General features: G+C 37.5%; 8 protein-coding genes and 1 long non-coding RNA gene across 26 annotated transcripts in view; 6 read left to right on the top strand and 3 right to left on the bottom strand.

The window, feature by feature from the left end:
• Window positions 1–2,019, bottom strand: part of LOC112285333 (putative enoyl-CoA hydratase 1, peroxisomal) — a 2,360-nt gene extending 341 nt beyond the window's left edge. The window contains exons 1-4 of one of the 2 annotated variants that reach the window (XM_024526046.3): window positions 1,987–2,019; window positions 954–1,181; window positions 615–814; window positions 145–427 (exon numbers count right to left, since the gene is read on the bottom strand). In XM_024526046.3, coding sequence (XP_024381814.1) covers window positions 145–427; window positions 615–814; window positions 954–1,160 — 690 coding nt within the window. In that variant the 5' untranslated portion in view covers window positions 1,161–1,181; window positions 1,987–2,019. The remainder of the gene's footprint in view (window positions 1–144; window positions 428–614; window positions 815–953; window positions 1,182–1,986) is intronic. The other variant, XM_024526047.3, reaches the window with a different exon arrangement.
• A 2,728-nt stretch (window positions 2,020–4,747) lies between these two features.
• On the top strand, window positions 4,748–9,121 carry LOC112285525 (uncharacterized). The gene is made up of 5 exons (XM_024526434.3): window positions 4,748–6,789; window positions 7,097–7,366; window positions 7,464–7,582; window positions 7,727–7,861; window positions 7,977–9,121. The coding sequence occupies exons 1-5, from the start codon at window positions 6,367–6,369 to the stop codon at window positions 8,215–8,217; spliced, it is 1,188 nt and encodes a 395-aa protein (XP_024382202.1). The 5' UTR covers window positions 4,748–6,366; the 3' UTR covers window positions 8,218–9,121.
• A 2,930-nt stretch (window positions 9,122–12,051) lies between these two features.
• On the top strand, window positions 12,052–18,512 carry LOC112285367 (putative phospholipid-transporting ATPase 8). 2 transcript variants are annotated; one of them, XM_024526119.3, is made up of 7 exons: window positions 12,052–12,904; window positions 13,308–13,751; window positions 13,917–16,037; window positions 16,191–16,302; window positions 16,421–17,101; window positions 17,292–17,390; window positions 17,496–18,512. In XM_024526119.3, the coding sequence occupies exons 2-7, from the start codon at window positions 13,618–13,620 to the stop codon at window positions 18,231–18,233; spliced, it is 3,885 nt and encodes a 1,294-aa protein (XP_024381887.1). In that variant the 5' UTR covers window positions 12,052–12,904; window positions 13,308–13,617; the 3' UTR covers window positions 18,234–18,512. The 2 variants fall into 2 exon arrangements, with proteins under 2 accessions (XP_024381887.1, XP_024381888.1); XM_024526120.3 differs by having other exon boundaries at window positions 12,799–13,026.
• Window positions 18,513–34,534: 16,022 nt separating this feature from the next.
• LOC112286100 (uncharacterized) lies at window positions 34,535–36,491 on the top strand. 3 transcript variants are annotated; one of them, XM_024527679.3, is made up of 2 exons: window positions 34,535–34,649; window positions 35,420–36,491. In XM_024527679.3, exon 2 carries the CDS (start codon window positions 35,475–35,477, stop codon window positions 36,138–36,140), a length of 666 nt encoding a protein of 221 aa, XP_024383447.1. In that variant the 5' UTR covers window positions 34,535–34,649; window positions 35,420–35,474; the 3' UTR covers window positions 36,141–36,491. The 3 variants fall into 3 exon arrangements, with proteins under 3 accessions (XP_024383447.1, XP_024383449.1, XP_024383448.1); XM_024527681.3 differs by having other exon boundaries at window positions 35,401–36,491; XM_024527680.3 differs by lacking the exon at window positions 34,535–34,649 and adding an exon at window positions 34,778–34,917.
• A 1,262-nt stretch (window positions 36,492–37,753) lies between these two features.
• On the top strand, window positions 37,754–42,257 carry LOC112285505 (uncharacterized). 5 transcript variants are annotated; one of them, XM_024526403.3, is made up of 9 exons: window positions 37,754–37,907; window positions 38,285–38,565; window positions 38,961–39,045; window positions 39,254–39,335; window positions 39,577–39,660; window positions 39,786–39,952; window positions 40,068–40,260; window positions 40,452–40,518; window positions 40,773–42,257. In XM_024526403.3, exons 2-9 carry the CDS (start codon window positions 38,418–38,420, stop codon window positions 41,639–41,641), a joined length of 1,695 nt encoding a protein of 564 aa, XP_024382171.1. In that variant the 5' UTR covers window positions 37,754–37,907; window positions 38,285–38,417; the 3' UTR covers window positions 41,642–42,257. The 5 variants fall into 5 exon arrangements, with proteins under 5 accessions (XP_024382171.1, XP_090108584.1, XP_024382169.1 ...); XM_090252458.1 differs by having other exon boundaries at window positions 37,764–38,044; window positions 39,596–39,660; XM_024526401.3 differs by having other exon boundaries at window positions 37,764–38,044.
• A 577-nt stretch (window positions 42,258–42,834) lies between these two features.
• LOC149988450 (uncharacterized) lies at window positions 42,835–47,838 on the top strand. Of its 7 annotated transcripts, none has more exons than XR_016504457.1 (8): window positions 42,835–43,477; window positions 43,969–44,044; window positions 44,285–44,427; window positions 44,802–45,230; window positions 45,719–45,851; window positions 46,008–46,154; window positions 46,308–46,424; window positions 46,535–47,838. It is a non-coding gene; the product is annotated as an uncharacterized LOC149988450 (long non-coding RNA). The 7 variants fall into 7 exon arrangements; XR_016504456.1 differs by having other exon boundaries at window positions 43,731–44,044; XR_016504452.1 differs by lacking the exon at window positions 43,969–44,044 and having other exon boundaries at window positions 42,835–43,119; window positions 44,802–44,869; window positions 45,013–45,230; window positions 46,535–47,729.
• Window positions 47,839–49,280: 1,442 nt separating this feature from the next.
• On the bottom strand, window positions 49,281–52,305 carry LOC112285506 (uncharacterized). Of its 2 annotated transcripts, none has more exons than XM_024526406.3 (4): window positions 51,811–52,305; window positions 51,344–51,408; window positions 51,019–51,068; window positions 49,281–50,642 (listed from the first exon to the last, which is right to left on the bottom strand). In XM_024526406.3, exons 1-4 carry the CDS (start codon window positions 52,006–52,008, stop codon window positions 49,630–49,632), a joined length of 1,326 nt encoding a protein of 441 aa, XP_024382174.1. In that variant the 5' UTR covers window positions 52,009–52,305; the 3' UTR covers window positions 49,281–49,629. The 2 variants fall into 2 exon arrangements, with proteins under 2 accessions (XP_024382174.1, XP_024382173.1); XM_024526405.3 differs by having other exon boundaries at window positions 51,344–51,411; window positions 51,811–52,304.
• Window positions 52,306–54,028: 1,723 nt separating this feature from the next.
• On the bottom strand, window positions 54,029–57,089 carry LOC112285463 (uncharacterized). Of its 3 annotated transcripts, XM_024526316.3 has the most exons (6): window positions 56,578–57,089; window positions 56,382–56,468; window positions 56,144–56,211; window positions 55,783–55,832; window positions 55,460–55,555; window positions 54,029–55,123 (listed from the first exon to the last, which is right to left on the bottom strand). In XM_024526316.3, exons 1-6 carry the CDS (start codon window positions 56,779–56,781, stop codon window positions 54,168–54,170), a joined length of 1,461 nt encoding a protein of 486 aa, XP_024382084.1. In that variant the 5' UTR covers window positions 56,782–57,089; the 3' UTR covers window positions 54,029–54,167. The 3 variants fall into 3 exon arrangements, with proteins under 3 accessions (XP_024382084.1, XP_024382086.1, XP_024382085.1); XM_024526318.3 differs by lacking the exon at window positions 56,382–56,468 and having other exon boundaries at window positions 56,144–56,208; window positions 56,578–57,088; XM_024526317.3 differs by lacking the exon at window positions 56,382–56,468 and having other exon boundaries at window positions 56,578–57,087.
• Window positions 57,090–59,797: 2,708 nt separating this feature from the next.
• Window positions 59,798–64,969, top strand: LOC112285877 (chaperone protein ClpB3, chloroplastic). Its single transcript, XM_024527197.3, has 7 exons — window positions 59,798–60,678; window positions 60,927–61,383; window positions 61,609–61,804; window positions 61,934–62,448; window positions 62,608–62,873; window positions 63,137–64,069; window positions 64,197–64,969. The coding sequence occupies exons 1-7, from the start codon at window positions 60,370–60,372 to the stop codon at window positions 64,533–64,535; spliced, it is 3,015 nt and encodes a 1,004-aa protein (XP_024382965.1). The 5' UTR covers window positions 59,798–60,369; the 3' UTR covers window positions 64,536–64,969.
• Window positions 64,970–68,996: the final 4,027 nt, after the last annotated feature.

Raw genomic sequence — 68,996 nt, 5'->3', positions numbered from 1 at the left:
GTACAAAATAAAATAAAATAAACATCATCAGGCAGGCTGTCCAGTGATTTGCACTGAAAGTTAGCCCCCGAAATTCAAAAACTAACCGAATAGGTGTGTCTTAACGTGCAAACAGAGTAGCGCTTGGCAGCTACATTAGGATACCTGCTCAAGCTTCAATGCCTCGCCAAGGGGGAGCTTAAAGCCGTCATTGATGACAGCCTTATACTTCAAAACAAGACCTTCATTATTCTTAAGAATAGCCTCTGCAATGCCCCTCGCTGCACCTAAAAGCTCTGAGGGAGCAACCACACGGTTCACTAGACCCCATTTCTCCGCCGTTTGTGCATCTAACGCTGTAGCTGTTAAGGAGACTTCCCGTGCTCTGTAAGGCCCTATAGCGCGTTGCAACCTCTGAGATAAACCCCAAGATGGAAAAATTCCAAATCTGCGAACAAAAAAACCTCTTCCTGGGTTACTAAATCCCATAAACCCTACGCCCTAAAACTTGTAGAATGTCAGCAAAGCAATCCAATTCCGGTAAAACAAGCAGAAATCTCGGCGAGCTTTGACACTCTTGAAGAATTCCTTGGTTTCATGAAAGCAAAGATTTAAGGGGCTGATTTAACACGTACTTGGCATGCGTGTCAATGAATTTGGCGGCAGTGCTAGCCACCAAAATATCACACCCTAAAGCAATCTCGAAGCCTGCTGTGATACAGTGACCATTAATAGCACCAATTATAGGCTTATGACATTTTTGCATTTGAGCTAGAGTGTCGGTCGCTTCAGTCTTGACATCACCCTTGAACACATCTGAAGCTGCTGTTAAATCCTGCAAGAGAACATTTATGATTGGCGAGGTTTCTATAGGACAATTATTCATTTCTAGCATCCAAAGGCATGCCATATTTGAAGGTAACCCAGAGGAATAGATCTTTTTCTCTCCTCAATGAGTGAGTCAAGAAGGTTACCACTCCAGCGGAGAAAGCTCTCCCAGCTCCTGTAAGAATTATAACCTTGACATCAGGATCCTCGTCCAGTCGGGTGAAAGAGTAAGCTAGAGTCACGAGCATGTCACGAGTGAGCGCATTAAGCGCTTGTGGCCTGTTAATAGTAATAGTTGCAATTCCATTTCTGGTTTTGTCAACCAAGATTAGCTTCTCTTTCTCATTCGCCATGATGAAATGTCCCTGCGAACCCTGAAAATTTTCAATGCTGAGAATTCCAGTCTGTTCCACACATTCTAAGTCTCGAATTCTTCACTTAACATGGTAACACAACTTAGAAGTGAAGTGATTCGCATCTCTAATTCACAATTCTGAGCAGAACCTAAATTAAAATGCGTAAGTCACAAACTGAAACTCAAGTTTGCGCCATCATAAAACACCCCTTCGTAGAAGAACATCTCGAATCAAAAGGTTATAGCCTCCTCTAAAACTGTGCTTCGGACATAACCTTCAAGAAACTCGGGCTTCTGAAGTTTGGGCACTGTACTGAAGGGGACTATTGGGAGACGCTACATATCATGCCCTCAAACTATAAAAACTTTTTACCGAACACTATGTAAAGGCAGAACATTATCAGTGGTTATTAACTGTAAATACGTTGAATTCTACACGCCAACATAATTCCTGCGTTACATATAAAACTCGACTATGAGACGAGGACTCAAGCTATGGTTAATTCCTTCAATTACAAAACCGAAAGAAACCCCTGGCACAGAAATTGCACTCAAGCGCAGTCAGCGCATTAATAATTCCTCGAACGCAGCCAAGATCCTTTCCACAACTCTGCCACCCAAGAAAAAACCCAAAATCGAACCCATCCGCGCAAACTATGCCGATCCAACCACGATGAAAAAGAGAGCACGCACCATTCGACAACAAAATCAAACCAAAACCAAATCACACCCTAATAAAACCCTCCTACAGGAATCCTAATACCTGGATCCCCTCAAAAAGTGCACAGAAACCAAACACAATCCAAAGGAAAATCCAAACTCACTTGAAAAACGTTGCCTGTCGAGGACCCAACAAGACGAATGCCAGCAAAGGAAACAAGTCAAAGAGAGCCTTATATGATGATCGACGGAGCGTGAGGTTCCTGACGGCTTTGGCAAATTGGGTAGGACTAAAGCGCCGAGAAAGCAGGAAGAGAGATGGCGTGAATTCGAGGAGGGAGCATGGAACTAGATTGCAAGGAATACGACGATGGTATTCTACATATCCCATAAGGATAGCGTGCCGCACCGATTGCACATCAACCCTTCCACCGCCAAATATGCTAGTCTCACGGTGTGAAAAGGGTTCTGCCACGGATAAGCCCACAAATTTACCCCACAGTGGGTTGCGACTATATCTCGTTTACCATCGAGTAAAAACGTAACTGTTCACTGCATTGGTTTTGTTCGTTAACTTTTAACTGGATAATACTTTATTTTGTGCTTTTTCAATACACCCCCTACTTTTGTAACACATGTGCCCTACATAAATGGGCATTCCTCATAGAAATTCATTAACCGAATTAGGGCAAATCTTTCTGTCCTCATCCACCCAAGTGGAATAGGATTCCAAGCTTAGGCCCATGTTCAAGGGCACATTGTCCAAAATTATACATATAGACTAGGATGTTGAATTTGAATTGTATTGTGATTTATCCTTGCATCTTTCCTTTCTCTATCCATCTTTGGTTGATACTTTCTCTTGATTTGTTGGATAGAGAAAGTAGTAGAATTAAGCTGAAATACTATGAGAATCTTTTGGATTTATATGAAGATTTAAAAGCTTAGAATTTGACAACTACAATATGTCAATGATAGTTTTACATGTTTTAGAAACTTCTTATTTTCCAAGATATTCATAGAAAGTATGAAGGATAAAATTATTGTATTAAATATACATGTATTATTGTACTGTATCTTTTGTAATTATTATATTAAATATACATGTATTGTAAAAAATTAAATTAAATTAAATTTTTTATTTATTTTTTATTTATTTATTTATAAATAAATTATATATATCAACATATTGAGTATTATTATATACCAAAAAAATTATATATATATATATATATATATATATATATATATAAATTAATTTATGAGTTAGATTTATCATATATTATTATTATTATTATTATTATTATTATTATTTTGTAGTTATTGTATTAAGAGTTAGTTTTAAAAAATTATAGAAAAATATAGAAATTTATTTCTAGGGACTTTAAATTTTATATTCAAAATTTGCTACTTCAGATATTATTTAAAATTAATCTTTAAAATATTGTTTTAATTTAAAATCTAAACAAAATCGTCAATAAATAATAACCTTGTATAGAATTAAGATAGAATGATAATTAACAAAACATATATTTATAAGAAATAAAAACATGAAAATGACTATTTCTAAGTACAAAGAACCTACAATGTTCAAAACCAAGTTGGAACCATATGATACACATAAAGAGACCTAAAGATTTAACCTACATTTATAAAGTTTTGATTATGTTTTTTCAAGAAAATAATATAAACCTAATATATATCTACATTCATCTATTTGATTTTGGGAGTTGTTAAAGCCACACCCTCCAAACCATATGATGATTAATTTTGGAGGACAAGGAACAAAAGATGGGGATAAGGAATGAGGCACAGGAGTTAGGAACGAGGGATGGGAGACATGAAACAAGGGACGGAGATGGGGATGGAAAAAATCTATTATGAGATGGCAATGTGGGTGTTGCTTTAACAACTCCCTTGTTTTTATGTACTTAAATTTACTTAAGTATTATAGGTATTTTTATTGCTATTTTTTTCCTACTATTTCTCTTTAGGAATGAATTTACAAAGAGGAATAAGATTATTTTTGGTTTATTTTCTTAACTTAATAAAGTATAAGATCTATAAGTTAATATTTTTTACAAACTTTGATATATATTATCCACTAAAAGAATTGATACATCGTTTGAACTATTACTACTAGTGTATAATAAGCTAAAGATATCTCATGTTTATTTGATTAATATTGAGACTTTTTAGAGTAACGTTTATATTGTATCTCTCATATCATAATTAAATTTTATATCTTTTTGTAAAAATAAATTATTTAATACTAATATTTTTCTTTTTAAGATGATAATATTATATATATATATATATATATATATATATATATATATATCATGTTTTTTTAATCTTTATACCAAATTTTACATGGTGAAGGTTGTGATATCTAAATTGCATATATGACAATTATATAAATTATAGATCTTGAGATATATTCAAAAGATTTTGGTTCTTTGTCTTTCAAGGTGAATATGAATATGAGTTATATTAATTTCTTTTAATATTACATCAAAAATTCAATTATGAAAAGGACCATAAGCCTAACTTTAAATGTAAAAACTCCTATAATAAGGAATTAATTGTAAAGAAAGTGAAATAAAGGTCATATAAATTGATAATAAAGCATTCATCCTTGATGAAGTTTGGTATAGAAAGTTACGTCAATACAATAAGAGGAAGTGAATTTTACACTACAATTGAAGAATTGGCATCACAAAATTTGAAGACTAAAAATTAATCAGGACTAGAAATTTATCTAACAGATTTTTAAAATCATTTTTTTTCTTTTTTATTTTTTATTTTTTATTTATTATTATTATTATCTACTAGCCAATTTATTTAGATAAAAAAATATTTTTTGATAAAGAATTGAATAAAAAATAGTAAATATTTGTAAAAAAGTAGATATTCATTCAAGTTTTAGAATGTTTTGTATGAATTCAACAACAATTTTAAAATATTTTTGACATTCTTTTTTATTATTTAAATATATATTATGGTTATAATTATTTAATAGAATCTAAAAATTATTGTATAAAACTTTTGATACAATTTAATTAATAAAATTTTTACATATTAAATTTAAAAATATTAAATATATATAGGAAAATATTAAATAGAAACATGCTTTTAATAAATTGATCCATCCATTTTAACCATTATGAATAAAAAAATAAAAAATGGCCTATAATTCATTTCTCCACTATTGGATCCAAAATCAATGAAAAACAACCACATTCATTATGAATACCATATTTTTCATCATGGATAGGTTGATTTAATAAAAACTTGGGTCTATTTAACATTCCCCTATAGAAAATATATATTTTATTCATAATATTATGTACAAAATTGTAAATGGACATTAGAAATCAACATTTCAGATGATTTAAAAATATAATGTTGAGTTACAGAATTCATTCTGAAAAACTTTACAACATGCAATGTACTTCAACAACCTTAATGCTCCGAATTTGTTAATTTCAATTTTACTTGATAATTACTCTCATCATTTTTAAGTCTTTTATTTATCAACATAGTGTTCTGAAATATTTTTTAAAAAATTGACTCTTGGAGGCTTAAATAATTTTTTCTACGGTTAGAATATAACAACACTTCGTAAGTAAATATGTATAAATTGGAATTACTTAAAAATTAGAATTTGATGCTTACTTTCCAGCCTATACACATTTTTTGGAAAATATAATAGCACTTGCATTGAATTCTGGAGTTCGTCTTCTAAAAGACATCTTCTCTAATATGTATGTATGTAAACTATCAATGAAACACATTCAAACAAATGGTTTCTTAAAAAACTGCATAGAAGACAAAATGTGTCATGAAAAAGAGAACAGATTAATGGATAGTTTAGAAGCCGTGGAGGAGGTGCGTCGATCCCTATCTCCACGAGCATGCATCCCACGGCTGACAGGCTGCCCACGTCTACGTGCTCTCTGTCCCATGCAATCCATGCAGATCACGTCGCGACATCGCTTCGCTTCTTCCATCAGATGGCCGGCCTGGTGCATTCTATACTACCGACCATCGCCATCGATACCCCTGCTTCGCGAGGTGACTGTAAGTAGTCCTGCTGCTACTGCATTCCTCGCTGCAGCGAATGGATTGCTTTCAAAATTTGTGTGAATTCTGATGTGCCAAGGATTTGGTGTTGCGGTATTACCAGTCGGAGATCAGTGACATGGGCGTAGAACTGGATCCATATCCTTCGTCCTACTCAATGCGTTGGTGTACGGACCGTGGATGACGAGGGTTTGGTCGGTAAGTCAGGCTGTGTTTGCTGATCCGTCAATGGGAAACGACATGAGGTTTTCTAAATCCCTTGTCAGGATTTGCTGAGATCTGAAATTTAAAGATTCCATTGAAAACAAAAGATTGTAGCGGCAGCAGGATACGTCCGATATGTGTTTGGGATGCGCTTCATGCAGTGCGGAAAACTTGCATTTCTGCTCAAGGGTAACACAACATCTGATTTTGATTTTACGCAATTGACGTTGGAGTAATCGCATCTAAATTTGGTTATGATGGTTGCGACCAAATCGGCGTCCCCTTCCCGGGCGATGAACTCGAATCGATCAGCGAAGAGTTTAAATAGTAGCGGCGCAGCAGACTCCAAAGCAATATCAAGAGCCGCATCAGCTGCATTCGCTGCTCCTCACGAATTAGATCTGCGAAAACCTAATCAATCCAACCGGGAAGGGCGTGAGAAGGATCTTTCCGATCCAGGCTGTTTGTCAAAATTCAAAAACTACCAGTTTCGACACGGCGCATACCCGGGATACCTAGATTGCTCTAAACACCCCCTATGGCTCGATAGCGCCTTGTCAGAGCATACACGGAGGCAGGAGTCCCCTGTCAGAGTCAAGTATGGCAAATATGGGAGGACAAATTTCAAACCCAACGAACGAGTCTGTGGAGACCTCCAATATGCCCGCAACCCTACTGTGAGCTACTCCATATCTTAACAATTACTTTTGAAAATATCGTAGCTTCTTGAACTTTCCAGCACATGAGCATTTTGCAACTCTTGCTCAGACGATTAACGTACCCGGATTGGCAGATCTTGTGTTTTTCGACACTTCCCATTCTGTGATGTTACAGAGTAGGGAAAAGTTTAGAAAAAATTTACGCTTCTTTTGTTCGCAATGGAATCTTTAATTGTCAGTGACAGTCTCCAAACAAGTTGATCGCGAGCTTAATCTATGCTAGCTTGCTAACATCTGATAGTTCCATGTGTGTTTAACTACGCAGGCCAAGAAAGCTCACGAATTCATCTGGTACAACCTCAAGGACCCTGATGTATTTGGACTAAAGCCACCAAGGCGGTGGGATCCCGCAGGAGTCAAGAAACTCCCACCAAAACCTTTTTACAACAGAGAGGATGGTCATCTATTGCTTAATAACACTTGCACCATTGTCAATCTATGCTTGATACCCGAAATTCGAAGGCTTCAATGCCATTTCCTCCCAAAACTTCCAAAGATACGTTCTGAAAGAAATTTCGCTACACCTATTAAAAAGGTAAGTACAAACATGTGTTTTCCTTGGTGCACTTAACTCGCCAGCAGCAATGGGTTGGACTAGGAAAACTAATTGAGAAAAATATCGTGCAATGCAGATCCGCAGACAGGACACAGGTTGGCGATGGACACAAACTTGGAAACGGCAGTTGATTCCCTGGTATACCAGTCAGGGCCCTGACGTGCCTGAGGTCGCTAAGTTGAAGGCACAGGAGCGGTATGTTAGATTCACAACAGTCTCAAATAGCAATTTACTAGTAATGAAGATTGCAATACTTCAGGACTGTTGTCGATGTGGACTAAGTTTTAAGGAAGATCGTGAGTTAAACCAAGTTTATTGCACATGTTCCTGTGAGTGCAGGTTGGATCTGGACTGGCAACATTCACGGCATCATTATAAGAAGAATCGAGAAACCATAGAGAAATTACGAGCCTTTCACAGGAGCGTGAAGGAGATTGTGAAGCCTACAATTAAGCCGATTGATTATCATGTTCCGTATGTTATTCATATCCTAAATGAGATAGTATTTCTGATATTTCTTTTCAGTGATCACGTCTTACGTTTGTCCACCCCATGACTGAGTAGCGGAATCTGCTGTGACTTCCGCCAGGGTCGGGAGAGATAATTTGAAGGGGGTGCGGATGGTGGAGGACCTATTTGAAGATCGTATTTTATCGTTTTGGGTGGATCCACCAGTGGACATTCTTGAGATCTTAAAAGCTGAAGAAGAAGCAAGGAAGTTGTTGGAAGAAGAGCAGAAGAGAAAGGATCCAACGCCCCCACCTCCGCCTTCTCTTTGTGATGCATGTCCTTACTATGGAGAAGATTTCTGTTACGAAAGTCCACCGTGACATTGTTTCCAACACATTCACATCGAGGATCTTTCGGTGCAGAATCATCAAACCAGAAAACGTTGCCTTCCACTTGGTACACAATGACCAAAACCAGAGAAAAGCGCGTGCAGATGGAACATATCCCGGTTAGTTCTAACGAGGATTTGTCAACATCTCTCCTCGCGCCACACCCTGCTCCATTGCACGACAGCAGCCACGAAACATCACTAGATCTCCTTCTCTCTCGCTCGATCGCTCGCATGCTGTAGAGTGGTACACTCCCATAGAAACAGAAATCACGGAAGACCGCTCGAAGTCAAAGAAGCAGAAGCGAGAGGAACGACGACTACGAAAACACCATCAGCGACGTTTCAATCCGCCGGGTGAAGATGTCGTGTGCGGAACCCACCTGCGGGTCTATCAACTGCGGCTGCAAGCTTTGCAGTTCGAGGCAACAGCGCCACGGAGCGACTAGTCAATCCACTTATCTAGCACCTAGTCTACGAAGTCCACGCAGAATCGACAACCACACAACCTCAGCCAACACCGCTGAGTGCGCTGTGATATTCCAGGATGCTTGTGGATCACAGCTATCACTCCACAACTACGCCCAGTTTTCCTTCTCAACAGGAACGTTGATCCGGTCCTCCAGCAAACTCAGTCCCATATCCATTGGGTTCCGTGAACTAATGTGTTCACATTGTCAGATCCAGTGTGTGATTTCCCCCAAACTTGTGCCACAGTTACCCCAGAGAGGCGTGTCAGAGTTGAGTTATGTTGCTGAATTCAAACGATTGGGTTACTTCGGCTGAAGCAATACTGTTGGCTTTCAAATGTAGACTTGAAAGTCTTTATATTCCAGAAGTTGTTTTTGTCTGCTGTAGGTCTGAATTGGAAATAAATTGAAATTTTGTGTCTGTGATATGATTCCCCATTTTTTTATCTTTCCGTTTACTTTTTTTATTATGAGGATTGCTCGATGTTTTTATTAATCTAATGTCTGTTATTTTGCCTTATTTCCTCACATCTTCTCATATCTTTCACACGTCACCATGATGTGTGGGTAGAGTTAACTTGTCAACCAATGGGGTTGTAGCGATTTGCATGAAAGTGCTTTGAGTCTCACTTGGCAACAACAAACATTTGAGAAAAATATCTCCAAGTTGCTGATGCCACACTAAAGTTGACCAAAACGTCATTGGTAAAACCATATGACGATATAGTAAATTATGAACAATTAATTGGTAATATTACAAAAAAAAAAAAAAGGGAAAAAAAGTAGTACTATCTTGTGAAATATTGATTGGTGTTTTTCTACAAGGATGTTGACAAAAATATTCTTTAATGATAATTGAAAAATATTATTATGATGTCGTATTAGTTCAATCAAATTTGATTTATAATAATCTCCTAAATGCTATGAGTAGATTTTAAAGAAGTATTATTGGTAAAAAATGATGTAGTGAAAATAAGGTCTTTTATAAAATAAATCTGCATGCAAAACTCTATTGAAATATAGATGTAAAAATATTGCAGAGATGTTTTCCTTTATATTATTTGAACCAAACTGTAAAAGTGCGTGCTCAATCAATTCGGTTTTTGGTTATTTTTATACTGATTAAGTAAATTTAGACATTGCCTTTTTCTCAACAGCTCTTGTGTTGGCCTTGGTAGATAATTGCTATACTTATATGTGTAGCCACATACCACAGTGTAGATATACTTATATATTTATATATAGAGAGAGACTTGTATATTTATATATGTATATAGAAAGAGAGAAAGAGAGAACAAATAATTGCAATTTTTTTATGTTGATCACAAAAAAAAAAAAAAAAAAAAAAAAAAAAAACTACTTACAATAAAAATAATCAAGAAATAATTTCTTGATTTTTTTTAAATAAAATAAAATAAGCTTGAATTGCTAGGCTTTGTTTCATTGCATCATCTTAAACATATATTATAGTAATATGTAATAGATCTTACAATGAAGAAGTTGCACAATTTTTCACAGTAATTACATATAATGCAAGGAACAAGGTAATGCTAAATCTTATTTCTATTTTTTATCCAGTTTTCTTTTTACATAATTTTTTTATTATCATTGCACATTATATTCTACAAGATTAAGGTGAAGCATTACACTCTAAACAAGAATATTAAAACACAAATTGTTTTGCAAAATACACACAAAATCTTGGCCACACTTCACACGTCAATGTTCAAGATAGCACATGCAAGAAGTTGTGAATTGTAGCATTACAAGACGGAAACCGCCACTTTTGCAACCAAACTTGAGATGGGGATACAAACATACAAATTGAGGAAAAAGAATCAAAGTTTTTCTTGATATGAATCCAGGAAATGAAGGACAACCATAATCTAATACATTTCAGGTGCCTATTTCTTAGAAAAAGTTAGTGTTTAAATTAAGAACAATATGTGGTCATCGTTTCCCACGAATGTTCTTTATGATTTTTTGCAATGGATTGTTCCAATTTGGATGAAAGTGTTTCTTAAGTCGGTACATTGCTCACAGGTCGTTGTGAGGATAATATACATACATATATGTGTGTGTGTGTGTGTGTGTGTGTGTTTTTATATGGTTTTGAATATATTTTTCGGTGACGTGTGAATATAGAAGCTTCGTCTTGTGATTATGATTCTATGTGTAGTGAAAAAGTTACAATAGTTAAGGCTATTGATATGGAAAATAAGCTGTCAGTGTTTAGCGCAATTTAGTTGATGATTCAAAAGTGAATATTTTGAGTTAGTGGTTAAGTTTGAATATTTACACATCCCCCAAATTAAAAAATATATTATGTATTAGAAATAAAAAAAAGTATTCTAATTTTTTATAAAAAGGTTCAATTCTGTAAATAAATAAGGATTCATAAGTACTGCATTTTTAAATAACACATTTTATGGCACAACTAACAAGTTGAATTCTATGTAATGTATTGGAAAATAAATACAATGTGTAACTTCAGTTTGATACATTGAATAATGTAATTTTTGAGTTCAGGCTGCCCAGGATTGTGCTAAAGAATATACAGTAAACTATCCTTTCAAACATTACATGTCATCAAATGCTCATGTCACTTTAAAAATAATGAAATGATCCATTTCAATCAACACGATAATCAATAACTCATTTTTTTCTACTCCAAATACAATTTAGTTAAGTCGACCATGCAAAGATCTATGTTCTACAAACAAAATAATTTGTTGACACCAAGTCTTTAAATATATATTTGATCTACAACCATGTTTTTCAACCTACCCACAAGACTCTTTTGATGCTGTTGTGAAGGTTTTAAAACACCTGTATTTTGTAGATTAAATGCGTAATCAAACCCGGTCTAACATTAACCTCGCTTCACTCTGCAGTTTTATTTAAAGTTTATTTTATGAACTCAAAAATTTCTTCAACCACGTCAGCATGCACTGACTACCATGTCCTACTTTTGTGAAGAGTACTTTGATACTTTCATTAAAGCTTGCCTCATGTAAAGCACTATTTCCTTTTCTGTAGAACAAATGCCTCATACAAACAAAACTTTGAAGGAGGCGAGCTGAAAAAGCTAACGCTTCCGAACGAAAAAACATTATGTAAGAACGAAAAAGTTAACGTATCGACGGACGAAAAAGTAAAAGCGAAGCCACGTAGATTATGCGTGGTTTTCAACGACGAGACTCGAAGCCCCTCGTCGTCTGCGGGGCAGCGATCCCCGCGACGACGAGGCCTCGTGGAAGTGCAAACCCTAAGAACGCGAACGTGGACATGACGGTGAGCGAGATAGCCTAAAAGCACGAAGCTGCGATAAGCAGAGTGAGCAATCACTACGTCATGGGGGTTTACAAACTGGGAGTGGCTACTAACGACGGGGCTGACGAGAATCGTTTGACATTGTGTTGCACATGGTGCTTGTGGTAGACCCGCGACCAGACGTCCTACTTGCTAACTTTGAGATCCCACACCCTGGCACGTTGTAAAATCCGGGGGCTCGAGTATCCACGGAGCTGGATGGCTTTGCCGAAAGCGTGACCGTTACTCTCCCATGTGCGAAATAGAGCGAGTGTTAAAGAAATCCAACGCAGAATCAAGTATGATGAGGAGCGCAGCAGGTGATTCGGGGAGTTGCGGTTTGCAGTCTCCCCATTCCGAAAGTTCGGCTGTGAGATGGACTTCAGGTAGGCGTGGCGTAGGTGCCAATCGGTCCTGCCAGCCCAGCACTGGCGCCGGTTGTTGGCGGCCCTGGCTGCACAAGCGTGCTGGTCTAATTTAAGGCTTTCGAGAAGACTTGGACCACGAACCCTCATCGGAAGTGTAAATGCCCAAAGGGCTCGGTGCGAAGCTGCGGAAGAAACAACTCGCCTCCCCAGCAGTTCCATCTAGGGAGAGACACTCCGATTTCTGCACGGTGACGATAATTGTAGACTCCACGACCATGATACGGTTTGCGAGATTCCTCTTCGCGATGTGGCTCCCGCATCGCTTTCAACGTCTCGGCACAGAACTTTCCGGGGCTGCGTCCGTTCCATTGACTTGTGTATTTAGGATAGATCTATTTGTGCAGGCTGTGACGGGTGTGTGTCTTCCACGATTCATTATCTTGCTGTTTCCCGACAGAAGCTAACCAGAAGTGCATGTAGTGCAAAATTCATGCTGTGACCATATTTTCTGCCACGCTTACCTTGTGAGGTGTGTCCGTGTTGCGAAACACAAAACTCTTTGCAAGTCTTGCCGTGTTAGAGTTGTAAGCCGTGATTGGGATATGCAATTTTCTTTTAGTCATCGGTGGTTAGAGATCCTGGTGGAAGAAGGTATATGACCTGGATTGCACCAGTTTCTCGTTATTGGATGGGATCTGGTTGCTTTTGGCAGTAGAGGTTTCGTGCTTTGACTGTATTTTTGTTTGTTTGTTTGTTTGTTTGATTTTTTTAAGCGTGTTTTGGTCGGGATTTCTTTGTTCTCCACTTTCAATACTGTAAGCTTTTGGCGTCTTTGTTCACCTTTTCAACCAGGTGCGGCCCTTGTCCTCATTGCTTAGTTGATTTTACATTCTCAGCTTCCAGTTCCCCTAATCCTGAGTTGACTTCTGTAGGTTTAGGAGTTTAATTTTGCACAAATGCCATCTATGCGCTCCAAAGAATCAAGAACTTAATAAATTGGAATCTGGAATTATGAAGTCCAGCGATTCCTGCCGATTTTGCACAGAACCATACACCTAGTCGAGGTTGTCTCTTGCGAAGGAAGGGTTTGGGGAGCATCTTGGATTTCGAGAGCCAAAGTTTGGCTGAGGATTTCACTTCGATGGAGCCGTAAGAAAAGATCAACAGAAAATTGTCAAACAGTAAGGTGATTGAGCGAGTAACGTAACAATCTAGTGGAATCAGAAGTCCGGTGTTTACATTATGGCCACCATCATGAAGTTCTGGAAAAGGAAAAAGGCTGGGAATTTAGGCCCAGGCGATAGCTCGGTTTTGAATGGCCACGACGAAGATGCTCGCACAGTCCTTTGCAACGTACCCGATCACGGAGCCTTCAGGTGCGAATACCTTAATCTTGCTAAACTCCTGTAACATGCAGAATGTCTATGTAGCAATCTGCACACAATTGGAACTGCTCCAATCAAGTAGCCGAGGAGCGCGAAAACTTTCGCCTTTTCGTAGGTGCGGATTAATAATCTGGGCTACGTTTGTGTCATGGACAGTTTTCCGGGGAACAGGACGTCGACGAGAAAGTACTCATGGTGGAGCTTTGTTCCGGCGGCGCTCTTTGTTCAGTATCGTAGAGCGGCGTATTGGTACTTCACAGCTATGGCTGGTCTATCCCTCGCGCCGTTCGCGCCCTACAGCCCTATCAGTGTTTGGCTACCTCTGATCTTTGTTCTTGTCTTGGGTCTATTGCGAGAAGCATGGGAAGATCTGCGGCGAGCCAAGGGTGATCGTGAGCTCAACAATAGAGACATTGAAGTACACGACGGCAATGGAGAATTTGTGGTGAAGAAGTGGAAAGTCTTGCGTGTCGGGGATCTCGTCAGAGTGAAAGACGGCGACTATTTCCCGTCTGACTTATTGCTGGTATCTTCGAGTGGTCCCGATGGCATCTGCTACGTGGAGACGATGAACCTGGACGGCGAAACTAATCTCAAGGTCCGGCAAGCCTTGCAGGTGACCTGGGAAATTGACGGAAAAGAAGAAGTAAAATTGCGAGAATTTAAGGCCGAGTTGCTGTGCGAGGGCCCGAATGCGTCCTTGTACACATTCTCAGGTCGCCTAAAGATCAATGAAGTGGAGCTTCCTGTCGGGCCTCCCCAGTTGTTACTGCGAGACAGTAGCCTCCAGAACACGGGAAGTATTCTTGGTGTAGTGGTGTACACAGGCCACGACACGAAATCGATGCAGAATGCCACTGCGCCTCCGAATAAGCGCAGTCGGGTGGACCGCTCTCTTGATAGAGTCATCTGGCTCATGTTCTTCTTGCTGATCGGCATGGCCATTGCCACTTGTGTGATTATAGGCATTCGCACAAACGTTGATGGGCTTAATGTGTGGTACTTGCGGCCCACGGAGAGTAACGCATACTACAATCCTAACAATATAGCTATCGTATGTATTGTCGGATTTTTTAACGGCCTCGTGCTCTACGGATACTTGATTCCCATTGCGCTCTATGTCTCCTTGGAGATTGTTAGAGTTGCTCAAGCCCTATTTATGGTTGCAGATGAACAAATGTACGATTCAGTCTCTGACAAGCGGGCCAGGGTAAAGTCTCCGGGGTTGAACGAAGAATTAGGTCAAGTTGACACGATATTCTCAGATAAAACTGGCACTCTCACTAGTAATCAAATGGATTTCTTCCGGTGTACAATTGCCGGAATCTCGTATGGGGAAGGTACGACAGAGGTTGAGAGGGCGGCGGTGAGATTGGGCATGCCGATGGGTCTGTCTTCACGTGATCTAAGACCTGAGAGGCAATCCGACTCGAGAACGATGAGTGCGAGAGCAGAAACATTAGATGCGAATGCACTAGGTCCTAATAACAATCCCTACAAAGAAAAGGGATTTAACTTCTACGACGAGCGCCTCATGGGAGGAAAGTGGATTGAAGAACGAAACTCCGAAGCAATTAAGTTTTTCTTTGAGGTTCTTGCGCTATGTCACACAGCCATTCCGGAGGGCACCGCTGAAGATCCTTTTATGATGCGCTACAGGGCTGAGTCACCAGACGAGGCCGCCCTCGTTGTTGCCGCCAAGCAATTCGGCTTCTACTTCTATAAGAAAACTCCTACAACTTTACATATCCGCGAAAGTTTGGGACCTGATGTTCCTCCAAGGGACCAAGTTTATCAGCTCTTGGATGTGTTAGAATTTAGCAGTCTGCGCAAACGCATGTCTGTCATTGTCCGCTTCCCTGACGGCCGTTTGTTACTTCTATCGAAAGGGGCTGATTCCGTGATTTTTCAGCGCGTGGATAGGAACAGCAGTGGCCCCGTGACGGAAACGTCAAAACACCTTCGACAGTTCGGGGAGGTTGGTCTCCGGACGCTTGTGGTTGCTTACAAGCAATTAGACGAAAATGAGTACCAGAGCTGGCGAGTAAGGTACGCAGAGGCGAGGGCCATAATCGGGAAAGAGAGAGAGCTCCGCACTGAGGAATTAGCAGAAGAAATGGAGCAGGATTTGACAGTAGTTGGTGGCACAGGTGTGGAGGACAAATTGCAACAAGGTGTTCCAGAAGCTGTTGATCGTCTTGCTCGTGCGGGGATCAATATATGGGTCTTGACGGGTGACAAAGTAGAAACTGCCATCAATATTGGCTATGCTTGCAGGTTTGTTTGTCTGTCCCTTCTCAACTCTAGCTTAGTATCTGTTCTATTCCAGCAATGTCGTAGTAGATGAATGTTGACATTGAGAACAATGTATGAAGTGTGCATCGGTCCAGCAGCTGCATGAACTTATTTTCAGCTTTTAATGGGTTGCAGTTTGCTAAGGAAAGGCATGGACAAATTAATTGTGAGCCTGGAGGTTCCTGAAGCTCGATCGATTGAAGAGCGCGCTGCCAGAGAGGAATGGTTACCTGATAAAATCTTTGAGGTATGTGCTCTAAAACCTCTTAATCAATTTTCTGTACGACCTTAGTGGATCCTTAGGGAGTGCAATAAATTATGTATCATTAAATTGTGCTGACAAACTCCGGCCGTGATTTCACCAGGGGCAAAAGAAATTCGTCTCACAGAAGCTCAAGGAAGCACTGGACCTTGTCTTAGGAGGCCATGAGAATCCTCGAGGAACAAGCACCAGCGAGAGAAAGATTAGCTTTTCAGAGAGCTTCCGGAGTGCTCTTTCCCGTAGCATTGGTAGGAACAACGCATCAGCTCTCTCCCGTAATTCGAGTCGCAGTATGAGCAACATCGATGAAGTCCTAGCTCTTAATCTCAGCAACCCAAGAGACCGTCACTCGCGCATTCCAAGTGGAGGACAGAAGGGTTTAGAATTGCTGTCTTTTCACGTAGATGGTACAAGATCGGGTTCTGACGTCGAAGGCCTATCTCAGAAAGTGACACCTATTACGAAAGACAATCAATTGTCACGATCCCAACATGAACCCTCTGCTGAGCCATCAGAGTATGCACTTATTATAGATGGTCAATCTCTTGCATACGTTCTAGCTGAAGAATCACTCCAAGAGCTCTTCTTAGAGGTTTGCATCAATTGTTCCTCAGTCCTTTGTTGTAGAGTGTCACCCCGCCAAAAAGCTCAAGTTACAACTCTTGTTAGGAAAGGGCTTGGGCAACACCGTCTGTGCTTGGCCATTGGAGATGGTGCGAACGATGTGGGAATGATCCAAGCTGCCAACGTTGGTGTCGGCATTTTAGGGGTTGAAGGCGCTCAGGTACTGTTCCCCATCTAGAGGACTTGGTACTCAGGGTTCAGTACCCCATTTCTACTCCTTATCACGCCCATCGATTCTCGCACCTTTTGCAAATCAACCAAGAGTTGCAAACCTCGTCATGTCTTGTCCTCGAGAGCTTCTTCATGTGGACACTAACCTTGTCTCAAAATTGGTTTTCTGAGGTGTTCAGGCGGCAATGGCAGCTGATTTCGCCATCGGCCAGTTTCGGTTTTTGGAGCGGCTGCTGCTTGTGCATGGAAGGTGGTGCTATCGAAGGATTGCTCTTTTGGTAAATCCCTTTTAGTCATCCTAATCCTTCACTGCCGATATATCTTTTCTGTGGCCACCAGCTCTTTCTTGCCCCCTAATTTAATCGCCTGATTCTTCTCTGCAGATCCTCTACTTCTTCTACAAGGTTTGCATTATGGGCTGGATATCTTTGTACTCCAATATCTTTGCATACTTCTCAGGAAACCCCCTCTACAATGATTGGTATGCTTCCTTCTACAACACGGTCTTCACTGTGCTCCCTGTAGTCATAATTGGCATCATTGACCAGGACGTGACTCCTGCTGATGCTTTCCGTTACCCTCAGCTATACCGATCCGGCCAGCGTGGTGAGCTTTTCAATAGGAGATCTTTCTTCTATTGGCTTGTGTTATCTGTCTACCAATCCGCAGTTATTTTCTTCTTCCCTCTCGTTGTCTTCTCCGGTTTAAGTGCTTTCCGCCCCAACGGCCAAGTAGCTGCTGCCCAGGATTTCGGAGCAGCCATGTTCACAGGGCTAGTTATTGTGCCGAATCTCCAAGTCTATTCCGCATTTCATTACTTTACATGGATTCATCATGCAGCCATCTGGGCCAGCATTTTGAGTTGGTACCTCTTCATTATCATCTACGGCGCCATCCCAGTCTCCTGGGCCACGATTGCCTATAAAGAGTTTGTGGAAGTGTTGGCTCCCTCGGGCGGTTACTGGCTACTGCAACCGCTCGTGGTTGTTGCAGCCTTGTTGCCGGACCTCATGCTTCGCAGTGCCAAATGGGTTTATGCTCCATTAGATTACCAAATTGTGATCGAGCAGGATAAGAGAGGCTCGCCGCATCGGGCTCAGGCAAGCAACCTTGTACCTTAGCGAAAATTTCCCGCTTATTTATTCCATTCTTTTTCTTTTTCTTTTTTCATGGCAATAAAAAGGCTTCTCTCAGTAGGGCGTCAAGTCGTGAACGCTACACCTAGTGGCACATTGGTAGCTAAACCTGAGAATGGTGAACCAGGAGTCTAGACAGGCAGTGTGCTTAGATGTTAGCCAGCAATGCAATATAATTTTGTAGATTCTACGGCCCATGTACATGAAATGAGAACTTCAACAGTAGACAAGCTCTGAAGTGGAGCATCTGCTCTAATTATTGCATACCTTCGATCGAGCAATAGTGGGCCCTTCTGCCTCACCTTGAGTGAAGTTTTCATTTGACAAGCACATCGGAATCGGAAGACAAATGAATCGATCAATCGTTATGGAAGAAGTTGCACCCAAAGCTATGGGGCCTTGACTGAAGAATCTGTGGCGGATGCCATTACATCTAAAACACCGCATCAGAACCGCGATGGTTCGAGAACAGTCACTGTAGCCACGAAAGACAACGAGCAGTCGTGGGATACCTTATCGTGCAACATGACACTCTTACACACCAGCAAATTCCGAAGCGTGCATCATGCCATCGCTTCTAACGTTCAAGATCATCCCGTTATTTCACTGCCACTGCATGTAAAACCCCCACCACCACTCTAGCGGATTTTGAACAGAGTGATCGGTTGATTACATGGAATCGGCGTTGCTCAATAGATAGTCGAATTGTAGATCTTACATGCTCATCCAGATCAGAGTTTTCGCCTAGTCATAGCCGTTGCTTGGCTTCAATGCATCGGGCTCTTCAACAGCGACCTGTCATTACTTCATAGATCTCTGTCTGAGCGGCTACGCTTCTAGTCGGCACTTCTAGTCGACTCGAGGTTATTACACCGATAAAAGATTCGAATAGTACACCGAATCATTGAGTTGACCAGAAGCTGTTTGGATTCTAGCTGAATTGTCGAAGACTCTCCGAAAAAGGTGTCTTAAATTTGCACGCTCATGGTGATACTCCAAATCATCGGCGTGCTCAATCGATAGGCGAACTTGCAAAATTCTACAGTTCCACCTGCACACTCACATTGACACACAAAGCTCGGCTGTTAATTGCGTCATTCGATCTGCGACGCAAACCCAGCAACAGGTTCAGATCTGTTCAATTGTCGGCGACACCGACAGTGACAGCCAGTGGAGTCGGTGGACGAGACGTAACTGATTGACGGCAACCTATCATGCTCAACATCACTTATCACGTTTAGCTTTCACATTTATAACAGCCAGTTTATTACTGGCTTCTAACAATGTGAGGGGAGCTTCACAATGATTCCTCTCAGTAGTCAGAGTACACTTATAACAAATGTACTGTTTCAAATCATTTGTATTAATTAAGGATATATGCATTTGGGTGCTAGATCTACAATGTAAGTTTTGTTTAGTTTTCAAAGATGTAGATTTATATCATAATTTGGATTTAATCATAGCATAGAATTTTCTAGTTTGATGATCAATTTGTAGATAAAAGTAATGTTGGTAAGTTAGTATGATCTATTAGTACCAAACTCCTTTTAATTTTTAACTAGTTCTATTGCTCTCTATTTTTCAATCTTCTTCAAAGTTGATATGAATTATTCTTAAAAGTTTATCATTAGAATTCTTCAAAGTTGCCTTCCACGTAGCAAATCTATTAGTACCAAACTCCTTTTAATTTGGTTGTATTGATCTCTATTTTTCAACCTTCTCCAGAATTTAGTGCAAAATAAACAATAGTTTATGTGAATTTTTAGTGTCTTGATTAATTTCCAAAACTTGTCCTAGCTTAGGTGTTACTTGGGAGGCAACTTTGAAGAATTCTAATGACAAACTTTTAAGAATAATTCATATCAAAATTTTGAATGGTCTAAAGTTAGTTCTATTTTTGAAGCTTTAGTGGTCCTAGGATTAAAATTTAAATCTCAAGATTAAAAGACCTAAAGTCTAAAGCTAGGCCTATATGGTAATTGAATATACATTAAGTAAACTCTTTGGAACATGTTTTAAAATAAAAATAATCTTTGCCAATACTTTTGCAAAAATATTGATTGTTTTAAGTATTGATTGTTTTATAAAAGTATTCATTGTTATAGAAGTAAAAATAAAAAAATCTAAAATAAATTTGAATAGCTATGTGACATATCTATAAAAAGCCCAAATATTTAATGTGCATGTCAAAAACTCCTTTGAAGCTTCTTAAAGAAGAAATTATCTTTTGAACATGATTCTATCTACTTTTGTTTATTTATTTTTACTTCTATTTAGTTAAGAATACAAACATATATTATAATATATATATTTTTAGATAAGAAGTTCTACAAGGAATAATTAAATTTCTTCATTAGTTGAAGATATCTAAATCTTATTGAAAAAGTATTATCAAGAAACTTTGATCGATGTTATATACAAAGGTGGTTGATAGGCCCCTTCAATTATTAATAAAGCCAATTATTAAGACAAGATACCATCCTGTTATTTGATTATTGTTAAATTCTTCAAAACTAATTTCAAACAATACATTATACATACCATTAAATGTAGTATCTACCTCTAATAGTATTATTAAGCATTAAAAGTCTTCTAAGATTGTGGTACTCAATATATTATATCTCATTATTTATTTGAAGGAAGATATATTTTTCTTGGAGGTCTCTTTTATAATTTTAAAATTATATAATTTTAAACAAATTAACTTTTTTATTTAGTAATTTTATAAATAATAACTCTTGAATTGAATTTACTAATTGTTACTTTTTTATATTGTATAGAAGTTCTATAAGTTGATATTTGAATTTCTTTCTTATTAAATTTAATATCTTATTCTTTTTAATTCAACACTATTTTTGATAGATTTGTTTGATAAAAAAAAAGTTTTAATATATTTATAGCATTCTTGAATTATGTCACAAATATTTATATAATTTAAATGAATTGAAGTGAATATCAATAAATAAATATAAATAGAAGTAGACAAAATCTTCTTTAAAAAAATTTTAGGAAGTTTTTTAGGCACATATTAAATACTTTGACTTTTACAAATATACCATGTAATTTTTTTTTTTTTTTTTTTTTTTTTTTTTTTAAGATTTTTACTTTTAAAAAGTTATGTTGGAAGCAAGTTACAATTGGATGTTAATGCCACAAGTTTTGCAATCTTTAAGAAGATTTTGTAATACCTTTTTGGTAGTTTATATATATGAAAATAAGTTTATAGCCATTCTTACTCTTATTAATACATTTCTTATCAATTAGTCTTGATATAATATTTTTTAATATCTTTATATTTAATAATCATTTTTATATTTATTTCTATTTTATTTTTTATTTTTATTTTTATATATTTTTCAATGATTCGTTAATTTTATAGTATTTTAAAAGTTTTTCTTTAATTCACGTCATTAATAGATAGTTTATGCATAATTTAAATAATATCATGTTTCTACCAATTTTCACAAATATTCATATTTATTCCAATAATGACCTAAATATTATAAATAGATAGAAGTAGATAAATTTAAATAAATTTAAAAATATCTTGTAAAGAAGCTTTTTAGATGTAAATTTTGCTTTTATACATATCTATAAATATTTGATAGGTTGAAAACTTGGCCAACAAGTTGGCCATATGTTGCATATGTTGACCACTTATAATACAAGTTGGAAATGTGGCGAATATATATATATCTTACAAATTAGATATGTATCTTATAAGTTGGACATGCATTGGAGGTCATAGAGAACATTTCCATGTAATCCTAAATTAAACAATATATATAACTTCTAAATTGATATTATTTTTAGATTTTTTTTTATTCTTGAGATCCATCTTCTACTTAACTTGAGTGATATTAGACATCTTTTTTTCTATTGCATTATTATGGTAGAGATTTTTGAAATGGAAAGTGCAATAACAAAAAATAAGAACAAATGAGGGAATTAATGCCTATAATATATCAACTCAATTTACAACCATTAGAAGTAATAAAATTCACATGAATTAAAGATATATAAATGATTGGAGTTGCTTCAATATCTACACCAAATTATATGTTTTTTTTATGGTAGAACATTGTTCAAGTACTAGAGAATTAAAAATTATTGTACTTAAGTAGTTTGATAGCACAAAATTAAAATTTTGAACATTTATTCATCAAATATAACTATTAATTGAACTTCAATTTCAAAGCTATCAAATTCTAAGATCATAAGTCAAGATCTTTAAAATACTATTTTTAAATTATATTTTATAGTAGTTTTTATCTTTTATTAAATAATATGATTTAATATTGAATATTTTAAAAAAAATGATAGAATTTAAATCCATGCATGAGAAACATGATGTAATTTATGTTGCAACCAATAAATTTTATATTTTGCAACATGAAAATCAATGAATAGCATTATATACTTCACAATTTTAACAACTTAGAAGTAATATGAAGTGAAATGATGTTCTAATTATTAGCCAAATTCTTTATGGATTATAACATGAGATAAAGAAATTATTTCTCAAATTACTTGATTTTTATTTATTAAGTCAAGTAATCATTCTTATTGTAAATTATAATTATCGATTATTTAAATTTTGATCTGGGTATTATAGAAGTATGTATTAACATTTTTATAATTCAATAGCAATATTAACATCTTTTTAATATATATATTCAAATATAAAAGATATACAAATTAATGCAATATGTTTTAAACTTCTTATTGAGTAAGAAAAAACTTATTATTAAAGACATGAATTTCAAAAAAAGAAATCCTCAATATACTCTTGCAACACTGAAAAAAACTAAAAAGCCATTCAAAGATGATATATTATTAAATTAAAATGGCCATTGCCAAAAAAAAGAAGATTAAAAAGTCTAGAAACAAGACTAAGGACTAAAAAGGCATTGAGAAGAGTGAAGAAGGCTTTACTCTTACCTCCATATATATTCTTAATTAGGAGCTATGTAGCAATGTCTTATAGGACCTCTAAAACATGTTGACTTGGCAAAACACATATCTTAACTTACAAGGAAAGTTTTTTATATGTACACAACATAGTTAACTTCTTCTGCAACCTACCAATATGTAATTAATTTTTGGACCAAGTTTCTAATCCCCCAATCAACTACAAATACATGTAAAGTCAAAGCATTATCTATGAAGCTTCTAAGAAGCTATCAAAAATAAGAACTTAATGAAAGTAAACAAATAAGTGAAACTCTTTCAAAGAAATAGAAATAGAGAATTATATATATTAAAAAAAAATTAAAATGACTATTGCCAAAATACAAAGAAATTAGAGATTCTTGAAAGTAAACTAAAAACAAGAAAGGATTTGACAAGAGTGAAGAAGGCTTCACTCTTACCTATGTACATATCATCTACCTAAGATTTATGTGACAACGTTCTATAGGACCTCCAAAAATGTGTTGATTTTGTATGATATGTATCTTGACTTGCAAGGCAAGTTCTCTGTATAGGCACTTTATAGTTAGCTTGTTCCACAAGCTATCTACACATGTAGTATATAGGTAGTTTGTTGACCAAGTTTTTAACCTATCAATCAACTACAAATATATATAAAGTCAAAATAATGTCTAAAAAGCTTCTAAAAAGTTATTCTAAAAGAAATTATAAAATTAATCTAATTTTATCTAATTCTATCTATTCATATTACTTAGGTAACAATTACGATAGGTATATATTTGTGACAGAAGCTTGTCTAGAAGGTATTATGAAATTAACCTACTTTTATCTACTTTTATCTACTTCTATTTAATCATATAGATATTTATTAGATTACATATGTATATTCGTGATATTACTTCTCCTTCTAGGAACAAGTTCCATAAGGAGTAGTCATCATGTATTGATAAAATCCAAGGTACAGCAAATTATATTTGCTACATACTTTGATCTTTGTTTTCTTTGAAAATAATTAATAGGTCTTCTTAGCCATTGATAGTGTCCTATACTAGGGTGAGAAGACCACCTTATTATTTGATTGTTGTTGAGGTCTTCATAACTTCCTTCAAATGAAACATTTCGAACATCATTAGAAGTTGTTTCTACCTCTAATAAAATCACCAAACATTAGAAATTCCTTCCAAGGTCGTGATATCAAATACATTTTATCTTATCATCCATTTGAGGAAGTACATGTCGTTCTCAAGATCTTCATCTCAATTACATTGTCTTAAAAGTTGTGACAATCACAATGTCTTGTTTGATAAGTCAACAAATGAAAGTTCTTAAGTTGAATCTATTGTTTGTTGGTTCTCCATCTCTTTAGTATTACAAATACATAGAAGCTACAAGGAAGGATAGAAGGAAGAGTGTTATCTTGTTTTGATCTTGTTTCTGTTGTAGAAAAGATTTTCTAGTTTTTATTTTTATTTTGATAGATGTTATAAATGAAAAGCTTCAACTTTCTTTATTTTATTTATAAGATTTTTTGATGGCTCTCATGTATGTTCACTAAAATCATATCCATGCCAATGAACAAGATATTCTAATCTATTTTGGCACCGCCTTAAATTTAAGATTTCTTTCACCTAAATTTTTTGATTATTATCTACTTCTATAAGAAGAGGTGACATTTATCTTCTTCTCAAGATATTCACTTTCTTATATGATTCTAAAAGAGGTATATAAAATACAAGGTAGATCTTTATAAAATCTAGTAGATATAATTGATAAGCAACAAGATTGACTTGTTTATTAATAAAAAAAAGGTCCAAGCCTACGATAGACAACCTTATCACAAGCATGAGTAGTCTTGATATTACAAAGAAGTAATCATACTTTGTCACCTCTATTGAATTATAGTTGTTCTTTGCAATAGGCATCTACATTAATCTTTTGTCGTTCTTCAGCTCTTTTTAATTACGCCTTCATTGTTGCATGTAGTTCTAATAAAAAAAAATCTAAATCTTTTGCCATAAGATTATCAACTTTTGAAAAGTCAAAAGTATCAAATTATAGATGATAACCATAATTGGTAAAAAAAAGTATTTATTGGATAGAAAAATGTACCAAAATATTATATACAAACTTTGCTAATTATAAAAAAGTTGTCTAATGATCTTATTGATAAGTGATATCGCTCCAAAATTTCATTCATCTATTTTTTTTGCCCATCAATTTAATGATAAAAAGTCAAAGAGAGTTTTATATCTACCTTTAAAATCTTAAAAAGTACTCTCTAAAATCTTAATATAAACTGAGTCTTCTTATTTAATAAAATATCTTTAGGTAATCTATGATAGTGATAAATGTTATTAAAAAAAACTTTGCCATTTCTTTACTTGTGATAGATTTTATACATAGTATAAAATATGCCATCTTGATAAAATGATCTACTATGACGAATATAGAATCATACAAACTTGAGACTAAAAGATCCATGATAAAATCCATAGAAATATAAGACCATGGTTGTTCAAGAATAGGTAATGGCTAAAGAAATCTATAAGGTCAATGGTAAGGAGTTCTGGATCTTCAATCAATATAACATGGTTATACAAAGTCTTTGATTGTCTTCTACATTTGAGGCCACCAAAAATCTCTTGATATTAGCTCCAAAGTCTTCTTATATCCAAAATGTCCAGTTGTTGGAAAGTGATGAAGAGTTTGAAGAACACGTAATCATGTCTTATCTTCTAAAATGTATACTTGTCTCTCAAAATAGAGTAGGTTGTTCTTGAATTCAAACTTAGAATTATCATGAGATTTAGAATAATTATTCTTGATATCATGGAGAAGAAGATCTAAGGACATATTTTATTGAATTTACTTAACAAAGGTTGAATCAACAAATAATGTTGATTTTGCTGCTCAAACATGAAAATGCTCTAGCTTCAAGGAAATTATCCTTTGTTGATCAAAAAATGCATCTTCTTCTTTAGGTATAAGATAAAAACTTCTAGAAAGAGCATCTAATAAACCTTATTTTTTGGATCAATAAGTGATCTTGAAATCAAATCTTGATAAAGATATACTCCAATAAGCTTGGAAACAATTCAAAATAGAAGCCGATATGAAATATTCAAGGTTCTTATCATCTATATATATAGTGACTAGACTCAAGATGTCTTCTAAATAATGATGCCATTCTTAATAAGAATCCATGATTGCAAGGAGCTCTTTGTCATGGATCTCATAATTAAACTTAGCTATTGAAAAAAAATTTGAAATAGAAAGCTACTAGATGGAATTTGACAACTGCTTCTATTTATAATAATACTGCATCCAAGGCAAAGTCTGATGCATCTGTTTCCATAAAAAATGCCTTAGAAAAATCAACACAATATAAAATTAGTACAAAAATAAATCTTTTTTTTTAAAGCATCAAACAATGCTTTAGCTTCTTTATTCTACTAAAGTTTGTCTTTACAAGTCAAACTTATAAGTAGAATTGTCACTTAAAAAAAATTCTTGATAAAGATCTGATAGTAATTGGCAAAGTCCAAAAAGCATTGCACATCTCCTAGTGTTCTTGAAATCTTTTAATACATGATGGTTTAGACTTTCTTCAAATCCATCATTAGTCCTTCATTGAAAATGATATATTATGGGAAGTCAATTAGAATAATATAGAATATATACTTTTTAAATTTGGCATATAATCTTGTATCTCTAAGTTTTTGTAACACATGACAAACATGAACTTCATGCTTTTCTGTATTCTTAGAATAAACTAAGATGTTATGTAAATAATAGATGTTAAAATCATCAAGAAATTCATAAAAGACATCATTTATTAGTTGTTGAAAAGCAACTGGTGCATTTATGAGTAGGAGAGGCATGATATTATATTTAAAATGCCCATACTTAGTTCAAAACATAATTTTTCATTCATCTACTTTTTTAATGCATACCAAATTATATGCTTCTCATAGATCTATTTTTGTATAGATCTTTTCTTGATTCAATTGATCAAGTCCTGAAATCAAAGGTAGAGGATGCCTATTTTTTATGGTGATCTTATTGAGTCCTTAATAGTCCACATACATCCACAAAGATCCATCTTTTTTCTTTACAAATAAGATAGGATTCTCAAATGGAGATTTAAAATGATGTATGAAATTCTTAGCCAAATTTTTATCAATGTATTTCTTAAATGCAATCAACTTGTTTTGTGATAAGCTATAGATTGGTCCAAATGGCAATTGAGATCTTTCGTGAAGATCAATGGAACAATTATAAAGACGATGCTCTAGAAAAATATGTATATTTTTCTTTTCAAAAACATCTTGGAAATCTTAATACTAGCTAGAAATACCACTAGATATCTTCTTGCCATCAAAAATAGGCATGGCATGTAAAGCAAAAGATAATCTTTTTTTTAAGGCATGCATAAAAGCTCTTGCACCTATCGGTAACGATTTGGATGTATTAGACTTATGTATTTTTATTTAAATAATGAGATTTTGGATTAAATTATCCAAAAAATGAATGTTATAAGAAATCCAATCTATCTGAGAATTATATTTTTTTAATCAAGATAATCTTAAAATAATCAAATTGGATAGAGGTTTTATTACATTAAATATTATTGAGCTATTATGATATTTATTTGTTACATCTAAAGGAACAATCTCCTACGTGACATCTCCTAAAGATGGCAAATGATCATCTATGACTCTTAGATGTACAAGTTTAGCTTTTTTAATTATTGATATTATTTTTTTTTTAACAAAATCTTCATCTATAAAATAGATTGAGGCTCCTAAATCTAATAAAGCTAAGCCTTTGTGATTTTTTGGTCCTAAATAAACTTCTATTTTAAAATAAGGAGAAAATATGACCTTTATAAAGAATTACACAAGATTTTAGCTGCATAGTTCCTATTGTAATTGAAGAAATTTGTTTTTTAATATATTATATTTTTGGCAACTATGCTTCTCGTTCTGTGATTGCATTGTTTCTTTCAACAATGTGGAGCAATATGTTTAGCTTTTCTATAATATAAGCATAAGCCCTCTCAATGTTGTCAGGTCTTTTCTTCTCTTATGAGAGATTTAAAACGTATCGTATCAATTTGCATTGATTGTGGCCTTAATGAATGAATTTCTAAAAACTTAGGAATTACTTAGGATATTTGATTTGTTCTTCTTCAACCAAGTCTTTGTTCTTGATGTCTTTCAAATAATTGATTGTTGCATGCAATGGCTTGAGCAATGAATTATTTCAAAGATTTTCCCTTTGGCATTATTAATAACAAATTTTTGATATTATCCTTCAATCCATATCCAAATTTATTGATAAGGCCTTTATCATTTTAGTCCATGTTGCAAGCGAGGTTTTGGAATTCAGTAGCATATATAGTAGCTGACAATGATCCTTGTTGTAAAGATAAGATGGTAGCTGACTATCTCTGCTACTCTTTCTTGATCTTTTTTTCCAAATATAGCTTTAAACACTTTTAAGAATGAATTCAAATCATAAAAGAATTATAAATCTTTTTCTATTAAAGGTGCAAACCAAGAGAGAGCACTTCTTGATAGAAGTGCACCTATGAATCCAACTTGAATAAATCCATGAAGATATTGGAAGGGGTGCAACCTTAGATAAAACTTGATTTATAGTAGAAATCTTCAAAATTTTGATTTTATTCTATCAAACTTCTTAGGCATACTAACTTTTGTCCTCATCATAATTGTAGAAGTAAAATGTTTTAGGTTTGGTTATAAGATGGATCTACTTACTTTTTTTAATTACACAACTTCTTACTGTAGACTCTAAACTTCTTCCATAGGTGTAGGAATAATATTTCTATAATTCATATTAGAGATACATGAAATTTCTATTCTTAGAATATTAATAAGCTCACAAAGATCTGTAATAACTACAAATCTATTCTCACTTCTACTAAGAGTAATATCTATGATCTTTTCTTCTATAGACAACTCAAAAAAAATTCAAAAAATTAAATTAAAAGAGGATAGTGTGCAACCTCTAATATGAAATAAAAATTTTCACAAAGAGGGATAATCTACTTTCTTTAAAGAAAAGATCAGTGTTACAAAATAAGATTGTTTGTTTAAAGGTCGATAGCCGACAACCTTCAAAATACAATAATAAAAGTGAGCTAATCTACTTACTTCTAAAATAAGATAGAAATAGTAAATTAGTACTTTTATCAAATTGTCAAGGACATGAATTTTGAAAAAGAAATCCTCAATACATTCTTGCAACACTAAAAAGAATTAAAAAGTCATTCAAAGATGAAATAATATTAAACTAGAATAACTATTGCCAAAAACGAGAAAACTAAAAAGTCTAGAAATAAGACTAAGGACTAAAAAAGCATTGATAAGAGTGAAAAAAGCTTCACTCTTGCCTCCATATATATTCTTAACTAGAAGCTTCATGGTGATGTCCTATAAGTCTTCCTAAATATGTTGAATTTGCAAGACATGTATCTTAATTTATAAGTCAAGTTTTTTAAATGTGCGCCACATAATTAACTTATTCTGTAAGCTATTAATACATGGTTAACTTATTGACCAAGTTTCTAACCTACCAATCAACTACAAATGCATATAAAGTCAAAGTAGCATCTATAAAGCTTCTCTAAAAGGTATTATTTTAGATTTATTATGGCTAAATAAATATAATCTTTAAATAGATTAGATTTCTTATAATCTTAAATATTTTTTAAATATATTTAATTTTTTTATTAATTAAGTAAAAAATCATAAGTCTAATATCACCAAATTCTTATTTATAGATATAAGTATTTTTTTGCATCTTATAAAAGGTTTATTATCTTATATTATTTATATCATATCTATTTTCAATAGTAAAAATACTTAAAGTAGTATTTTGAATTGATTTTAAAATCATCAAGATGTTTTTGAATCAACAAATGTAAATATCATGCAAGAACATTGTCCTTATGATTGTTTCATTGAATTTTAAAAGGGAGTTCAACTACCATTTGAACCAATATATAATTTATCACAAAATGAGTTTGTTAAAGTGAATAAGTATATTCATAAGAACATGGCCAAGAATTTTATATGACATTCGAAATGTTTTAATTCATGATTTAGTATTATGAAATTAATCTATTTCTATTTACTTTTATCTATTCATGTAGATATTTATTAGAATATATATATATATATATATATATATATATATGAGAGATTTCAAGAATAATAAGATATTTCTAATATTTTTTAGAATTTTTCAATTACTATTTGATTTTTACTAAGAATGTTTTCAAATTGCAAGTTAACTTACACATTTGATTTCTAAAGACAAAACTTGAGTGGAATAAAGAATTTTATTAAGCATTTGAAGCTTTAAAGACAAATTTTAATTTTTGCACCAATCTTGTATTACATCAACTTCTCTTAGGTATTTTTTATAAAAATAGATGCATTAAAATTTCCTTTAGATGTAGCATTGTTACAAATTGAAGTAAATTAAAAACTTTGTTATGTAGCTTTTTATTCATTAAAATGTTTTAGAACCAAGATCAACTACAAGATCTATGATATAAAATTTCTTGCAATTGTGAATTTATATTAAAAATAGAACTATTATTCAGAAGACACCTCAATCCTAATGACTATTAAAATGGATCATAAGAACCTCTAGTATTTCATATCAACACATATTTTAAATTTTTGATAAGCTATTGGAACATATCTTTGTCAAGATTTTAATTTAAAATCACATATATAAAAAATAAAATAAAAAATATCAAAAATATTTCTTAGATATTTTTATCTTATACCAAATAAAAGAGATGAAATTTTTGAATTATAATGAATATTTTTCTTATGAATAAAGAAATTTTAATTTTAATCAATGAAATCAAATAATTTATAGATTTTTTTAGTCAAGTTGAATAAAATATATATTTTAATTTTTTTATTTGTAAAATTAAATTTAATTATTTTAAATTTTTTCATATTTTTAAATTTGAATTTAAGAATAATATACTCTATTTTAAAAATCTTTTATATATTTATAAAGCTGAAGCACAATTATAAGCTCTTCAAGTTTGTTACAACTTTCTAATTGCTTGTCATTTTGGACACACAAGACATTAGAATTAATTTGAAGAGATTTTTAGTGACCTCAAATATGAAAAGTAATCAAAGACTTTGTACAATCATGTAATATTTTTTCAAGATCTAAAATTCCTTTTCATCAACATTATTGACTTCTATAACCACTACTTATATCAATACAACTACGGTCTTTTGTTTCCATGGATTTTATCATGGATCTTTTAATCTCAAGTTTATATGGCTTTATGTTTGTGATATTAGATTGTTTCACCAAGATAACATATTTTATAGCATATACAAAATCTATCATATTTGAAGAAATTACTAAATTTTTCTTTGACATTATTTAATGCTATCATAGATTATCAAAGAATATTATATTTGATAGAAGAATTTAATTTTTATCAAGGTTTTGGAAAATTATTTTGAAGATTTTGAAGGTAGATATAAAATTATCTTTTATTTTTTATCTTCATATTGATGAATAAAAAAAACATGATGATCAAATTTTAGTGCAATATTTATAATATACCATCAAATATCATCAAGATGATTAGATAACTCTTTTACTAATGATAAAATTTTCTTATAATAATACAATACATTCTTCTATTCAACAAACATTTTTTTGCTAATTATGGTTATTATCCACAACTTGATATTTTTTACTTCTCATAAGTTGATAATTTTGAGATAGAAAATTTGACAGATAATTCATTAGAGCTACTTGCAATACTAAAGGAATAATTTAAAAAATATTTAAAAAAAATTAAATAACTCTAATGTATATCACAAGAAATAACATTAAGTCCTTGTTAGCAACAACATACGATTATATTATTGTAATATGAAGATTAGCCGCCTATGTGACAAGTTGTATTATTATTATTATTATTATTATTATTATTATTATATTATAATATAAATATTAAGTAAAAAAAATTAAGAATATATTATAGAAGAATTTAATTACAAATAGTATAGTAAATTATCTTAGAAGTATAGATATTAGTCAAAGAGGTAATAAAATTAGTAAGTATTAATGCTGCCTCTTTACAAAATAGACTTTAATTTATTTTGTATGGCCATAATTGAGGAAAAAAAAATAGATGAGAAAAATAATTAATATAGGTATATATTTAGAAAAGACATAAAAATATTTTGTAGCAAAAATTATCTTAAGAAATCAAGAATTGATACTCAAAGATGACCAATTATGATCTAGAATTGAAATTCTTTTGTTGATTAAATAATAAGATTTAAGAATAGACTAAATTAAGATATTTTACGCAGTGATTTTGAGTGATTTGAGTTTGTAATGACTTTGTAAAGATTTCATACAATCAAAAATATTAAAATTGACATTGATTTTTTTGAGAAGTATAAAAGATTTATACTTTAGAGAATTTTGTAAGATTGGTAGGTGATCCCCATATAATGTTTTTTTGATTATATGGTCATAGTTGATATTAATGTGTGTCAAAAGTTTGAACTTAATTATATAATTCATTGGAAGGTTATTAGAATTCAAGCATATTGTAACCAAATCAATATTAAAATTTGATAAAAAATTTGATTAAAACTTAATTAGTATTCATTTAAAGTATATTAAAGATTATTTAAGAATTATTTTTAAATCAATTAAAATATAATGAGATTTGTATAAAAAAAATCTAAAGTTGATAGGATGTACTTAAGATAATTGAAAGCTTACTTGAATTATTCAAAGATGCCAAATAGTGTTTCTAAATATCTTAAGTATTATTTTTGGTTGTAAATCAAACTTCAAATTCTTCCACAATTAGATGCCAAATGTATTTTTAAGATAGTTTTTATATAACATGACATTATAAACTTAGACCATTTCTTATTTGTAAATAGATAAACAAGTTGCATATTGATTACACCTTATTTTCATTGATCATTTACAAATGAAAATTGTATTTTATATTTTATCTTTAATTATGGTTTTTTTATATTTGTGGTACTAAGAACATCAAAAATCAAAAATCAACAAATTTAATTCAAGAGTTATTATTTATAAAGTTACCAAATGAAATAGTGCAATTGTCTTAGCTTTCAAGACAACATAATAGAAATAAAGACCTTTAAAAACAACATGTTTTGCTTCACATAGATGGCAAAATACAACATGTTTGGTACCACAATCTTTAAAGACACTTTTGATATTTGGTAATATTATTGGAGGTAGAAACCACCCCTCATGTTTTTTTTTAAGAAAATTATAAAAGCCTCAACAATGATCAAATATCAAGATAGTCTTCTTGTACTGGTATGGGATACTATCAATGGCTAAAAGGATCTATTAACTGCCTTTGTAGGGAATAATGATAAGAGTATGTAAAAAATATAGTTCTAAAATCTTAAATAGTATTAAAGAAGCTTTGATAATCTTCTATAGCAATATGAAATGTACTTTAGGTTTTTAGATGAATTTATAGAAGACTTTTTAAATTTTTAAGGTATTCCATGCATTTTATAAAACGTAGTTGCAATTGTATAATTAAGAAGATAACTCAAAAGAAAAATGTCTTAATCTTATAAATACTAATCATAGAACAATTTTTTTGTTGTCATGTTTTAAGACTTATATTAAATCTAATTTTTAATATAATATCTTGTATTTTTTAATCTTCTAATCCATTGTCTTTGTATCCTATCATAATTATTTGTGGGTGAAAATATAATATTTTCATACATATATCTATTAAAATTAAAGCAATTTATTTTTTGAGATCTTTTTAAATAATAAAAATTTCTACAAATTCGTCAAATTTTCTTGTTCTAAACATCAAACTGAGAAACCATTCATATACATATTTTTAAGAGATTTGTTATTTATCCTTTCTAGACAAGCTCATGGAGCTTATGTGATAGACAAGCTCATGGAGCTTATTTGATAGACATGCTCATAGCACTCTTGTCCAAAAACCAAAGGATAAGGAATCGAATGATAGTTGGGACAACGTCATGTAATCTGACGTGGCAACGGCAGTCTCTCGCTCCGAAATGCAGTGGTTTGGTGAGAGCACAATTTTTGGGTCAAAAGAGCCCACCTCCGATCATTCCAGCTCAGCAAATATACACGTCAGACCGCCACATCATCATTGCACACAGTCTGCTTCTCCTTACCCTTACGTAGGCTTCGCTCTCTGCCTCCCCCCCCCCCCCTCTCGGAATCGGGTTTTGCGCATTCTCGTGCTTCTGATGCTTCAATCTCTTTCGGATTCGCAGTGGACGTCTCCGCAGTTCCCCGGAAGGGTCCTTCAACGTGTTTTCGAATTTACCCTACAGCGGAATCTATTTATTTTTCTTCTTTTTAGTTCCATTTTTCCTGCTGGAGGTGTGTGTTACTCCCCACTTTCTTCATTTTCTTCTTCCTGCGTCTGTTTGTTTGACATGTGATTGGAAATTTAAGCCATTTAGACGTTTCTGGAGCTTCGATGATGGAAGCTGTTTGTGATTTGAGTGTATAAATTTTTTGATTCTGATGTTCTAAGTCTACTTTGGAAATAGGTGTTAGAGGAGCATGTTTGCGGTTCCTCCGTTTCCATCTATTACACTACGTTTGTGGGTGTCTGTAACTCTTTGTTAGTCTTTGGTGGGACAAGGTGAGGAAGCGGAGGTGGAATTTAGGGACGGGCTTTGCGTGTGCATTGAAAGCGTTTGTTTGGGGCTGTATACTCTGTCGGAATTTGTAATTTTACAATTTAGGTCTGATGTTACTCAGCCCGATGCGACGTAAATGTGCAAGATTGAGGCATGATGCAGTCTTCATGCAACATGGTTGTGAGGCGGATTCTTGAGTTCCCTCCAGAGTCAGCAGTGTTTTATATCGTATTTGATTTCAATGGGTGCACATGATGGTAACGAGCTGTATGGATGTCAGAAAAGTATTCCAAGCGTGAAATTTATGAATGATTAAGTAGTCGAATTTGACCTCAATTGGATCACTATTTCGTCTTACATAGGACATGAAATGAAGATTCTGGAGATAGAATTTGCCCCTAGAAAGAAAGTTATTATATGATTGAGAGAATTAGAATCAAGTATAGTAAGATAGAGTATGAAATCGTTGCTTTCTCTCATTGCAGTGTTCTCCAACTGATACAGGCCAGAACAAGCCTCTTTGATTTCGCACCCCTAGCTGTAAACTTCAGAGCTCGGTATGGATGACATGGACAATATCTCGGGGAGTGCCATCCAAGTCGCTGGGGCAACAAGTTTGGTCAGCCTGGCGGCAGGACTCGGATGCTGGTTTTGGCTACCGGACCAAATTCATTTCTGGGGCAGTATTGCTATTCCAAGAGAGTTCGGCATCATACTCATCCCCATCATAGGAATCGTCTTAACTCTCATGCTAGCGCTTGTTGTCAAGTGCGACCCACTCTGCGAGAATTTGGACTCATCCTCCCAATCTGCCCTGAGCATGATCGTCATGTCTCCGAGCTTATTCTCTCCAGTGCTCCAGGTCATTGTACTGTGGGCTGCCTTCACAGATCACACCTTGGGCACCACTCCCATTGTTTTCCTCATGAGCCTTTTCTTGGTCACGCTGGGAGGAGCATTCAATTACATCGAGCAGAATCATGTGGTGGGCATCCGGGACCCCTGGACCCTGCAAAGCGCGCACGTGTGGGAGGAGGTGCATTGCCTGGCCACGAAGCTCTTCATGCTGGCTGGGCTTGTGGGCATGGTGTTTGTTTGGTTCATTCCCTCTGGGTTCTGGCATCTTCTCTTCTTAAGCATTCTAGTCGGAGTGCCTCTCATCACCTGCTCTGTGTACTCTTTCTTCATTCGGGAAGATGCTCAGTACCAGTATATCGTCAGGTAGGCTGGTGACGATCGATCCTAAGTCCTGAACTTGAACTGGAGAGTGCAGCGATCAATGAGTGATGTGCTGGACTAAGTTTAGGGTTCTGCCGTGGTTTCGGTATCATTTAGCTCACCCACTCGAGCCATGAAGGAATGCAACGCTGGCATGTTGGAGCTTGGATCGTCAACGTGCTGCAAATCGTGTGCTGGGGGGATATAAATAAGAGGCCCTGGTTATGAGACAGGAAGTGAAAGCAGTAAGGATTTAAGGTCTTGTTCCGTCACATATGATCGAGATATTTCATTTAACCTAGTGATTTCTGTGTATTTAGTACCTGTTCAAATCAAAATCCCTTCTGTTATGTGACAAGTCTAGGCGTAGATTTTTCCCAGTTGGATTGATTACTATTGCAATTGATTATGCCCTTGTGATGATATTCAAAATAGGACTGGCTTCTCCTTGGTTTTCAAATCCTAAAGTCTCACATCCTCTAATCTCGTTATACTTATCCATAAGAAGTGCGCAGACGAAGACGGAGCTATAGTTACTGGTACTCTTAGTATTTCTAAGTTATATGCCTTACAATGATCCTGCACATTTGCTCTAAAGTGTGGGTATTTTTGTCCATCCCCGACACTAATAAATTTCTCACAAGATTGGAACAAAACAAAAGGAATTTAATGCAACGGATTTGCTTTCGATGTAGAGAACTTAGCATGCATTCAGTTGTAAGTTAAGATATACTTACAAAATACAAAAAAAAAAAACTAAACTAAATCGGTACATATTTATTAAGCATTGCACGTATATGTTACAAAAATTGAAGTTGAAAAATAGTGATTTTTGACATTGCTGTTAAACATATTATGCATGTGATACACAAAGCTTGTGTGCAGTCAGAATCCATCATGGTCTCATACGAAAAAAAACGTAGCTAATTTAAAATGTTGATGTGGATTAAAAACCAATAACTTCAGGCAATCAATCACACTTTTACAAGTTATGATTGTGTTTACATTTACACCATTTCAGAAATCATCAACCGATACTCAAAACTAGTTGCTAAAGTGCAACAATCAGAGTTATTATCCTGCTTATAGATTTTGGCATCTTCGCTTCAACAACATCACCTTGCTTCATTTCCTAATCTTTCGTTTCTTTTCTCTCTTTTTTTTACTCTTTTCAAAAAAACTCACTATTTATAAACGAATCTTGTTGTCTCCTCGTTTTTAGCACTAACTATTCCTGATTTTTTCGCACAAAAAGTTCCAAGGTATTCACATCATCAGTGTACAAAATCACCAAGACTAAACCACAGAAACAAATCTGCCATAACATTTATCCACAACCCACAAACAATCACACAATTACAAGTCATGCACAAGAATCAGATTATAAATCATAGAACACTGATAAACATTATTATCCTTCAACTAATGGGAATTACACCCTACAAGCATGTAAACCCAGGTCAAGGCAGTTGTCAGCTTGCCACGTCACGGGTCCACCGAAGGACGGGCTGGGGGAGAATCGATTGACAAAGGAAGGGGGGACACCGAAACCCGGCCGCAAGGGAACGCGGGAAGAAACTTACGGTTGTCGCGTTCTATTCTATTCTACTGCAGCTTTAGTGCAAGCTTGTCCACTGAGCGCCCTTTAATCTCTCTGTCTCTCTCTTTGCCTCGGCCCAGCTCCCTTGGATCCGCGCCGTGGGCCTGTCTTCAGGAACCTCCCTTACTCCATTCTTACTATTCCATGCCACGCATCGCTGCTTTGAGGACCCTCGTTAGTCACCATCTTGTCTCTGTCATTGCTTTAAAAACTATCTCTCTACTTTTCCCGTTTCTCTCTTTGTTTTTGAATTCGGGAAGCCGGAGATTTTGTGCGGTCCGTTTGAGCGATCGAGCCAGAGTGTTGTTAGAGTGCGTGTTTGCCTTTTTTTCTGTCCTTCTGCAATTTTTTCCCCTTTGGTTATACCTGTTTTTGTGGAAACGGTGTTGGTATTGAGCTTCCGCAAGTGCGTTACTAGTGCTTGGTAGTGCGGGTTAGAGAGGGTGAGCTTTTTGTGCAAGGATTTAGGGTATGTTGTATTTAGTGGGTTTTTAGGGTTTTGTTTTTTAGTAGATGGTTTTGAGCATGAGAAGTTCAGTTTGCTTGCGTAGGTGGTGAAGTGCGTCTTTGAGGGGATTTTGGTGAAGTCGGCGTTTTGGCAGTGGAGAAGAAGCGTGGTTCTCTCTAAAGTCGTCTACTTGGACGGTATGAACTTATAGCGAGTGCAAAATCACTTCAGAAGCAATGGAGAGTGTTGATGCTGAGGTAGAAATTGATATGGAAATTTCGGACGACGAGCAGGAGAGTTGTAAGGGGCGTGTGGTGGCGGAACAGGTAGTTGATGACGAAGGGATTAAGCATGGCTATCCTGGAGACCCATCAATCACAAGCAGTATCCTCATTTGGTCGATATGTGTATTTTTGTAAGCAAGGCTTGTGTTTTTGGTGTCTGGTAGGTCATCGTTGTGAGATTAGCGGTTACGCAGGTGGTGTTGAGTACGAAAACTAGTTTTTTCCAGCTCATTTTCTGGAGGTCGTAGCAATCACTGGCATCATGCGCATGCCAGTTGTGTACCCCCTCCTATTACCATGTTCAATGCTCAAAAATGCAGCAGAACCCATTCTCACACTTCGGAACTTCTGATGGAAGGAGAAAGACATGACATGTTTAGGTCACTGAGTTGGAGTTTCCACCTTGTATAGTGTTAACGTTAGCGTCATGACCAGTTCGTGCAATACGATGCTAATGAACGTGATGTGAAGAAGAATTCCCTGACCTTTCTATAGAAACTCAATTCAGTCGCAAGCGAAAATGGTCAGCACCAGTGGAAATAACTCCATCAGTACGTGTCGAATATCACCACCTTTCCAAGTAAGGGATCTACAGTGACTTGTACCATTCCATACTTCGAAATCGACGGAAAACTTCAATGAGTTTTCGAATCGTCTGGCAAAGCCTAAATCAATATTTGTTTTTAAAGCACGATTGGTCTTCTTGAGTTGTCGTTTCCGTCTCGTCGGGTATACTGATGTTGGTTTTGGTGTTGCAAAATTTTTATTGGACGTCTGTCTGCTTTCAGAGCAAGTCGAAAAAAACTTCAAGAACTTTTGCGAGATTGGTCTTTGTGGCAGGGATACCACAGTCGTCATTCTTCCTCAGAGGTTCTGGACCGATTCATCTTGCTTATACCTTGTCTGTTTGGTTTTGGTTGGTTTATGAGACTATTGGGTTCATGATAGGGTTTTTCTGCCGCATTATATGGTGCTGTGGGTCGCTAGGTCTACGGTAGATATTATTCAAGGATAGCCGTGTAGTGGAACTAAGTCGCAGTTTAAGATAGCGCGTCATAATAGTCGATCGACTTTTCGAAGTCTAACCTGCATGTCACGAAACTTATTGCAGTCAATGGAAAATCTTGTAGAGAGTGGCAAAGAGGAATACTATCCAGCTTTGCAGGTCGGCCCAGCTGGGAGTTCTTTTAGTGTGGTAAGCACCCTTTGTCTTGCTCACAATCTTGGAATGTTAGGAGAGTAGTAAACCTACTTTCTCTTGTACATTATCCACCCAAAAGTTTCTGACCGTTTTCTGTTTTTTTCCTTTTTTTTTGGCAGTCCTTTTGGGTTGATAAGCCTTTAAAGCATGCACGCAGTAAAGAGCCGGGTGACAACTCAGGGTTGGTTGGCCCAAACCTTCCAGATCTTAGAGAAGGTGAAGCTGATGTTCCCCTCTACGATCGGGTCATTTCCTCACTGTCTTCTCAAGAACCACGCAAAGATGGGTGAGACTGACATCAACTGCAGTACTGCGTGCGGAACACTTGCTTTCAAAGAATGTTGTATCTTCTTAAGTACCTAGTTTATTCTTTTTCTGAGACTCTATGTTGATCCATACAGATGCGTACAGTTAGAGCGTGAGGAAGCAAGGTGTTTCAATTGCGGGTCTTACAGTCATGCACTCAGAGATTGTAAGAGGCCTTGGAATTACGAAGCTATCAACTCCGCTCGGTCAAATCATGCTTCCAAGAAAATTTTTTCTTCTGGACCCCGAACTGCGTCCAGATATTATGAGGCACATCCCAGCATTGAGGTCTGTGCAATCAAAGTTTTCTTTGTGATAGACACTAGAGATGAATGGTTAGAAGCCATTGGTTAATGGGTATTATGTTTTTACATTTTGCATGTGATGAAAGTGATTTCAGAGGGAAAATATTCTGTTTTGAAATAGCAGCGAAGGTATATAATGTCAATGCTAATTGTAAGGATCGTGTTCTGAATCAGGAACCTGATCGAACACCTAAACAGCTCTATAAAACCGGCGAGCATGGTCATCTTTCTAGCGATACCAGTATGCCTCTTCCTGTACTCTTGTACAATTTAATTCTAAGTTTGATTACAATGATTTTTTTCCAAGCAATAACTTAATACCTGCACTGACACCACACCACTTTGTTTTAGGCTCTGTCAGAAGGTTCATCATATTGCGCTGTTTTCTTCATAGATAATGTTATTTTTCTTGCCTATTTCCTCTTTTCTAATTCAGTCCGTGGAAATTTGAGAATTTGTCTTGGTTAATTGACAAAAACTGGGTTAACTATACAGGCAAAGATTTATCCAGAGCGACTTTTGGCCCCGACAAGAAGGAGGAGAAAACAAATAAGCTACCAAATACTGATGATAACGAAGAAGGTGAAATCGTTGATGATGTAGACTCTTCCTGCGTGGAGGAGTTGTACATTGCATTTAGTCCAGATGCTACTTCTCAAGCCGATAGAATCCCTGACTTCTCTGGAACACGTACTCCGTCCAGCAACTCTCCTCCTGAGCGAACGTGGAGAAGTCCATCCGTGACATATTCTCCTCCCAGCCAAATGCCCTTTAATAACCACCACCAACGTTCTTTTGCATATCCTGCACAACATCATCCTTTTACTCATACCCCACCGTCTGTGCACTACAATGGAATGAATCCTCCGAGAATACGTGACGATAGGCAATTCCAGAGGTCGTGGGAAGACAGAAATACGTACCATTATCCCGAGCACTCTAGTAGTCCTCATCCAGTAAGTGCCCCAAGTCCTCCTATTGCAATTCCAACCACCAAGAAAGAGGAAGATGATTGGGAACTTAACTTTGAATCAAGCGTTTATCATCCAGAGGATACACGGTCATTTGTTGGAGTGCCCGGTATGACTGAACAATACACTCCTTTAACCAGACGTCCCAGTTTGACTGTAAGTACTATTGCTGGGTTTTCCCCTCCCGATCCATCACAGTTGTCACCAACTGGTAGTGGTTATGGTGATAGCTTTCGACCATCACCTATTCCTCAAACATCAGTGCAGTACCACTTATCATACCAGAGCACTCTAGTAAGGCAGCCGTCCTGTCCCACAACCAGTGAGGCATGGGAAAAAGCGCAGGCTGCTCTCTCGTCACTGCAAAGCGGTGAGAATGGAAGCGGTCGTTGAGTTCCAACACTAAGCTCAAGGATTGAGGTAAATGAACCTTCTTTAGCCTTTGTATCATATGAATCTGGCTTGCTTTGTTATGGATGTGAATTCCAAAGAGTAATAGCCCAGTTGTTGGTACTCGTTGCCATGATGCGCAATTTGTGATTCTCAATGTAGTTGGAGATATATCGATCTGTTAAATTGACAAGTAGTTGAGGTTTTTGTGCTAAGAATTTTAGCCTTTGACATGCTGTATTCACTTTGGCTAAGTTCCAACTCTAGATGCGTAGTTGCTGTGAAACATTTTGATTTAGCAAGCAATTTTTTCGTAGTATACACCTACCCTTCACCTAATCCTCACTGAACTAATTTGGTTCAGTCGTATACTGTAAAACATAGTTTAGGTGTGAAGAAAAACTCTGTTGCAAGATTAGAATCCTCAAAACTTCTATGCTTAGTAGACCAGGACCTAACCAAGTTCGAAATTGCTTATTTTTCACCATTGCAACTGGAATCCTTGACCAGTGCAAGAATGTCAATCTAGCAAAGCTTGTTTCTCAGAACTGGTGCAGGTTATAAATGTGTAACGTGAGAGCTACAATTGTGTGGTTCCTCCTTTGTTCGACTTCAAGAATTGGAGTATTTCTGCTAGCGTCACCTCTCAATGGGATACTTTTACAAAAAAGATCCAGTTTTCTTAGCTCTTCCCAGCTGATGTAACTGACTGTTTCCGTGCCAATAGCAAACACAACTCTATAGGGACCTCCCCTACTTCGCCCTTATAAAGAATGGAATATGGAGAGTTCAAAAACAGATGTCACCCACTAACTCAAACTCAGAGCCACTATTTATAGTTATTAACCATTTTGATAACTGTTTGTAATCAAACCTTTCTTAAGTCGAAATTTCCCAAGTCAATATCAGAATCGACTTTGTATCCCACATCATATCTGCTCAAATGAGCAGTTTGCCTCAGGGTTCTATGACTGAACGCCTGAGGCAAACTTCCTCAAACATCATACGTTGGTAGTAACAAGATCTAATGAGAAATCCTGAAACTTGCCACAAAGTAGTGCTGCGATGAGGATACAGAGGCCATTTACATATTTTCGAATAAAACGGAGCTACGGCCTCTCATAACGCCGTGAAAAACCTCGCATCGAACCTTGGCACTCTTGTTTCGAATCCGAAGTCTCGCTTCTTCTGTGAGTATCCTTCACTTGATGAGAAACATACGAAACCTAACTGACCAATCACTCCGTTTCTGCAACAAATCCTGGCAGCACCGCAATTTTTTTTCATGCATCTTCTAAGAATTTTAGTATGTGGGTAGTCCTTGAAATTACTGGAATCTTGGGTTTCGTGACGAGGTTGTGGGATTTGGAAAAACGAAATGGGTTTCAATTGAAGCCAACGAAGGTGTTCGGGTCTGAACTTGGTGGACATTACGAAGTCGCTGGCAGGCGGCTCGTGGATGGCCGTTGGTCTCGGACGCTGTGGGTTCTCTCTCCTTCCCTTCCTGTTTCACTTACCAATCGCTAATCCTAAAGCAACACTAAGCACTCGTCCATCCACGCGATCAGTGACAGATCTCACCACTACTGACCCACTAATTCGATTCCCTAATCAGCATGGTTTATCGATTGAGTTATGGGAGTGCGAGACTGGTCTTTTCATATCTTCTGCAACATGAGAAACAGGGCTTGCTGTGCATGGCTTCCCTCACCATGGCCATTGTCGTAGGGAAGGGAACATGAGGACTTTAGTTTGTTGCACTGGTAGAAAGCCTGCGAAATTGGTGCACAACATACAATTACTTGTCGCCGGGTGCCGCGTCTTCTCCAGCACTGCATTGTAAGTGGGTGATTAGTTGGTGATTCCATTTGAACATCGACTCCGCTGCTTATGGCACTCACGTCCTGTGTGAGACACAATATGCGCGAAAGTGGTGTTTAGAATTCGTTTCGTTTCGGTGTTGAGAGAGCCGGGTGTGAATTGTTCGACCAATTTTCTCATGGCCGTGTTCATTTTCTTGTTGAATTCTTTGGAGTTTTTTGGTTTAAGGGTTTTTTCATTCTGAACTTCGCTGTTTGTGCTGGTTGGATAGCGGTGGCGAGATTCGTGACGTGTGATGCGATCGATATGATGTGCACTGGATTTTCCTGTGCATGGTCTGTGTGGTTTAGAAACTGAGTCGTATGCATTGGTGTAGTTCTAATCCTGTTTCATAACCAATCAGTCGAAGGATTCGATATGTACTTGATTCCTAGAGGTCAGTAGACTTAGGAAAGCAGAGACAATAGAAATCTTTGGTAAGTTTTGCATACTGTAATACATGAAGACAGGAAGGTCTTATGGATTGACGAAGTGGCGAGTAACGCTGGAGAATATCTAAAATAATGAAGACTCTTGTCATTTTGCGTACCCTCATTTCTCCATCTAGTCAACTTAGTGCCACTTTATGAGTCATTACAGTAACTTTTTATGTTGAAATGAATTAGCTTGATATTTGCTCAATATGACTTGCACTACTTAATACTCAGTTAAGCCATTGGGTCAGGAATGATATGAAGGTTGCAGCTTGTGTTTAGTTATCAGGCGATGAATTAACGTTTGTCAGTGTCTGAAAAAAGCACTAATTGGCATGACCATCATTCACAGTGGGAATTACTGCTCAGAAGCCTCCACCAGCTCTTTAGGAAAACCCTACGTCGGACCAAACATCCCAATCGAAGAGTGGCTGTTGCATCTGGAGACCTTACGATGAAGAAACCTTTCTAGCCATTTTCAATCTCCACAAGCAGGTACGGTATATGCCAATATTCTTGCCTGCAAACCTTTCTCACTCGACAGGAAGAAGGATTTCAAACACTTCTCTTCGTGGTCTGAGACTCTCAGTGATTAGATCGAGCTGTTTGCCCCGTGCTTGGATTTAGTATTCCAAAACAGGCGGCCATTGTTGCATCAGAGATTTTTTATCTAAAATTTTCTGAAGTGCTTCGTACAATGACTTGAAAAAAATTACTGCCCATAATAATTGTGACCTTGAGTGCTTTTGACATCAAAATCATATCTGTTCATTTAGGAGAGTAATATTGTAGTCTTGTGTGATTATTTGGCATTCAGAGTAATGAAGCGGAAATGTCATGTATTGACGTTTATGCCTGGGATGCTACAGACTTAAAGCTTCTCAAGCACACCATAAGGGTCGGTAGTCTGTTGAGGCTCGGCCTATCCAGCTTACAAGTATTTCTCCTTCCAGTGTCTCCACCCTGATATCATTTTCCGATGAGACAATAGTTCATGAAATAATGTACATCGTGTATCTAATCTAGTTTTATAAAAGTTTTTGGATCGAGATGAAAATGTTTCCACTGTATGTCAAACAGGAGGATGGACAAGATACATCGTGGAAAAACCTTTTGGAAAGGACTGAAGGTTGTCCTAAGTGTTTAGCTCTGAACTAGGAACTCTCCTTCCAGAGGAGTAACTTTGCCAATTATTTTCCATGTTAGACATGATGTCATATTCAAGAGCATTTCAATGATCCCTGGTCATTTTCTCAGAATTGCACGTTACCAATATTTTCGATGGAGAATAATCCAGGGTACCATTCAGACCACTTCGTATATGTGTGTATTAAAACATTAGAACTGTCATTATAGACCAAATCTTAACATTATTTCCACAGAAAACTCGAGTCTACATTGTTCTGGAATCTGGAGATGTTACTGTAGCTTACAGCTTTTGGAAAAATTTCTTCTGAGGACCCTCCAAGTTAGCGTGTCTTGAGAGCAGATAACACATGTATAGTTTTGAGTTCAACAAATCCAATTGGATATTTCTGTGTAAACCAGTGTCTGCGACTAATCAATGACTTGGGAAACTGCTCTAATATAGCTTTGCTCCATATTTATCAGAGTGATTGGTCTAAAACTATGACTTAATTAGAACTTCGTGGTAAAGGCGATCACCCAAATTGATTACAGCTCATTTGCAATTTCGTAAGTACAGTTTCAGAGTCCGAAAAAATTATGATGTCAATGGTCTTGAATATTATTCTTGTCGGAAATGATCATGATTTTGATATCGCAGGGCACAACTGAGTGGGATATTCTTGTGATTCAGTCGTTGCGCCTGATGACAACGGAAAAGCAGATTCCACCCCAGCCCTGAGCTTGTTTGGGATAAGAAAGTCGAAGGCACAGTTAATCTCTTTGATTACTATGTACCTGCTCTTTCAAATGTTCAGATACCTTAAAATCTATGGTTTAGTAGATTCGCATGAAACTCTGATCAAGTAAAAATCATCACTAGTACCCTTGCTGATCCATGATCAATGCACTGTTCTGCTCAGTCTTTCTGGTCTGTTCTGGTTGAGCAGGATCTGGAATGTATTGAACCTATCATAGACGAAGATGTAGTGTTTGAGCAGTATTAGGGATATGAAGATGACTTCACTGATCCAAAGATTTGCCAACTCCTACTTTCGCGTCTAATATTATTCCTATCAACAACTAACGCTGGAATGGTATGCCCAATCCGCCGAGCACGTCGCAGTCTTGTTCTGTGCACTGACTGCTCACCACATAGGAAAAGACAGGTCATTCCAGATAATAAACACGGCTGATAAGCAGTTGCTGTAGCAGATTGCTCAAGTCCGCTCGTGATTGTACATCTGCAGCATTCGTGGGGATCAACATGTTGTGCGAAGGTGCGAGTTGCGGATACATGAGGACTTCAACCTGGATTTCGTCATTAAAGGCTTCATCTGTATCTGAGGTTCACTACATTCTTGCAGGTTTTAAAAACAATCGATGATTGAATAGTTCTTCGGTGAAGAAAAGATCTGAAGTTTGTCTTTCTTGATCGTGATCACACATTGACATCATTTCTGCTGGTGGGATGCAGACATCAGTGTTCCGACTTGCTTATTTTCATCAATGATCAGGTTGCTTGAGAGATATTTACATCGTTATCATATCGTATTGATCCGGGAAAGCTACTGCTGATACCTTATATGCAAGGTTCTTTGAGACCCCATGAAGCTGGCAATTTAAATACACGAATTGGATACTTGCGATCTGGGAGTTGCATTTTGTAACCACCAACCTTTAAGGCAAGCCCCGCAGCTTAGTGGCTGGTTCTCTGAAAGGGTACCCTGAAGGATCAAGTCAAATCCTTTTCTGTTTCTCTTGGATTACTATTTAAGCATGCACAAATCTCTACAAATAAACACCAGTGGAAAAGTTATTTTGCACCTGTGAAGTGTTTGATAGTTTAGATGAATCCAGTATACTCTTCCCAAAAGGAGTGCAGAAGACGTGTTAAGAGCCTATGGCCAGCCTTCAACGAAAACTAGTCGACATGGTTAGCAGCTATCAACATGTTTGGGAATTAAACGTATCAGAACAAGACCATGATCTACCACACGTCGTTTTTTGTAGTGTCTTGCATGAAATGGCTCTATTGCAAGGCGGTGTTCGAGATACAAGAGTTCTGCATTAGATGTCGTGCAATAAGTTGGCTGCGAGCTTGCCGTGAAGAAGATGTGAAGCGGATAATAAGACGGGAAATGAGAATTTATTGCAGAATGTTATGATCTATCTCATGAATACCCACCAGTGGTCTGATGTAACTCTTAATTTCGTCTCAAAGTGTTTAAGGAACGCCCAGAGTTTACAGAGAGAGGAGCCGCTTCAAGGCTGCAAGTTGACTGAAGGCATTCGTTTGCCACAATGCCAGTGTCATTGTGACCGAATCACCCGAAGACCGAAGACATAGTTACATTGTTCGATCCTTGGGGAGGAAGTTTGACTTACTGTAGTTGGCGTAGATTACTGTGAAGGATTGCTGTCGATATCTGGTATGGCGTGTCAACAAGTCTGGTGTTGCCAAGTCTTTGGTCATTATTTTGATGCCAAGATGACCATCCTTACCTTTCAGATGATGTGAAGATAGTTAACTCTCTGACTGTCTTGATGACAATACTTGCTGTTTCTGATGAATTGTACTAGACTAGGAGAATGAAAAGACTGTAATATCACAAGTTGATAGCTACAAGTTGATGGGCATGCTGTCGGCCCAGAAATTACGCCGCTCAAAATTATGTCAACAGTGTTGTGTGCTCAAACAATGAAATGTTCCTACACCTGTATACAATTCCATCCCAACACCACGCTTACGGGCCGGTGTAAGGTAAGCATTTCTTTCTACATTTCAGAACCCACAAACTCATCGTGGCTCATCGTTGTTCTTGTAAACAGTGGAAAATTAGAACTGACCACAAAAGTTGAAAAAATTGTAGCTATGTTGCATAACTGATTCAGTCATATTCAAACTCAGGTCTACTTCCCGAACAGATTCACAACTTTATTTGATCATATTTAGACACCACTGAAACTCTGAGCCCGGTTTTTACAGTAGATGAATCAAATGCCACTCACTTGACACTCAATACACCTCCATTTCTACATAAAACATGAACGGGAAAGTACTCTCCAATCTAAAACCAAAACATACCAGACTCGGCTAAATCATCAACTTATAAGCTCCGCGCTTGAGAACATGGCGACGGCCAAGGTGCCGGTATCGTCGGCGGCATGTGATTTCATGAATCAGATGTTATGGTTTCAGAGTGTTTTCTTCTTATCGTGAAGGGGTTTGGACAATCGGTTGAGCTTTGGCAACCTAGGTAGCATGTCGTGGTCACCGCGCACGAGAAATATTCTGTGCACGTTAGTCTATGACTGGGTACTCGGCAACGTAGACTTCGTCCTCTTCAGTTCTACTTCGTCGGACTGCGCACATGAGCTGTGAGTACGCAGATTGACATTGGAAAAGGTCAGTAGGAGATTGTGTTTCTTCAGCTAGCTGGTCCTGTGGATTAAGCAGGTGGCACCTCTCGGACGTAGCTCAAGATGTCTCTCCTGGTGTTGCATGTCTTGTCGTAGAGCTATATTGAGTTTTTGCTTTTGGCGAAGAGCGTTTGTTTTCTCATCCAGTACGCTGGTGTGAACCATGCCTGTTGATGACTTAGGATTCTGTGTGATGTGTTACTGTTTCCCAGGACTTTGCCCCCACTCGTGAGGATTACTCGTCCGCAGTGCTCGCAACTGCAACACGTTGTGAGACGAAAATTTCCGCAAATCCTGTAAATTAAACGACTGATCCTGCAGCGTTCGGGTCGTGCTTAGTTTTGGATAAAACACTTGATACAGTGGAAACTAAGTCAAACTCCAGTAATTTTTGAAGAAAATGAATTTCTGATTAGTCACTTCTCAAAATCTTTAACCACGCCCCCTGATAGACTATGTAATCCAGAGATTGAATCGCGAAAGATTGCGTCCTTTCAACGCGTTGTACTTAACACCAAACCTTCCTATCTGTTGATCTCATTAATTGCAGAATCCATAAGCATTAGATCGTACTCACATCGACATATACCTCCTACTTTCTAGCTACTATGATCTCTATCGGTTCTGAAGAACATGTCACTGCAGGTTGAGTGGAATAGAGCATAACTACCTTCACTGTCACTTTCCAGCTCTGCAGCGAACGCCCTGAATCTTGGATATTCGTGGTCGCTGTTGTAACCGAAAGTTCACATATCTCGCTCGCTTCAAGCAATCAGGATTCTCTCACCTGAATCTTGGTATGTCATCAAAATTATCCATCCCGCAGGATGCAACTATTTAAGTTCTCAAATTTATCAACACCAATTCGAAATGAATACAGTTAAATCGTTAGGTCATTGAGGATTCCATCTCGACGTCTCCCTATGCTGACATGCCCTTTTTAAATAAACTCTAGAATTAATGTCCAGTTTAGAAACATTGAGAACCGAACCCTCGATGACAACGTTCAATGAGTAGTTTCTTGAGTACTATAGCATCAGATGGGGGAGAAGCAATACATCCACATCAAACAAATGTACAAATGAAAATCCTACAAGTTACTGTAAGATCTCCCCAAGGCGGAACACCTTGCACTGACTTTCAAATCCGTTAATAAATTTTCGTCTGCCCACCGTTGATCGATAGTAGAGACTTCAGAGACTTCGCCTTTACAAACTGCCGACGTTCATCGTACGGCAATTCTTCGTCCAGAAATGTACAATGATCTTTTGCTGTTGTGACGGCATTCGGTACGGCGCGCGCATTGGCCACGTATGTGAACGAAGAAATCTCAGCAGGAACGGTTAGTTCCGCGTCAAATTTGGCTCTCTTTCGACGACTTTGAGACTTCCAAATCTGTTCTCGGTGATATTTGCACATTGTGATCCCGAATTCTGCAGGTCGAGAGCACCTCCAGCCTTTTCCATCATCCCGCTTGCACTGATACTCAACCTGGTCAGCACGGATAACTTTCTGTGATCTGGAAACATTCGAGCTGGCTCTCTGATTTATTGCTGTAACATGCTTATGATCTCTGCCAACATTTGACTGTCCAACAAGTCCTTCAATCGTGTTCTTAACTGTCTTATGATCGCCATCATGGAAGGATGGAGATTCACTCAGTTCAAGAAAACCAGAGCCGAGCAGATTTGAATAGCTCTGTTGTAGATTTTGTAGCTGTCTAGCAGCTTCTATCATATCGCTGCTTGAAACCGCTTCTCCCCCATAGAATTCTGAACCTCCTGTAATCAACGACTCGTTTTCTTCGCGTGCAGGAAAATCCGGGAAGAAATATCTCCCACGCCCTTCGTGTTCTATAAATTTAGAGCTGTCGCGAAATAATTTAGCCACGTTCACAGTCAAACTTTCATCCCCGTCGTTTGACCCTGGTAAGCCTTGCTCTATCATCTGGGCAACTGCGTCGCAAGCACTTACACCAGTTATACCCGATTTTGAGCAAAAATTGCGTAATGATTGCAGTAACAAATCTGCTTTATCTTCCATTTCTATGGTGGATGTGTTGCTACGGGCTGTTCCAGCTGTGAAGACTGGCTTGTGCCTGGTAAAGACAGATTTCGTCCTCGGCGGTGTTGCTGTCTGATTCCTCACTGCTGAATCGATACCTGAACAACAGCACAGACCAAATCAGAATCCTGGACATATCGCACAGCATATAATCAAACAGTCAAACTCCAACAGGGTAAAGCCGTGATAGATCTGTAAGAGATTACTTAGATTCAGAAACCTGAAGTTTTTCATACTTATGTGTGGTGAAAAGTCGTACTATTAAGGTCGTGCCCTAAGTAAAATTTGTATTACAGAGTTCTGGACGCGAAGATGAAGGGAATTTTTGAAAGTAATCACCAAATGAAGTATATTGTGGCGTGAGTAAGTTCAGAAAACTGACAACAATAATCTGATTCAAAAGCATTCAATGCGCTCAGTACTAAATCTCAACACTTTTAGCTCTATCAAAGTAGTTGTGCAACAAATAATTACCTGTGTCCTGCATGGAAGAGTGCCCGTTGAAATTATCATCAGCTGAAACCCTGCCATCCACCAATGTTTCCATAGGTCAGATCCACCGCTTCATAAAATAACTTTGTGCGTTTCGTCGGTCGTCGTCTGGACTAATTTCTATTTGCAGAAACATCACTACGATCTTGCGGCACCATTTTTGTAGTTGAAAACGAGTGTCACAACATGTAGGCTTGCTGACCACAGCTAAAGCACCCAGAGCAATGCGGCGGACTGGAGATTCTCCATACAACAATGCTACAGTTACCGCACACGAATTTATAACAGCCTTCGGAAGAGGCTATACCTGGTCTTCTCTATATCATTATCCAAGCCTGGAGTTCTTTCCACGGATGAACCGTTTGCATGTTCCTGCTGCAACGTGGAACAGTTATGGTCTATAAGTGTTGCAAATCAACCATGGCCGCACTGCAGACATGATTGCAGCTTATGGACACGAGAATGGAGAATCCGTTGTAATAAACACAGTCGGCCCAGTAACATACTCTAACTTCGCTATTTACATGAACCGACATTTCTCTACCCGTTTCTCAATGCCAGCCGGAAGCCTGGGAATTACAACATTTCCGAGAATAAACCACGCCTGGAGATTGATTTATCTACCAAAGCTCGATAGGGCGGGACCAACAGCGCACCATAATTCAATACTTCTAGTGTCTGAAAGCAATCTTATAAAATATCACATGAGCACACATATTACTTACGCCCGACACTTGCAACGTGTTAACTACAATATTCCGCAATCGACACTACCAGGTACTGAGGACCACTGATGATGTCTGCAACTGGAGCAGCAGCAAGCGCGACGAGTCGTAATAACGCCTGCTTCGCGTCGTCCTTCCTGTCCTCATTCGAACAAACCTCTTTCTCCGGATTCACCGGGATCTCCTGCAAGAAGGAACGATCGGCAGGCGGAAGCGGCAAGCATCGGTGACCCTTACGGATCCTCATAGCAGAAGAGTCAGAATTAAAAACGAAGATTAAAATGAGAGAGGACTCAAGGGGATGGAAATGGTAAAAAAAAAACACGCTGAGAAGAGAGGCAAAGAGTGAGCGAGATTTGTCCCGCCGCCGCTACCACCGTGTTCACAAAAACCACAGAAGCATCGTAACGAGCAACAACCATAGCAACCAGTGAGCGCGGGAGCGCGGGCTTGGGCTGGGCTGCAGGTACAGCGAATGGAGGGAGATAAAGGGGGGAAGCGAAAGCCAGGACCGTCTCCCAAGCAACGTTTTGAGAGAGAGAGAGAGAGAGAGAGAGAGAGAGAAAACACATGACCGACGACATCCGTTTGACTCTCCTCTCTTCATTCATCCATGTAGATCCCCTATCGCATCTACGGTGGCTCGTTCACAATTGAAACCTCCCGATACTGAACCACCATTGACTGATCATCAACCACACCCTTTTGAATTTGTAACTGACACGCTAAACGAAAATCACTTCTCCGCGCAGAATTTGGTATGTTCAACGTCGATGTTTAGTACATGGTATCGCAAGTCTTCTATTTGCGTTTTCTAAACAATCTCTCCTGAAACATGGTTTTGTAAACCTATAACTGCAGTATTGGCTATTTGTAATTGATGATTCTGAGTGACGAAAAAACGTAGGACCTCCCCACACGGTCAATTCACATCATCATTGCTGACGGTCTATCCTTTACTCTAGTACCCTACACTAACCCAGGATAGCTCATTGTACAAGGCACTTCGGGACCAAAAGAATGTACCCCCGTACAAATGGATTTTACAATTGAAGAAGCTCTCGACGTGTCTTCTGAGGCAGTGACTGTAGAACACCCGTTTCTGGGTCTGGGTCCCAAGTAGCCGAGAACTCTAGGTTCGAATCCTTGAAAACCGCATCCGTTAGCGGAATAAGGAAGTCGAAGATGGATGAAGGCCTACAGGTTTGGTAAATCGACCTGGTTTCGTGCGTTCCGGGACTGGACGCAAAGCGTCAGTTGTAGGTTGGCGATGACGAGGGCTGAGATATTTGCTTCGTGATGTGGAAGCATCTGATTCGGTGCTCTATTTTAATGCGACAGCGCTATCGAGTTGCGCTAGGAAATGCGCAGAAAATGAAGCATTATTATGGCAAAGTCACGCCCACGTTGTTGTGGAATCGTCCACTGTGAAGCTTTTCAAGCTGATGTTTGATTGCTATCATTTTTCTTCTGTTTGGATCAATGCAGTCGATGAAAGCATGTCGGATTCTGTGCGTCGGTTGCGAACAATGTAGTGGGTTTCTAAGGAGTGTAGCAGTGGATTCCACGAAACAGGTTTGGGCTCAAATGACCGTGCATGTCATGACGCCCTGGATCTACGACTCCTGACCAAGATGCAATTTATTATAGCTGATTGAATTGAATTTGTCCTGGTCGTATTGGCTGCTGACCAACTGCAGGCGGTAGGTACATTTTGGATGATAAAATATTTGTTGTACCAGTTGGGAATCGACATTTATCCTTGAGAATGGGAGCTAAAGTGTGGGAAGATGTCTGAAAGTTCGCGGCCCCATATAATGTGTGGGAGTTGAGCTGGAATTGGTGATGTGCCTGGGCACTTCGCAAATAGCATTTCGAGTGGGACTAATCAAGTGAGACTGATACGAAAGCCAAACGTCGCAGCGGAAAGAGGGTTCGACTGCTGGTGACTGCAAAGGATTGATGCATTGCGAAAAATTGAGGGATGCAAAAGAAATTCCTTTCAGGCTTAGCCAGAGTAATGTCATTCGACACTTGACTCTGAATTTTCCTGCAGAAATAGTCAGGTTTCAGAATCGGGAGTTTCCGATGTGCAACAAGGACAAACACAGAATCGATGTCTCCGGCGCAAGGGTTTCCAGTATCACAAAATTCGTACTCGGAGAAGTATTCATGAAACCATGGGATGACTATTGGAATGCTTCACACCAACACAACGAAATGAGACAAACGACCCTGAAACGAAATGAAACAAACGTCATGCCGTGTTGCTAATAAACACCGTCCGAGCAAGAAGCTTATTTGAAAAGAATGCATATGTACAAGATATAATCCGGAAAACATTCCGACTGGCTGATAAGGCCTCTACACACAACATCCCTAACAAAATCTCCGGTAGCTCAACGTTCACAGTATTGACTTCAGGGATTTTGCTTTCACAAATTTCCGACGCTTAATATCAGGCAGTTCGTCGTCAGATTCAATCATATTGGCGTCGACTGATTTATCCACTTCTGAAATGGAAGATATCTTGACATCCTTCGGTATAGGGTACAAAGGCTTCACTGGAATCTGTTCCTTTGACTTATTCCTCGATTTCCTTCGACGAATTTCGGCCCGGCGGATCTGATCCCGGTGGTACTTGCACAAAGAAAATCCTACTTCCGCAGGTCGAAAACATCTCCAACCCTTCCCATCATCCCGATTGCACCGGGATCCTGATTGATCCCGCGACAGACTCGCCTTCTGTGAGCTGGACGCCCTGGCGCCGCTCTTGGTTCTCAATGTTACAATTCTATGATCTAATTTCCCCTCGAGCCCATTTTTTTCCTTGCGATTTGTTACCCCCTCACGATCAACGATATTCTCCTGCACCCTCTGCAAACTTTGCAACTGCCTCGCAGCTTCTTCGGCCTTTTCCGCTTCTGTAGGTTCTCTCAAAATTGCCATCTCACAATTAACACTGGATTCTTCAGCATTGAAATTTTCCCACTCTTTTAAACTCGAAGAATCCTGTACAAAGTATCTTCCACGCTCCTCGCGCTCGATGAAAGCGGAAGAACTACGGAATGCTTTAGCTACCTGAACGATCAGTCTCTCACCCCCTTCGTTCAAACCTGGTAGGCTTAGCTCTCGGATTTTTGCAACTGCCTCTTTCGCTGTCAGCCCGGTATTCACAGCAGTAGAGCAGACGCGCTTCAAAGACTGCAACAGAAGATTGTGCTGATCCATGGTTTTCATTGCAATAGATGGGCTGCTATCTTTCGCGTCCTTACGGTCTTTGACAAGTGACAAGTCCGACGTGACAACTGACTGCGCACTTACTAGAGCCGTTGGCGAATTAGTTTTCACGGGTGCCACACCTAGGTTACACAAGTTGCCGCTCAAATTTAGGTTCGACGAGGTACCATCCGTTCCTTACACTATCAACATGTTTTGCTGCACAATTTAGCATACATTGCGCAACTCTGAACTGAACACAAGGACCAATTCAGGCTTACCCACCGACTCCTGCAAGATCCTAGGTCATAGAAGTGCTAAGCACGAAACCTAGAGAATGACTCACTGTACCCAAGAAATTATGGTTGCAATGACCTGCAATCAAGCAATAATCAGGTCCTAAGCAACCTCCAGCTGAATCGTCTTCAAATGCTCATTACGTAATGAAGATGCGCACTTAACATCCCCAAGTATTGTACCTGCTCGTATGATAGAGCTGATGGAGAGTTTCACTTCCGCGGAGATCGACGCGCGACGCTTTCTTGAATGTCCATCAGCTGACGACCCGGTCTCAACTGAGACAACACGCGATCAATCTGTGTGAGATCACTCAGACTAGAAGGGCGATTTCGTAAAGATGTGAGGTGGAGGGTCCTGCTATTAAAGTTGAACCCTAAGGTAAAGTTGCGTCACAAAGATCTGAGAACACGAAGATGAAGGGCTGTCGGAGCAAGTCTCAGTCTATTCCAAACCCTCAGAATTATAGGGGCTCAATCAGTATACTTGTGGAAGCAGTGATCACCTGTATTCTGAACCGCGGACTGGTCGTTGAAATCATCATCGGCGGAAACCCTGTTATCCAGCAATTCTTCCACAGGTCAGACGTCGCGTCAGACCCATGGCTTCGCACAAGACATTTATGCATTTCTTTCAGTCCAGTTGATTCCTGTCTACTAGGCTCGATGCTCCCACAAAGTTATCTGTGTAGCAACGACAAGCTTCTAGACGGGGCGAGTCGATCAACGACAAAGAACCTGATTACAATTTACGGAAACGTGTGCTGACCACAGCTATGGCATCTAGAGTATTGCCCACCAGTGGAAATACCAGCAATGCGACAATTGGGAAACACACCGGAAGATGGCCTTCAGAGGAGGACGTACCTGTTCTTTTCTGGATCATCCTCCAGGCTCGCGTCTCTATCCAAAGACGTGCCGTGTGCATGTTCCTGCTGCAACATGAAACCGGTCAGGTCTGTCAGTGTTGCATATCGACCATGGACCGCTGCAGATATAATGAAGACAGATTTTCTCCACACGTCTAAATAGGCTTCAAGTAACACACTTGGACCAGTAGTATACACTAACTCATTTCTCAATGCCAGCCAAGTCCGAGAGCTACATCGGTTCCAAGTAGAAACGGCGTCCGAAGATTGCCTTTTCGGCCAAAACTCGACAATACCGCACCGGAATTCATTACGTCTGGCGTCTGCAAACAGTCTCATAAAAATACCACTTAGCCACACGCTACACGTGGATCCAAAACTCACGACGTGCTAACTACAACCCGGCAACTACAATCTCCACGCCAGCAGTACCAGGTCCTGAGAGCCTCTGGTGGCTGCAACGTCTGCGGGTGCAGCAACAGCAGCAGTGCCGTCGGCGAGTCCAGGCGATTGGACCTCGGCTTTCCGGGCATCTACCGCACGACCACTTTGATCCCTGTGCGCCAAATCCTCCTGCAAACAAGAACGATCCGCGGGCGCCAGCGGCAAGCAGCGGTGGCCTTTGCGAATCCTCATTGGGGAAAGAACGCAAGCTGCAAGCGCACAAAAAGGAAACTGCCGCTCCCAGCGACGAGCGCTGCACCGGGGCGACTACAAGCGATGCCGAGACAGGAGGCGCGTGGCATGGAAGGGCGAGGTTACACTGGTGGCTCTTCACTATGGGGGGGGGGGGGGAGGAGACGGAGACGATACAGCACCAGCACCAGCATCAACAAACACCAACAACAACAACAACAACAGCACCACCACCACCACCAGTGCGCGCGGATGGACTGCGGGTACAACCAAGAGGGGGAGGTGGGGGTGCGAGGCAGGAGGGGCCGGCCACAGACAGCACAGCGTTGGGAATGAGGACACGAGTGGCTTTCATTGAACTACTTTCGTCCATGATCCCCGCGCCTCCTTCATCCATCCATCCTTCCTTCCCTCTCAATTCCCCTCTTCCTTCCGCTCTTATTCATCCGTCAGTTACACCGTTTCAGTTCCGCAAGCACCAAAAGCACAGACCCCTCCAGGCTTCTGGAATCTGCCTCCCTCTCATTGGATATCATTCCCCCTCCTCCACCTCAGCATGCCACGTCATGCTCTTCTCCTTCGTTGCTGCTGCTCCACCTCAGCATGCCACGTCGTCGCCCCCCACAAGCTTTTCATTCTTGTATTTAAGGCATTTCTGGAATCTCCTTTCCTTCTGAGCCACACTGCAACTCGTCTCTTATAAGCACCTTTCCTTTCATTATAATCACAAAATAAAATTCAAATAAATTCAAATAGGATTCAAGAAGCTTGAATTATAAAAACACTCTTGTGCTGCTGTTGTATTCCATGGAAATAAATTCACTTTTAGTGTGTTGAAACTTGCAAGTGAGGTATCCTCTATTTGCATACTACATTAGGGAGAATTTCATACACGATAAATACCAATAATTTAAAAAATAAACAATACTTAAACTTTTGAGGGTATCTTTTTGAAGAAAAAAAATAAAAATCTGTAACATATTATAGATGTAGGTGATATTTCAAAAAATATTATTGCACTGAAAACAGTTGTAAATGAAAACATATTGAATCAGATGCATACATGTGGGCTTGAGTTGTATGTACTTTTGAATAAGTTGAATTCAAACTGATTTTTTTTTATAATAAATAAGATTTTTTTATTAACTTTAAAGCACATGTATATTTTGATGGAACTCACTGTGATTAAGAAATAATTAAAAGTTAACTAGCATTTTATTTATTAATCTTGAATTAGATAAAAAGACGTTCAGATGTTTTCCCAGGCAACAATATCATATGTAGATGTTATAAATTGTCACATTCTAACATCAACCTTTGAGTATGAATGAATGGATGTCTGCATGTATGCATATACTGTAAATAATAAATTAATTGCAACCTGAATAACTGTTATTTATTAATTTTAATTCTACTTTCTTTCTTCTATTTTGTAATGATACTCTGCATATTTCATCATTAAGATTTGATTACACACAGAAGTGATAATTACCAAAAATATGTGTAAACTCATATTGATTGAACACATATTTTTGAAAAAGAACTTATTTTATGAAGCTCTATATTGCTTTTTCTGTTTTTTTAAACCAAACATTGAAAAAAGATAATTTAAAAATTAATTCATGAATATGTTCGAAATAGACTGTGTGTTACATTGCCGGATAAGGCAAATATTATATATATATATATATATATATGTGTGTGTGTGTGTGTGTTACTTTGTAAGAAATAAGATTTTATTTTTTATTTTTAATTCTGTTTTTTAACTTCTTTTCAATATATACCTTTATTATTGTTGATTGGTTGTTTTTTGTAAAACAAATCTGCAATATGTATGTATGTATATATATATATATATATATATGTGTAATTTTTTTGAGAGGCTTTTTATTGATTAATGGATAAACATGTGGTAATCAAGTAACTTAAATCCAGACGTTTTGATAAAGTCTAGATTTAGGGGTTACATTGAGGTTGTAGTTATAGGAATATTTTGGATTTTGGAATATTACAATGGGGATTTTAGAATTTGCTTAAGGTTCTTGGGAATGCCAGTAGGAATATTCAAGTAAGTTATTGGTTTTTATCATTTCTAATTGTTAACATTAATATGTTGTTGTTATTATTATTATTATTTGTTATATTCAATTATTTGTGTATTAACTATCAATCTTTTTATGTGGAAGTTTTCGTGTTTTTCCAAATCATCACGCCTAAAAACCTACACTTTCATGCATAACAAGGATAAAACGAAATTCATACTTAAGAAAGCATAAAACTGAATAAAACAAAAAACTAGCATATACGCTTCAATTTCTTGAAGCCCAATTCCAACTTTAAGGTGTGACATTCACCTCTTTTCTAGAATTTTTGGAAATATACTAATCTATATCAATGACTTAACCACACATACATAAATCAAGTATATATATATTTTTAAATAAAAAAATAAACAATTGAACCAATTTTTAAAATCTAGTCTCAGTGTTTAATTCAACAAATGAGTCAAAGAAGAAATTCATTCACAATATCATTTCTACATTCTACACATTTCAAAAAGATGAAAACTTCAAAAGAAAAAGAAAAAGAAAAAAAACAAAAATTATTTCAGAAAAGAAATGAAAATGAAAAGCCACGCACTTATTTTCCCATCACCACACCAAATATCACCCAAAATAATAGATTTCCTTACAAATTAATATTATAAAAAGAAAAAGAAAAAGGAAACACGCATAGTGTTCTTACACATTCCCCAAGAGAGGACATTCCCTAGGACCCCCCCCCCCCCCCAACCTTTCCCCCCGCAACTGAAGCTTCCCCGCAGCCAGGTGCCTCCTTGGATGGGACGCCGGAGTTTTTTTTTTCAAATAAACAAAAGCAACGAAGAAACGAAGTGCGCGAAGGGAGGAGGAAGAAGAAGAAGGGGGGCGCCCACGCGGGACAGATTCCGAGATAGCGGCACTCCATCGTTCTCTTCTTAACTAGTCCACTGCATCAGAATCCTCAACCTCCATTCCCCATTTTCCATTCCATTCCCTCTCGGCTCACCAGTTGGCTGTGTGTTTCCGCCATCAGTCGTTTCATTGTTATTCAGCTGCGCTAATTCCGTGTGTTCAGCGAGCGAGCGAGCGAGAGAGAGAGAGAGATTGCGAGATTGATACATTACGTAGCTGGGGTGGGTTTCGTCGATGCGCTGCACCGTCACGTTGTTGGCATTGCGACACTGACGTTGAGAGAGGCTGTGCGTCTCAGTCGTAGTGTTAGTGTTCCTGTTCAGTGAATTCACCTAGTAGAGTTGTGGGGTTGAATCCTAGGAAGAGCAGTCGGAATTCGCTTTTTTTTGGGGTGTGAGTTATTGGGGCTGATTAGTTTTGGGTTTCGCGGCTGGATTGAGTGCTCTGAAGGAATGATGGGTTGACGGGAACGGGATAGGATTTCGGGATTCGAAGGTTTTTTAGATTCGGTGGCTTGGAAAGAGGGGGATTGGAGGTGGGTTTTTTGTGGGCTGAATTGGGCACGCGTGTTGCCAATCTCCTGCTGCAACAAGGGATAAGCTCGCTTGCATTGCAGGCGGTGCGATCTCGTGCGATGTTGTCGATTGTGAGGCCGCCAGCTCTGGTTTCAGTTGCCTCTCCCAGGCTTTTATTGCCAGAGCAGCAGCAGCAGCAACAGCCATTTCACTCTGTGACTACGACGCTGCGGAAGCGCGTGATACGTCTGGGAGTCGTGAGGGTGACAGCGTCCGCGGATTCTATTGGTCTGGTCAATGCTGGTCCTTGGCACACATTTGCAGGTCTGCGAGCACAGCGGTTCAACAGGAGGAAAGACTTTGTGAAGTCGGAGCGTAGCAAGCGCAATTATCGAATTGTTGCATCGGCTCAGGCTCGAGATGGAAGGGTACGTTGATAGCTTTCTGATTAGCAGAATTGGTGGTATGGTACAACCTTGGAAATCCAACCTGATTTCAAGGTTTTATGGTTTGCTATTTTTTTGGCATTAATTTCTTGATTCTTGCGATTTTGGGTGCGGCATTCTTCTGTGTATTGCGTGGTGGGGCGTAGAGCGTGAGGAAGGAGGTGTTGAATGGTCAATGAGACTCCCTATTCTGATTTTTGATGCGCATGTCCCTGAATTTGACTGAACAGATTAATCAGGGTGAATTCACGGAGATGGCTTGGCAGGCAATAGTTGCCTCTCCCGATGTTGCGAAAGAAAACAAGCAACAAATTGTAGAGACAGAGCATTTGATGAAAGCATTGTTGGAGCAACGAAATGGATTGGCGAGGCGAATTTTTTCTAAAGCGGGCGTGGATAACACTTCTTTGTTGCAAGCAACTGAACGTTTTATTCAAAGGCAACCTAAGGTCCTGGGTGACACAAGTGGGTCTATGCTTGGTCGGGATTTGGAGGGATTGATTGAGAAGGCACGGGGTCATAGAAAGGATTACGGGGATTCTTTCGTGTCTGTTGAGCATTTGGTCCTGGCATTTACTCAAGATAAACGCTTTGGGCAACAACTGTATAAAGATTTCCAGTTGAGTGCGAAGACTTTGAATGCTGCAATTCAGTCTATTCGAGGTTCTCAAAAGGTGACTGACCAAGGTAAGATTCTCCTTTGTAACTTATGCAAGTTTTATTCTGTATTGCAGGAGGCAATCTTTTTATCACTGCACTGGTGATCACGCGACCCGAACACGAGTGCTTAAAATTGCAGTCATCTACTCTGGTTGACAGCAAGGCGGCGAACTTTGGTGTATAATTGTGATGAATCATTTGACAGAATGGTCCATGAAAAGTAACCTTGGGACATGTTTGCTTGAATACCAGACCCAGAGGGTAGGTACGAAGCTCTGGAGAAATATGGAAAGGACTTGACTGAAATGGCAAGACAGGGAAAACTAGATCCTGTTATTGGACGAGATGATGAAATTCGACGCTGCATCCAGATTTTATCTCGTAGAACGAAGAACAACCCAGTATTGATCGGAGAACCTGGTGTAGGAAAGACAGCCATTTCTGAAGGGTGAGCACTAAAAATTACCTTTCGTCGTCTTTTTTGTCGCGCCTATTGAATTTATATGATAAGGTAGGTCGTAGTATCTAAATAGAAGTGGGTATCTATTCTTAATGGGTTTTGGATGCTTGGTGGCAGTTTGGCTCAGCGTATTGTGCAAGGAGATGTGCCATCAGCTCTGCTTAATCGCAAGCTGATTTCGCTGGATATGGGATCGTTGATAGCAGGTGCTAAATATCGTGGAGAATTCGAGGACAGGCTTAAGGCTGTCCTGAAGGAGGTAACCGATTCCGATGGTCAAATCATTTTGTTTATTGATGAAATACATACTGTAGTTGGCGCTGGTGCTACCAGTGGCGCAATGGACGCTGGGAATTTGCTGAAGCCAATGTTGGGGCGCGGGGAGCTGCGCTGCATCGGAGCAACTACTCTGGACGAGTACCGGAAGTACATTGAGAAGGATCCTGCACTAGAACGTCGCTTCCAGCAAGTCTATGTGGACCAACCTTCTGTCGAAGATACAGTGTCTATTTTGAGAGGTCTTCGCGAACGTTATGAATTGCATCACGGAGTGCGGATTTCGGATAGCGCTTTGGTGGAGTCTGCAATGTTAGCTGATCGCTACATTGCGGACCGGTTTCTCCCTGACAAAGGTATGTGAAGGTCTTTGGAAGTTTCAGAAATGGTTACTTTTTATCCTTGGGCTGTTGGATAGATCCTTTCATCGTTTTTTTTTTTTTTTTTTTTTTTTTTTTCCAACGACGCATTATTTTTCTAAAAACGATTCTGATTCAAACTTTCTCAATTTTCAGCAATCGACCTAGTGGATGAAGCTGCCGCGAAACTAAAGATGGAAATCACTTCAAAACCAACAGCACTTGATGAAATAGATAGGTCTGTGCTGAAGTTAGAAATGGAGCGGCTGTCTCTGAAAAGCGACACGGATAAAGCATCACGCGACCGGCTGGACCGACTTGTTACTGAGCTGGATCTTTTGAAGCAGAGGCAGAAGGAGTTGACAGATCAATGGGAACATGAGAAGTCTGTGATGACTCGGATTCAGTCCATCAAAGAAGAGGCAAGTATACAGTTGAATGTTTCTTGTTGATTCATCTTCTTACATTTTCCCGGAGCGCAATGTCCAAGCTCTTGTTGATATTTGTAAAATAGAACTGCAGATAGAGTCTGTACTGCTACACAGGCAGCTATTCCCTCAAATTCCCTTCATAAAATGGTGCACCTACTTTTCTAAGAACATGATTTTGGAAAGGCAAATGGAGTGGTTTCGTCGATTATGCTGGGAGAGTCGAGAAGTCTGATCATCTCCTCTGTCATGTATAGGTTGATAGAGTGAACCTAGAAATTCAACAAGCAGAGCGGGATTACGACCTCAACCGAGCTGCTGAATTGAAATATGGAAGTCTTACGACTTTGCAACGCCAGTTAGAAGCTGCTGAGAAGGCGCTTGATGAGTATCAAAATAGCGGCAATTCTATGCTTCGTGAAGAAGTGACAGGAAACGATATTGCAGAAGTTGTGAGCAAATGGACTGGAATTCCCATTTCGAAATTGCAGCAGTCAGAGAAGGAGAAGCTCTTGCATCTTGATGATGAGCTTCACAAGCGGGTCGTAGGTCAGGATCCAGCTGTGAAATCCGTTGCTGAGGCCATCCAGCGTTCTAGAGCTGGGCTCTCTGATCCTAATAAACCAATTGCCAGCTTCATGTTTATGGGACCTACGGGTGTGGGGAAAACTGAGTTGGCCAAAGCTTTGGCGTCGTATCTCTTCAATACTGAGGAGGCTATTGTGAGGATTGATATGAGTGAGTACATGGAGAAACATGCTGTTTCTCGGCTTGTCGGAGCACCCCCTGGATATGTTGGCTATGAAGAGGGTGGGCAACTCACAGAGGCTGTTCGAAGAAGACCATACGCTGTGATTCTTTTCGACGAGATAGAAAAGGCTCATTCTGACGTCTTTAACATCTTTCTTCAGATCCTTGATGATGGGCGTGTGACGGATTCACAGGGCAGGACTGTTAGCTTTACTAACACTGTGATCATAATGACTTCCAATGTGGGGTCACAATATGTCCTTAACAGCGCAGATAGTATAGCTGGCAACAACAAGGAGGTCGTATATGAAGCTATGAGAGCTCGAGTGATGGAGGCTGCAAGGAATACATTCCGACCAGAGTTTATGAACCGTATTGACGAATACATCGTCTTCCAGCAACTGGATCGGGATCAAATCAGCAGAATCGTGAAACTACAGGTAACACTTTGATCACCTTCATCGCTAAGTTTGTCCATCTCCACAGAGCCGCTGCCCGCCGTAGTTAGTACATGGCTCCATCTTTCAATCGGGTTTTCTCACAAATCTCTTGCGTTTGTGGGTACAGTTGGACCGTGTGCAGAAGAGACTGATGGACAAGAAGATCACCTTGAAGGTGACAGAGAGTGCCGTCCAGCTCCTCGCAAGCTTGGGTTACGACCCCAACTACGGAGCACGGCCAGTGAAGAGGGTAATCCAACAGAGTGTAGAAAATGAGCTAGCACGTTCGATTTTGAGAGGAGACTTCACGGAAGAGGACACAGTTTTGGTCGACACTGATCTCACATCTGTAGCTGGAAGCAGTCTCCCACAGCAAAAACTCTCTTTCCGAAGGTTGCAGGCGGTTGATTCCAACCAGGCGACAGACTCTGATTCCTTCGCGTATGCAGAGGGTCAAGACAATTGAGAGCACTCTTCCTCCACTTCTACCTTCAAGTGTTCGAAATCTTCTGGAATGGCATTATCATGTCCATTAACCACCAATAAATTTCCACAGTGCAACCTAAACTTATTCCACCTGGAATCTGCCGCCTCAAAGTTTTTCTCATCAGGTGTCCGAAGAAACGCTGCTTCGGCAACCTGGATTTGAGATACAGACTCTGGGACTGATATGTGACCCTCATTGAGAATTTTATCCTCTTTTGTCAGACATTCAAACTAGGTTTTGGAATTTGAAAAAAGATGGGGATCTGATTAAGCCGCTGCTTCTACTCTGTCCAGACGAGGAATTTCAACCTCTGTTGTATAATATACATGAGGCTTTACACCGACAAGTTCATGAGTTGACTTGTGACCACTGTATCTTTAGCGAACGTGAAGTAAAACGAGTGTTTCCGGAGATATCCTTGTGCAGATGATGGAGCTCTTTTTGCATTGTAGCAATGAGTGGTTATTCATCAGTGTGGTCACAACGTACTCTTCAAAGATATCTTCAAAATGAGGTTCAAATTGAGGTAGATATTGACAGAGCTGTCATCTAATTGTCGCCGTGCCAGAGTAAATTGGTTGTACAATTGGCGAAGGTGTCGCATCGAACTGCATAACAAAATGGATTCTCTTGACTCGATCCCTATCTTTGGAAACTGAGCTTAATCTCTAATTGCTATTTGATGGCTTTTTTCTTGGCTTTTCTCACTTCAAAGTTCCCAATAATACCATTCTTTAAGTTGTGAGGAATTTCACTCCAAAAAAAAATGCCCTTTAAGATTCTTGTACTCTTCAAATGTAGTTGATGTTCACTACTTCTATAAAATTATTTTCCACCTCTTTCAATTTATTCTACAAAACACTACAACTTTTAGGTATTCTTCAAATGTAGTTGATGTTCACTAGTTGATGTTCACTATCTCTACAAAATTATTTTCCACCTCTTTCAATTTATTCTACAAAACACTACAACTTTCATGGAGTTTGAAAAGGAATTAAAAGAACTATGTTCAATGCTCTAAAATTCTTATTATGCATCTCTCCATTTAGAATTATTAATAAAAACTTTAACACATTTTTTCTTCTCTTCTAACAAAACACATAAACTCTATAATTCCAAATTTTCCCAAGTTTCTCCATAATTTACTAATGGGATTACTATCAACTAAGGATAGTGTATGACTTAGAGCTTAAAATTATGTCCAAATTGGTTGATCAAAAATTGACTAAACACATGTTTTTGAACACAATTTTTTTTTGAATCCCAAACATTTGCTAGGACAAACACAATAGCAAGGCATACCAATGTTGATTCATGCTGATTGAACTTGAAATGACACTTAAACAATGAATCCTAATACTACAAATAAATGCCTTTTATGCTTGAAAAAAATTCATTTAAAAATTATTATTTACTCCTCATGATTCATTATTTGATTTTTTTTATTTTTTTATTTTTTTTATTAAAACTAAAGTTATGGTCATCCAATTATATGATACTATTCTTACCTAATTAATATGTGAGAATTTGATGTGCTTGGCCTCATATTATAATAGATAGATTATAGCTAAGGCTGCAAAGCTCATATTTTGCAATGGCATTGGATTCAAATCTTGTGCTTAAATAGTCTAATTTTCTTTTATTTTTATCTTTTTTTTAAAAGAATTTCTAATTATTTAACATTAATATGCCCACTTTTCATAAATTTATTTTAAAATATATTTAATATTATTAATTATTGTTAAGATTCAATAAATTCTTAAATTATAATGTTTTATATTTATTCACCTAAAAATATGTTATATGGCATTGTAAGTTCAATTTTTGTTCTAAAATCACAAATGAACTATTTCAATAACTTGCAATAATATATTACATAGGTTTAAATATAGATTACATGATTTTAAGTTGTTGTATAAACAAAAATTGTTACACATAATACATCTAGTACTACAAATCAATCACAAAGTATATAATCTATACCAAATACAAATGCACAACCAACACACTTTTAAAAAAAGAAGAAGAATCTACATACAAAAAAATCAAGCTATCTCTTACACCAGAAAGGAAAAATCTAAGAGTAGAAGTATGAGTAGAAGATAAACCTAAAAACTTTACTAAATAGCTAATCACCATAGTTAAGTAAAATCCTTACTACAAGCTTTTTCTCTCTCAAAAACCACTTATAAGACTTGATTTAATAAGAATGTTGAGTCAGGAGATTTTTTTGCTGAAGTATTTAAATCCTAGTTGACATTGACAAAGTCAACTAATGAAAAAACTAATTGAATAGAAAAACCACTAAATTAAACTAAATTAAATATATTTGATGAGATTTGGCAATTGATGCTACATCACATGACAGTTGTTGTATAAATAAAGATTGTTACACACAATACATCAAGTGCTATAAATCAATCACAAAGTATGTAATCTAAACCAAGTATATATGTACAATCAATATATTCTCAAGTGCTCTCATCTCCTTCCTCTTCCTTCCCCCCTTTCCAATTGGTTAAGACCTTCCACTCAACTAGGACTACAAAATACATATAGTCAAAGATGAATGCCACAATAATGTTGTTGTAGAATTTTATTCATCCAAACTAGTATTGTAATAGCTAGACCATGAAAACGTATAATAAACATAGAAGAAAGAACATTTAATCCTTATCAACAAAAGAGGCATGGTTGAAAGACTTCTTATAACTAGGACAAATGAAATCTCCAAAAGAAGAGTTGAAAGAGGTGGTGTCAAACATGCCATATGCCATCTACATTGGCATTGATTATACAAAAGCATGATAGCAATTTCTTTCTTTTCACTACATATAAAACAAAAAAGACCAATTGGAACAATTTTCAATTCATGATGTACAAAATCATCAATAGAAAGATGTGAAAGAACACAATTCTTTGAATGCTTCCAATACTTTTGTTCATTATTTTCTTCAAGCAATAAAATACCACAGGATAATATATCCTTTACATGTAGGATTATGCATCCTATCTTAAGATCAAGTATTGTAGATACCTCACATTACAAAGACACATAATATTCTTTAGAAAAGCTCCGCAATTAAATTTTATAAGTTCTATTACAAATACAAGTATATTATAAGGTATCACAATGTTGAATAATATAAAAGTTTTTTAAAGCCGCAAGCATGATATTTTAAAGAATTTTGCTTGATCATATAGACATTAAATCTTAGTATCAAGATTATCTAAGTTTACAATTAGAACAAGCTTCTTATATACTAAACTTGGTAGAATTGACTCTTGCCTATATAACAACTAGTAAGGACTATAAGATGCCAAAGATGCATATCTATTAAAGTAGTAATCTATTACAATCTATAATAACATCAAGTTTCAATCACAATAGTTGCCATAAAATATTCCATACTTCGATAAACCATGCTTGATGATTTAACTACTTATTCAACTAAGCCATCTCTCTCAAGATGATTTTTAGAGGTGATACAATGTTCTATTAAAACTTTAGTACATACAATTTCAACCTTCCCAAGGAACTCTCTTTCTTAATCTATTAAGACTTCAATAGGTGCTCCAAAATGTGCCATTACATGATTGAAAAAGCCATAGTTGCTAATTCTAAAGAATTTTGTAATAAAGCCATAAATTTAATCTACTTGCTAATATACTCTACTATTACCAACATGTATTTAGTTCTATGTGAGGTAACAAGAAGTGGCCTAAAAAGTCTAAAAACCAATGGTAATCCAAACCTATGATATGTAATGGCTTCAACTTAGGTAATAAGGTGTTAAAGCTTGATTTAACCAAATCACACATTTCACATTAAGAAATATATATAGCCACCTATTGATACGTATTAGTCCACCAATATTTTTTATAAAAAATAAAATATATCATACGTATTCTAAAATATCTAAGCTCTTAATATACTTGCTATATAATAGAAGTTCTTTGATCTAGTCTTAGAACTATGCACCTAGCTCTTTTATGCCATGGACAAAATAATAAATCATTCTTATAATAAAATCTTGTTATTTGGTGACTAATTTTATTTCTTTTTATAATAAAAATAGCTAAAAGAAATATTCTTTGTTGAAACTTGTGTAAGACTACAAGATCCTTTTACACATTATTAATCACTTAGATCCTATTTAATTCCTCATTTAATCTTTGATTACAAACCATGGTTGTAGAATTTGGCATTAAAGACAAGTTTATAGTTACAAGCTATACATGAACTATCTCTCTATTGCAATTTCCATATCATCAAGCTCCAATTAAGTCTTCTTCCAAAGGACTTAGATTATAAGAAAGTTTGTTTATATCCAAATTGGTTATACCTATCTAATGCACAATTTCAAAGTTGCGTTGTTGAAGCAACAAAGTCCATTAAGCAAGCTTTTCAATAAGCTTATTTGATTCCATAAGTCACTT

Source organism: Physcomitrium patens, chromosome 8 (assembly GCF_059467195.1).
Source record: "Physcomitrium patens ecotype Gransden chromosome 8, ASM5946719v1, whole genome shotgun sequence".
Lineage (NCBI taxonomy): Eukaryota > Viridiplantae > Streptophyta > Bryopsida > Funariales > Funariaceae > Physcomitrium > Physcomitrium patens.
This window is presented reverse-complemented; position numbering and strand designations above follow the sequence as displayed.

Coding starts and splice junctions, on each gene's coding strand:
- LOC112285525 (XM_024526434.3), top strand. CDS start 6,367: ATGATGGTTGCGACCAAATCGGCGTCCCCTTCCCGGGCGATGAACTCG. Junction 6,790..7,096: donor AATATGCCCGCAACCCTACT/GTGAGCTACTCC, acceptor TTAACTACGCAG/GCCAAGAAAGCTCACGAATT. Junction 7,583..7,726: donor AAGTTGAAGGCACAGGAGCG/GTATGTTAGATT, acceptor CTGTGAGTGCAG/GTTGGATCTGGACTGGCAAC.
- LOC112285367 (XM_024526119.3), top strand. CDS start 13,618: ATGGCCACCATCATGAAGTTCTGGAAAAGGAAAAAGGCTGGGAATTTA. Junction 16,038..16,190: donor AATATTGGCTATGCTTGCAG/GTTTGTTTGTCT, acceptor AATGGGTTGCAG/TTTGCTAAGGAAAGGCATGG. Junction 17,391..17,495: donor ATCGAAGGATTGCTCTTTTG/GTAAATCCCTTT, acceptor TCTTCTCTGCAG/ATCCTCTACTTCTTCTACAA.
- LOC112286100 (XM_024527679.3), top strand. CDS start 35,475: ATGGATGACATGGACAATATCTCGGGGAGTGCCATCCAAGTCGCTGGG.
- LOC112285505 (XM_024526403.3), top strand. CDS start 38,418: ATGGAGAGTGTTGATGCTGAGGTAGAAATTGATATGGAAATTTCGGAC. Junction 39,046..39,253: donor GAATATCACCACCTTTCCAA/GTAAGGGATCTA, acceptor GTCTGCTTTCAG/AGCAAGTCGAAAAAAACTTC. Junction 40,261..40,451: donor AGGCACATCCCAGCATTGAG/GTCTGTGCAATC, acceptor GTTCTGAATCAG/GAACCTGATCGAACACCTAA.
- LOC112285506 (XM_024526405.3), bottom strand. CDS start 52,008: ATGAGGATCCGTAAGGGTCACCGATGCTTGCCGCTTCCGCCTGCCGAT. Junction 51,069..51,343: donor AATGATATAGAGAAGACCAG/GTATAGCCTCTT, acceptor GGTGGATGGCAG/GGTTTCAGCTGATGATAATT. Junction 50,643..51,018: donor CTCTTCCATGCAGGACACAG/GTAATTATTTGT, acceptor GCTGTTGTTCAG/GTATCGATTCAGCAGTGAGG.
- LOC112285463 (XM_024526316.3), bottom strand. CDS start 56,781: ATGAGGATTCGCAAAGGCCACCGCTGCTTGCCGCTGGCGCCCGCGGAT. Junction 56,212..56,381: donor CGTTTCTACTTGGAACCGAT/GTAGCTCTCGGA, acceptor TTCATGTTGCAG/CAGGAACATGCACACGGCAC. Junction 55,124..55,459: donor CAGCTCTATCATACGAGCAG/GTACAATACTTG, acceptor TGTGTAACCTAG/GTGTGGCACCCGTGAAAACT.
- LOC112285877 (XM_024527197.3), top strand. CDS start 60,370: ATGTTGTCGATTGTGAGGCCGCCAGCTCTGGTTTCAGTTGCCTCTCCC. Junction 60,679..60,926: donor CTCAGGCTCGAGATGGAAGG/GTACGTTGATAG, acceptor TTGACTGAACAG/ATTAATCAGGGTGAATTCAC. Junction 61,805..61,933: donor AAGACAGCCATTTCTGAAGG/GTGAGCACTAAA, acceptor GCTTGGTGGCAG/TTTGGCTCAGCGTATTGTGC.